Source organism: Ruditapes philippinarum, unplaced genomic scaffold (assembly GCF_026571515.1).
Source record: "Ruditapes philippinarum isolate M1 unplaced genomic scaffold, ASM2657151v2 ctg4185_1_1_1_1, whole genome shotgun sequence".
In the NCBI taxonomy this organism is placed as follows: domain Eukaryota; kingdom Metazoa; phylum Mollusca; class Bivalvia; order Venerida; family Veneridae; genus Ruditapes; species Ruditapes philippinarum.
In genome coordinates, this window is record NW_026861333.1 from 57,942 (window position 1) to 130,030 (window position 72,089).

Consider the following 72,089-nt stretch of genomic DNA (forward strand, 5'->3'; position numbering starts at 1 on the left):
TTCCAAAGGATTATACACAGGCATGATAATGTTAGATCTACAAAAAGCATTTGATACTGTTGACCATGATATTTTATGTGGAAAATTGAAATTGATGGGTATCTCTAATACTGACTGGTTTATGTCTTATCTTAAAGGTAGAAAACAAACTGTTAGTGTTGATAATATTTTATCAGATTACATGCCTGTTACATGTGGGGTTCCCCAGGGCAGCATCCTGGGTCCTCTTTTATTTTTGTGCTATGTAAATGACATGAGAATTAGTATAGATCAAGAATGTAAACTTATTCTGTATGCCGATAACAGTGCAATTCTTTTTGCTCACAAAAATCCAAGTATTATTTCTCAAAAACTTGGACAAACACTAGAGTCTTGTTCATCTTGGCTTGTAGATAACAAATTGTCACTTCATCTAGGAAAGACTGAATGTCTTATTTTTGGTTCCAAACGTAAACTAAAACAAGTTAAAGAGTTCAAAATTGTTTGTAATGGACATACTATTGAATCCACAAAATCTGTTAAATATCTAGGTTTAAATATTGATGATTCTTTGTCAGGTGAATCTATTGTTAATTGTATTCTTACAAAGGTGAATTCACGTCTTAAGTTTTTGTATAGGCAAGCAAATGTTTTTAGATTTTAGGACTAGAAAATATTTATGCTCAGCACTAATACAATGTCACCTTGATTATGCATGTTCTTCTTGGTACCCGAGCCTGAACAAGTGTTTTTAAAAATAAGCTTCAAATTTGTCAAAATAAAAATTGTTAGATTTATACACGGTATGGGACCTAGAGATAGTGTCAATAATGTTATTCTTGCTAATATGTCTTTACTAAATGTAGAAAACAGAAATAAGCAATTACGTCTTAATCATGTTTTTAAAATTGTTAATAACCAGTGCCCTTCATATATGATAGAAAATTTTATACCTGTTCGAGACATTCATTCTTATTCAACTCGGTCGAATCAGTACAATTTTAGGGTCCCAAGAAGTTATGGGAAAGATAATGTAACTTTTTTTCAAAAAGCAATTAATGATTGGAATTCCTTACCAACATACATCAAAAAAATTAATAAGATAGAAAATTTCAAAAGCTCTGTGAAGGCCCATTTACTAGAACAGTTAGGTTAGTAAATCATAATTAAATCCACTAGTATGACTAGATATTGATCTCATTTTTATTGTTTTCTTTTTAGCAAAGTTAATAGAAATACTAAAGTTTGATATTTTACGTAAATGACATCTTCCAGTTTCCAAAGTTTTGTATTTTTCAATGTTTTTGTGTTTTATATTGTATATTATAGTAAGTATATATCCAAGGACCCCATTGGAAATAAGCCTTCGGGCTTTCATGGGCAATCCAAGGTTATTGCACACTACTCTATACATGTTTCCACTTACGTCCTTACATTTTATTAAACTAGTAAATTGATATCTAGTCATAGGAAAGAAAGAGTTTTAGATTTTGTTTTTAGTTATAATGTTTTATTATTTAATGAGCCGTCTGTGATATTTATGTCTGACAAACTTCCGAAATATTTTATTACAATTGTGTCATCAGTTTTATATAAAATGCTAAAGTGTTTGTTTTATGTATACATGTATGTGTGTTTTAACCTGAATAAATATCTATCTATCTATCTATGGACTCTTTCTAAGACATAAAATCTACATGCAATGGCAATCTACAATCTAATGTATTAGAATTACGGGTAGCGGTCCATAAAAAATAATGAAATATCTAAAAAGTGATAAGACTCATATTTTGTTCTGATATTAATGTATAAAAACACGAATGATCACAAATGGTACTCTCAAGAATTTCTACAGATTCGCTTTAATCGCCAAGATATACTCGCAAGATATCATACACAGAACTCGCACAATATGTACGACATACCAGTTCCATGCTAGACTTAGTGATAAGACTTCCCCTGTGCCCTTTTACTTTGTAGGCCTATTAATCAATAAATTGTATTTGATTTCCTTATCGGTTACTATTATTTCCTTTCATGTATTATTTATATAATAATTAAGTGATTATCCAGTCCGTGCTCTGCCTTGTGTCCTGTCCTTTTTTTGTTTGGGGTCCTTTTGGGCTCCCGGCCGCTGGTCCTTGCTGCTGGGTCGTGTGGGTGTTGCGTTTATTGAACGCCACCATTCCTTATTGATCTCATTTACCATATTTTAAGAAAATTACGATGAGTTGGATGTAAAATAGACATAGACAAAAAAGGTACTATATTGTAACTAAGAAACAGTAAAGTAACTTTAAATGTTATCACTTACTGTCGAACACATTTCCCGTTTAAAAATTTGCGATTTTAGTTCTCAAAATCCGAATGTGATACAATTCGTTTAACCTCCGTGATGATTGCTCAATAATTTCAATGTTGAATTTTATATCATTTTCGAATTATTTAAATTGATCATTTACAAAATCAAAGTGCTGAAGGCACTAAACTTATTTGGGTCTATAAAATGTGATTGTTTCTTTTCTATGGGGATACAGGTTAAATTTGTTTAATATACATTTAATTAATATCTTTACTGCTATAAACATTAAAATATGATACATAGAGGTCGAAATTACAGGCACCAGGATCGATATTGATGTGTTAACATGTCTGATAAAGTCAATAAAACCTGCTGGAGACAAGTCTGTGGTAACATAATACAAATGCATAATTAATATAGAATCCTTAATATAAATATAAATCCAAAACATTGCAAAAACCAAAACCATCGTTCTAATAAAGCTTATGTATTTTACTTTTTCATCATACATTTGTCTATTCTAATAAAATGAGAAAATAAATACACATGTCGTAATAGTATTTATATATAATACGCATTTTCTTTCATTTTGGAAAATATTTTATAAAAAATATTTAATTTATAAGGGAAAAAAGATACCTACGTATACACTATATGCTGTTTTTACCTTTGTAATAATAGGTTTTAAAAGAACTGAACACAATATCATTCTATTTTGACTTGTACATAGTAAATAATCATACAAAATGATAACAGATATGAATCAATACAATATTTTACAACACAAACTTGGAATACGTTACTAATATAAATATTTATTTATTTTGAATACAAGATGCAAGATGCTTATCACATGAAGAAAATATTGCGACCATCTTGATGTGAAATCATTTATTTCTAACATTAATTTAAGTCCGTGATTAAATTGATGTACATGTAATTGTATCTATTTAATGATTCACCGCACGGTTCACATGGAACAATTATTTACATTTTTTCAATACATTATATATTTTGAACAATGAATAAAAAAGTAAATGTGAAGTGTTTTTTCCCCTTGCAAACAAGTTTAAAGGCGCGTTTCCGTTCACGTTCGGAAGAGTAAATTAATATTTCAAACATTTCTTCTTCATCCCGTTGAAGATCACTCTTGAGCATTAACGAACTTGGTGACATTTCAAGGTGTTTAAAGCGTAATGTACAGATTAAAAGCAGATAGAAATATGACAGCTACATGTAGTGACATGCTGGTCTCGGACATCTCCAAGGTCGCAATAGCTGGTACAGCCAATGCGACCATCTTGTTCCAAAGGCTGTTGTTGTGTTTCTTATTAAATTGTTAATTATAGCAGTTATTTGTATGCTATTGCTCTGTTTTCACCACCTTTGTGCCCTCTATCATTTTATTCGGTAGTCTGCTGGGTGTCATGCTGGTGTACCTTGGTTGTGTCAGGGGTTGCGTTCTGTCTATGTCGCTTTGTCTCGTAGATTTTTGTTTTATGTTTTATCTATGGGTGTCCGTATGTGTGAATGATATCAGATTACCCTCTAGTACACGGGAATGCTGATGAGATTTCTACTAGTTTGTAGTTAATCTTATAGATTGGCCTTGGAAATGTTGCAAGTGAGGCATCCACTATATAGGTCTTGTAGCACGTACTGGTCCTGTAAATTGATTGTCTAACAGTCTGCACTATGGAATAAACTTCCTAGTAACATTGCCACCCTGCCCAACCTGAGTCAGTTCAAACGGGCAGTGGTGGGTTTGCAGTACTAGTCTTACTCCCAGTGTTTTTAAACTATTTTATCTCTTATCATCTTGTTTCACTATTAACATTTTAACCATGACTAGAATACATTTTCAGTCTCACCTTCCAAGCATGTCAATGTTTGGACTTTTCTTTTTTAGCTTTTCTCTTCACCTTTTACTAACAATTCGACGTGCACTAAATTCCTGCCTTTAACACTCGTAAGAGGGGTTGGCAGTATCCAGAGATAGACTATTGTTTGATTTCATTGCTTTAAGTTTCCACTTGTACTTTTTCTTATGATAAAACTGTATGATATATAATGCGATTATATAAAATAATTTTATGTAAAACTGTATTTGTATGCACGTGACCTTTCCTGACCTTCACGATTGTGCTACTTGGATTTGCTTACATAATTTTTTAGGAGATGATGAAGATACGCAATTTTATTCGTGCATTACTTATTATTTTTAGACTGGTGACCGGCTCTATTTTTACCGGTCTTATATTTCGGTTAAATGTCCGTATACCAGTCTCAATCTGACGCAAAGATTCCCGACATTTCCACACGTGCAAAGGCCGAGGGAAGGAAAAAACATCAAAAATGTTCTCAGCATCAAGGTTATCGACAAAAAGTTTGAAAAAAACCTTCGGGTCTCAACAAGCAAGAATGATCACACAATTATGCAGAAAGGTATTCTTATTTTTTATGCTTTAATTTGCTGTTACTTTGCATGTTAAAGTTAACTTTTTTGACCGTGAAAACAGAACGCCGGGTTTTGCAACATCTTGCCCTTTTCTGTTTTTGACAAATCATGGGTGCAAATTGCTTTGATTGCATGTTTATCATTTAATATTTTGAAGAAATAATAACTGCGCTAAGTTTTGTAATATAAGAAATGTAATTGGATAAATTGTGATTACATAAGGTACCCCACCCACTGGCAATACTTCTGTATTAGATAATTCTAAAACATGAACTGTAGAATATCGGACAATGTTTTTTCTCAAAAATTGTACTCGGATGTTAGAATTATTGTTATCTTTTCCGCAGTAGATAAAGTTGATAAAATATATAATACTAAAATATTGTTAATAAGTTTCAAAGTTACACATGCTGTCAATTCTTTGTATGTAATATAAGCTATTGTATGAAATTATAATGTTAATTTTTTTTACACTGGATACAGGTCGGAATTAATCTCATTACTGAAATTATTTTAAGTAGACAGTAGATACAAAGTTACTGCAGAATATCAGAAAGTTATGAGTGTTTTTATGAGTTTCTCATTAAACTTGAAATTCATTTACATTTTGCTAACCATGATGAAGAGCACCCATCATTTGTTAATTTGACATGTAACTGGTGTTTGTTTAATTTTGATCATTTACGATAAACTGAAAGACTTTGTTATTTTCTAAAAGGTCATTGTCAAGGTCACTTTAGGGATTGGTTGCAGTGTGATGAAACTGTGGTGTTTCTTTTTAAATTGTATCCAACACATGTGTTTGATCCTGTGACTACAGTAATGCATTCTAATTAAGTGTTGATCTAATCACATTCATTTGAAAAGGTATTTTTCCTGTCAACATTGTGGGCGACAATCATAAAGTAATGGTAATTTCATCCCTACATACTTAGGTTTAAGGTTAAGGACAGATACACAGTCTGTAAATTTCAGATCTTTAATCTTTAAATTTACATTTGTTGGTATCAAGTTTGATAAAATCAGAATTGAACTCTTAAATAAAATCTCTGCTTTAGATAAATTGTTCTATTGATTCAGGTTGAAATTAGGGATGGGTACCACCAATTTTTTTGTACCGCGGTATATCGCGGTATTTCACCTGTGTACCGCGGTATGTACCACGGTATTATGAAGACACTTTTTAATGTTTAACTTATGCAAACTAAGACCAACTGCCATAAGAATGTTTAAACATTTTGATAAAACACAATACATTTTAGAAAAACAGATTAATATCTTTATTTCTTTCAACTAACATCTGTCTACCTGACTGGAAAATAATAAATAAAAGAAAGAAGAAAATAACCTAAATGTCTTGATAATATTTTCAACAAAATCTAAAACAGAAAAATGGCAATTCCCATTGGATTTTTGACCGTGGTGAATTCGTCCATGACGGTATGAGCTGTTTACAAGTTGGGCTATGTCTAAATGCTTTACGTTTTGTTATTGTCGCCACTCGTCAATACGTCAACATGTTTACTAGCCTTAGACTGAGCACTAACATGGGTGTCCCCTTTTAATGCATTTAAATGAAGAATGATATATAGAAATTATAAAAATGTCGGCGGATGAAATGTATTTACACTACATAATAAATATGAAAAACAACCGGCAGACCTGGGGTAATCATTAATTGTAATCATTGATTTTGTAATTGATTACATGATTACACTGTAATCATCATGTAATTGATTACCTTGCCCAAAATTGATTATATTAATTGTAATTAATCAATTACAGCTTAAATTCAGACAGTAATCATGATTACATCTTGATTGACATTGATTACTTTCAGATTTAACAGAAAACTATTTAAATTCAAAGGTTGCCTTTATTTTACATGATACAGTTTAATTTTTGTTTTACATTTATACTGTAAAAATCCTCAATTAAGACCACTATTCAGACTGAAACAAAGTGAATAGTCTAATCATTGCTTACATACTTTAAGACCATGGTCTACTTTAGTCATTTTGTATGAATAAACAATATGTATATTAACATGTACCTACAAATACATTATAAAAGACACTATCGAAAAATGCTTTGATATTTAATCTGATAAAAAGAAAAAATATTTCTGAAGAAATTTAACTTTAATTTTACAGTATCACTTATTAAATGATGTACATAAATCAAATAAAAATTTAATTTTTCAAAAAATAAATGTGCTGAATGCAACAATGTACCTCTCTAAAATGGACCTTCTCACCTAATTTCATACAATAACAGTTTTTCACACCTTTTGAAATCACAGCCCTCAAGCAGATCATAGCAACAAATTTAAGATCTTGATAGATGTTGACTTAATTTAAATGTCTCATTAGTCACATTAAAATTGAAACAAAAATTTGGACTGAATATGGTGGTCTTAGAAGTGAATAAGCAGGTGGTTAAATCTGGATCATGAAACCATTGGCATAAAGAACCTTTTTAAAAATGGTCCTAAATGCGGGGGTGGTTTTAATTCTGGGGTGGTCTTATGTACATTCAATGTAATCAATTATCAATCAATTACTCTCTTAAAGTAATTGTAATTCAATTGATTACAGAGGCAAGTGTGAGTAATCAATCTTAATCAATTACTATAAAATCTGAAAGTAATTGTAATTTAATCAATTACTTATCAATGTAATCATCCCCAGGTCTGACAACCGGGAAACGATCCGACCTTTCCGCGACTAATTATTCGTTAGAGTATTATACTGTGCATTTACTGCTGCTCTAAAAATAGACTTGGAATTCCACTTTAATTTAGGTTGAAAGTTGAAACACAGATTACAGGGTAAATAACGTCCGAATCTTACAAAAATATTATGTAAAATTATATATATTAAAAAACCGGTATTCCTAGGGGTCGTACCGGTACGTACCGCGTCTGAACGAAACCGCGGTATACCGGTATACCGGTAATACCGCACATCCCTAGTTGAAATACTTACCATTATGATCACAATGAAATGCTGGACCTGAAAAGGTCTTAAGACACCAAGTATTATTTACTTAATAATTGTTATGAGTAAAATATTCAAAGCCAGAGATCTGCTGAGGATGCGATTTTGCGCCATTGGCGCAGGAAAATCGACAGCAAAGTGCCATGGGCGCATCTAAAATCTGTGCCAGACTTATAAGAAAACAAAACTGTCCGTTGGGTAATTTAGTCATACAGTCAAAACTGGTTCTAACAGCAACATGTAACCCATTCCAACTACTTAATATTTACAATGATTATCGATTACTGAAAAAAAAGTGTTGTTATTTTAAGAAATGCTGTAAGTTACAGTATAATCTGACAGGTGTAAAACTTGATCACCCCTAAGGTCACTCAAGTTCATGCAAGCTTTGGCTGATTTAGTGTAAAAAAAGATGTCTATTTAGTCATCAGAATATTTGACAGGGTGATTAACCAATCAGGGAAACATTGTGTGTTATTTTTTTCATGATCGGCAAGTGTCTTTGATGTATGCTGTCTACACAGAGGCATACAAGGGGCAATAAAATTTGTCAATATACAGTGGTTAGGGACATTTGGTGCAAAGTAGGAACAATTAAATGGATAATGCACATTATTAGACATTAGAAGTAAGAACCAGCAATTATGTAAATAAATTTGCATATCAAATTTTTGAGCAGCCATTTGAAAAAAATATTTTGCTGCAATCAATATTAGTTAGAAAGTTACCATGTAGACATAATTTTTTAATTATTCATACGTGAACCACTTGTCATAAAATATGATGTAGGTTTTATTACCAGGGAAATTCAATTATCTACAAACTTTTTAACAATTATTTAGGTCAATGTTTACTTATTTTCCCAAGGCCCATACTTTGGTAAAAATGGCCCATCATTTTCAGACCAAGTGGGCCCAGGGCCCAGTACTTTCAAATTCTTGGCAGATCTCTGCAAAGCTATACAATATTTTAACTCAAATAGGATTTAAAGTATGACTGGCAAATATATTTGCCATTGGGAATTGGCCACACCTATGGTGACACTAGTAAAAGGTTTGTTGCATTAGATGACTTAATTCCTTTATTATTAATGATAATGACTTATGTTAACCAGTATTAGAATACCTTTAAAGGAATTTTCAAAAGAGATAGAAATGTATTTTTAGCAAAATTTGTTGAGGATGCAAGGTTTTATATTTGGCCATTTCATAATTTAGAGAAGGCTATCACTGTTTTTGTTATTCACTGTACATGGATAGTAGCGAAACATTATTACATAATAAGGCTTAAAGTTGACAATCTCAATTAAGTGAAAAAGTATTTCGGAGTGTGTGTTAAAACTATTATAAGGTATAATTGAAATTTGGTGGCAAACAAATTTTTTTGAACAGACAGTTAGTTGGAGAAACTATTAGTATGCTTAATTGAAGAAATAATAAATAAAACTTAACTTCATATCTACAGATATTGGCCGGAGAAGTCAAATCAAGCAATGGAATTTACCTCCTCCCAACTAAAAGATACAAGTAAGTGCTTGTCTGCTTAAGTAATAATGTAAGATAACTAATTTTTGGAATTGATACGGTTTACCTCACAAAAAGTAATATTAATGTTTTTAAAGTTTAAAAATCTGAAATTCTTTTGAACTGAAAAGAATTTCTTTTAAAAGATGAATGCAATTTATGATACTAGTTATATAATCTTAACATAAACCCATGTAAATATTATTTTAGAATAGTTGTAATTGATGATCTGCAAAATTTAACAGTAAGTTACATTGCATTTTCTGTTTCTTGTTATAGAATTCTTATGAAATGAATTTTCTACCACATGTTTCAAGTAAATCACAAGATCGTATTGTTATTATTTTTTTTGTACAGGTCAGATAAGGTTAAAGGTGCTGTCATTGGTATTGATTTGGGAACAACAAATTCCTGCGTTGCTGTCATGGAAGGCAAGGTGGGAAAGGTACTTGAAAACTCAGAGGGTGCCAGAACAACACCTTCTGTAGTTGCATTTACCAAGGAGGGAGAGAGACTGGTTGGTATGCCAGCTAAAAGACAAGCTGTCACAAACCCAGAAAACACATTTCATGCAACCAAGCGTTTGATTGGTAGACGCTTCGAGGACAAAGAAGTAAAAAAGGACATGTAAGATTTCTTTTCATCTTTATGAAGTTAAATTTGAAAATGTTAAGAAAATAAAAGTTGTCTTTTCTGCATGTTTAAAATTCTTACCCTTTTATCATTAATGATTAATATTCCTTCAATCTTTCTGCATTTAACTATGCATGTTTCTGAATATTGACTTTTAAAGTGGCAATAGGACTTTGCATAGAGCATGGATACAATTTTTATTTCTCTTGCACAAGTATTAATAAGGTTATACAACTTTTATAGGGAAACAGTACCATATAAAATTATAAGAGCAAACAATGGAGATGCATGGGTAGAAGCTCACGGTAAAGCCTACTCTCCCAGCCAGATTGGAGCTTTTGTGTTAATGAAAATGAAAGAAACTGCAGGTAATTACAACACTTCCAACCTTTTTTAACTATAAAGAGAACAGATTCTCAGATTGAAATTTAGTTTTTTGCCCTGTTTGAATAGACACATGTTGGATATTGTTTCTTGTTATCATTTGTACAACCTTGTCTACCCTGGGGAACATCTTCTTTCTGCAAGAAAAAAACTTATTTTATAGTCCATACATGAGCAGAAAAGATCTTAAATGTATCTAAATACTCATACTTTCCTTGAATTAAGGAAAAGAAATTCAAGTTAATTGTATTTTCCTTAGTTCTGAATTTCATTCAGTAATTTGGTAGGATGCACAAGATCCATATCCTTTGCTCGAGAGTGTTCATGTATATCTAATGCACAAAAAGGGTCTTGTGTCTTGTCCATGACTGATTCCTTGTAGAATTTTAAAATTTACAAATATGCACTAGCTTGCAAGAATATGTATGTTACAAGACCCAGATCAGACAGGTAAAATTCTTTCCAGATTTAAATAGTTAAGCATGTTCTTGTTAACAAAGTCTAGAAATCTTGTTTAACAATTGACGAATATATGTTTATCCTTTCATGATTAATTATATATTTTTAGAAAACTACCTTGGCCAGTCAGCAAAAAATGCAGTTGTTACAGTACCTGCCTATTTTAATGATTCACAAAGACAAGCAACGAAAGATGCTGGTCAGATTGCTGGACTGAATGTGTTGAGAGTGATCAATGAACCTACAGCAGCTGCCCTTGCCTATGGAATGGACAAAATTGGAGATAAAGTGTAAGAGTCATTGATTTCCTAACTTCAAATTTGAGGTGGGGGGGTCTAATTGCTTAGGCCAAAAAAAAAAATATGTCTGGTTCAGGAAACATTGGTCCAAAAAATCAGGAGGGTAGGGATTTTTTTTTTTTTTTTTTTTTTATGGTTGGGAGAATGTCTTAATTTCCATAATTATATAGATGTGTTGCTTGCTTAACATACTTAAACAAAGATTGTAATCAATCAATGCATACACCATTTTGTAATAAACCATCAACATGTGATATATATTGTGTTGTTTATTTCTTGTATGTAGTCATTTAACCATGTAGCACCTGTATTCATACTAATTTGCTTTCTATTCTGCTTATTATGTACCCTTTCCCTTTGAATCACCCGCTGTACTATGCTAACCTGCATCTGACAGGTCTGACAATTAAAAGATCAAGGTCACCTCTGTAACAAGTTAATAATAATGCTGTATTATAAGCTTAGAGCATCTGACATGCACTATTCCGGGGACCAAAATAACACAGCTACTGTATATATAATTTTAATATTAAACATATTCAATGGTCTTCAGGGGGCGCAAGTCTATATATATAATTATGTGCCATTTATGTGCAACTGGTACCAACAGTTGCAGGGTTCTCACAGAGAAGTAGTCTTGAGACTCCCAAGCACAAAAAAAGTAGGAGTTCCAGATCACATTGAATATGTTAAGCCATCTTTGCTGCACTTATATGCAGTTGATAAATATGATACATGTATAGCAGAGTAAGGGGTTGGGGAGTCAGAGTTTGAACAGAGAAAAAGCTTATTCAGGAAAATGGTAATATGTCCCAAATGGAAAACAATGTACCATAAAAGTGATTGAAAAGATTTGAAATATAATTTAAAAAACATACATCATCAGACCTTACACCCCCCTCCCTTAAAAAAGAAAATATTCATTATTGTTACAAACACATACTGGTAATGGCTCCATCTCAACTATTAATAGTTAATTTAATTCCTAAACTATATTTTAAGTGTTATTACACACATTTTAACAAAACATATCTTCCTTTTGGCTACGATTTTTTTAATTATAAAAAGCGGCATCGCGAAAATATGTGACAATTGAAAATTTGTCTGTTTCCTGCAGAAACATTCACAATTCTACTTGTTGTTGATTTTGATCATAAGAGATTAAATATTTTTTGATTATTTTAAGATTGTTACTCATCGGCTATTTCAACAGGCATCGTAAAACAAAATTCTCACATTTGTAATTTTCGTACCCAAAAATTTTCGTACCGAAAATCAAAAAAAAAGTTTAGGGTCGGCGGTAAAAAAATAGGGTCGGTCGGGTTCCCTGAACCAGACATATTTTTTATTTTGGCCTTAAATGTATTATGGATCAGATTAAGAAGTATAAATAAGTTGATGCTAATTAATAATTTAAAGTTTGAGGACAAATGTTGGATAATAAATAGACATAAAGGTTTTTCCTTATCCGCCCAATAACTAAAGAATCCTTTGACCCACAATCTTCATATTTAGCATGGAGGTTAGTCATTACCATTACCTGTTATCTTTTTGTTGTATATGATCTGTATTTACAGAATAGCAGTGTATGATTTAGGAGGTGGAACATTTGATATTTCCGTGTTAGAGATACAGAAAGGTGTGTTTGAAGTGAAGTCAACAAATGGAGATACTTTCTTGGGTGGTGAAGATTTCGATAACAAATTAGTTAGCTTTTTAGCTGCAGAATTCAAAAAAGATGTAAGTTAATTTGGTCAAAGATAACTAGACTGTAACTATCGTATTGAGTTCCTTTTCAGTTAATGTGAAGGGAAACGGATAGTATTGACACTGATTTGGTAATGGTTGAAATCTTTTAAAGGAACATAATAGTAATGCATGAAAATAGACCCAAGGGTCTTAACTATATATTTAATAAAAGGTTCATTCAGTTTTCTTATGCAAAATAATCAAACCTGATTGCCAACTTTTACTATAAATAATTATAATGGAATAGACAATATTATGACTGATAGTGCGAGAAAATAAGGTATTTAAGTTCAAAATGCTGAAAGGTTTGCTATAAGACTCCAATGTTAACAGGTTTTCATAATAATGTTGCCAAATAGTGGTATAATGTCTTGATGGAATTATTCATCCATAGGGTTAGAAACTCAAGGGATAACTTTGAATTATATAGTATTAAAACCAAACCTGTAAGATGGATGACAAATTCTGATAATTTTGTTTGTTTGATATCAACAGCAAGGAATAGATGTAACAAAGGACAATATGGCAATGCAGAGATTGAGGGAAGCTGCTGAGAAGGCCAAGATAGAACTTTCTTCATCTTTACAGGTAAGGAATATTTGAAATATATATCTGTGATTTTAAGATTGCCAAAATGGGGTTTTAAATTCCTAAAACCTGAATTATACAAATATGATATAAAATGTTGATATAATTATGTAAAACATGGTTGTAATGCAGTGTTTTGTGTTTTTCAGTTGTTGATTAAGAAGAATCTTGTACAAATAGCATTTCATAGGTACTTTATCTTTTTGTAGACTGATATTAACTTGCCATACCTAACATTGGATGCTAGTGGACCTAAACACATGAACCTTAAGTTGACGAGAGCAAAGTTTGAATCCCTTGTACAGGATCTGGTCAAGCGTACCATTGGACCATGTGAAAAGGCAATGCAAGATGCAGAAGTGAAAAAGTCAGAAATAGGGGAGGTCCTTCTTGTAGGAGGAATGACAAGAATGCCAAAGGTGAGTTATTTGCCCTTGATTTTAGATGGATAGTAGGGGTTGACCAAAGTCAGTCAAATTCCTGTTTGTCTCAATGACATCTAGGGCCATAACTTTGGGATAAGAATGTAGAAAATGTTTCAGACATAACCATATCCGTGTGTTGTTTCTGGACAAGCAACCTACAACATGTGTAACATAATGAAAAAGCTTATTGTAAAAAAAATAAGATAAATATCTAGTCAGTAAATTTCAGATGATATGTGTAAAGCTGCAGAAATGACAACAGGATGATTTGCTGTATAATTTGTATTTTAGCTCTAGGAGCGTAACTGAATTATTTGGAAACTAAATTTATATTGAAACAATTTGATTAAAGATACAAGGTTTAATGTGTCGCCTTGAAAAGGTGACATATAGGGGTTATTTTTGTCGGCGGTGTCGGCGGCGTCTGTGTCGGCGTCCGCTAAAGCTTGTCCGGAGCATAACTCAGTCACTATAAGTCTGATTGACTTCAAACTTGGTATGCATGCTTCTTTCAATAACCCGAAGTGCAGTGCACAAGGACCGGTACTCTGCAGTTCTTATTTTTTGAGTTATTGCCCTTTGTTAATTTTCATACTTTAATTTTGTCCGGGCCATTTCTCTTCAACTAAAAAAGCTATGGACTTGAAACTTCATAGGATGATAGATCTCATTAAGAAGAAATGCAGTGCACAAGAACCAGTACTCTGCACTTCCTAATTTTTAAGTTATTGCCCTTTGTTAATTTTCATACTTTATTTTTGTCTGGGCCATTTCTCCTAATGTATAAAAGCCATGGACTTGAAACTTCATTGGATGATAGGTCTCATTTAGAAGAAGTGCAGTGCACAAGAACTGGTACTCTGCATTTCTTATTTTTGAGTTATTGCCCTTTGTTTATTTTCATACTTAATTTTTGTCAGGGCCATTTCTCTGAAAGTATAAAAATTATGGACTTGAAACTTCATAGGATGATAGATCTGATTAAAAAGAAGTGCAGTGCATAAGAACTGATACTCAGCATTTCTTATTTTTGAGTTATTGCCCTTTGTTGCTTTTCTTACTTTATTTTTGTCCTGGTCATTTTTCCTCAAGTATGAAAGCTATGGACTTGAAACATCATAGAATGATAGATCTTATTGACAAGAAGTGCAGTGTACAGAAACTGCTGCTCTGCACTTATTATTTTTTTAGTTATTGCCCTTTGTTATTTTTCATATTTCATTTTTGTCCTGGCCATTTCCCCTAAACTACATTGTTCACAAGGCGACACATCCGACTCGCGGAGTTCTAGTTGTTTTAGTACCAAAAGAAGTTGAAGATAATATTTACCAAAGTCAGTCAAATTCCTGTTTGTCAATGTGATATTCAGGGCCATAACTTTGGGATAACAATGTAGAACATCTACTAGAGATAATTGTTGACATTGGTTATTTCTGGACAAGTAAACTACTACAATTCTTGTGATTATTCTTCATATAAAATAGTTCTTCATATTTTCAGTACAATAGTATCATACATTATTGTGATTATGTTGAAATGAGTGATGCTCAGAAATATATATGTAAAAATGAAATAAATAAAATAATAACATGTACTCTCATTAGTGAACATTTATTAACTGTATAATTAGATATAAAAATCATACTACTAAAAATATATCATTTGTGCAAAACACATATAAGCTAAACACATGGAATAAGAGTTGACTGAGTTTTATTCAATATAAATAGTTTTATTATTAAATAGATGAATTTGATTGTCTCTGATGTTAAAGGTTATTTATTACAGGTACAACAGTTGGTGCAAGAGGTGTTTGGTAAGGCTCCAGGTAAATCTGTCAACCCTGATGAAGCTGTAGCCATGGGAGCAGCAATTCAGGTGAATAATTTAAATTAAGTTACAGTATTTTTTAGCCCGGCATTGAAACCTGGCTTATAACACTATTTTAGGTCATTTATCTTTAGACAGAAAAGTATCTGAACTGTCCCATAATGATGTTCATCCTTAACATTTTGGCATATTTTGTCAACTAGTATTTGTATAATTGTTGATCTATATCTCTGAATCTTTTATAATATCCGTCTATTTCTTTGAATAGTTTTATATCTATCTATATATGTGTACAGTCCTATAAATAATTTATATATTTTGACTTGCAGGGTGGAGTGTTGGCTGGAGATGTCACAGATGTATTATTGTTAGATGTTACACCATTGTCCCTGGGTATTGTCACGCTTGGAGGTGTTATGACCAAACTTATCCAGAGAAATACTACTATTCCAACTAAAAAAAGCCAGGTTAGATCACAAAAATTTTCCTTTCTATATAGTATCTTCAACTTGGTGATGATAAATTTATACTACTTAAAGAACAGGCATACATGTGTAATGTATGAAAATTTTTATATGGCAGTTTGTTGTCTTGTATCTTTTTTTTTATTTTTACAATGAAAGTTTTTCTAAACAAACATGGCATATGTAAGTTATTCAGTAAAACGTGTTTGCCAGCCTTAGAGTCTTTAGTGCTCCTCAACAATATTTCTATTCAGCTAAAATAATTTTCATTTTTCAGATGTTCTCCACAGCTGCAGATGGACAGACTTCAGTAGATATCCAAGTTTACCAAGGAGAAAGAGAAATGGCTGCCGACAACAAGCTTTTAGGACAGTTCCACCTGGTACACTTACTAACACATTGTCTCTTTAATGATAATTTCTCCCTAATTATCGTCTGTTAATGATAGTTTGTATTTGAACTCAAATTTTCCACACTTTAAAGAGAAATGTTTTTCTTGTAAACAGTATTATCAGGTGAGCTGTTACAGCTTTTATATACATCTTGTTATAGGTTAACTAGATATCGCAGAAGGCCTCTGGAGTGCCTTAGAGAAGCTTGTGTTTAATTAGAATCCTGTTTTCATGAATGACTTGCCACTTATTTTTCACCCTGCATAATAGAGGCATGTAAAAGGCCACTCTCTAATCAGAATTTTCTTTAAATCATGTAGTTTTCCAAAAAATGGTGAACTTGAACCAGTCTTTTTATTTCCCAAATTGGCAATTCTAGCGATAATCGTCCCAAAATCAAGAGAGTAAGGCCTCTTCCTATTTAAGTTAGAAGAACCACTGCTTGCAATGAAGTAAAATTCTCATATTAACAGAACTCTTCATTCTTGTATGAATAGTTGATACAAAAAGTTCTTTTGTTATAACTTATAAATGTAAATTTCAGGTTGGTATTCCTCCAGCACCTCGTGGTGTACCACAGATTGAGGTTACCTTTGATATTGATGCTAACGGTATTGTGAATGTGTCTGCCAGAGATAAGGGAACAGGAAAGGAACAACAGAGTAAGTATAAATTGGCAGTGATGGCCTAGTGGTTTAAGCAGTCATCGAATTTAGCACTGGCCCGGTGGCCCATGGCCAGTAAAAATCTTAAGAAAATTTAGTTAAATATATAGTAGAATAAATTCAAAACTGAAATTTGGGCTAGTAAATTCAAAATCTTATATTCATTGACTGTTTAAGGTGTATGACTCTCAACTGAGGGATGGTTGGTTCAAGCCCTACTTGGGCCACGGCTGTGATTGCTAATATGATACCAGTACTGGTTAGTGTCAGGAAGCTAAACTTCAGACTGGGTCAGACAATGCTTATAGCTGTTTACTTCACAATCATGCTTGAATAAATAATGTTAAAAAGAAAGAGTAAATACACAAGTAGAATTCTGGTAGTACTACTTGTATCTGTTACTGTAGGAAAACTTTGTTTCTGATTAAATTTCTTTTAGATTATTAAGTTACTGAAAAGTGTCTATCAGAGACATAATGCAAAATGTTACCTTTGTCTTCTAATCTCTAGTATGTCTTTATTTCTGCAAACATTCATGTTTATTAAAAATTGATCCAGCATTACACCATTGCATTCAAGGAAAATCCTGTGGATTTGATAAAGTCAGCGATCAGTAGGGTAAAACAATGAAGTAGGCATTTAGAGGTACACCAATGTGACAAAATGTACGAGATATTTATAGTCACTGACTGGGAACCCCAAGTAAAGTTTAAATTTAAAAAAACAAAACAAAAAAAGCCCCTACATTTCTGTAGAATTAGAATAAGCAGCTTTAATACATGACGGGATTCATGTTACTTCCCTTTTACCTGCTGGAACCAGACACAATGTTGCGATACATTTTGGTCTGAAAAGTGGCTACATTGAACTGAAACATCATAAAATTTGAAGCTGTTTAAATTTTTGACAGAGGTTTGATTTAATATGTTTGTTAACAACACTTTGATTTGTGCGTTACAGTTGTGATCCAGTCATCTGGAGGATTGTCCAAGGATGATATTGAGAACATGGTCAGAAATGCTGAGGCTCACGCCGCAGAGGATGCTAAGAAAAGGGTATACAGTTACCTTATTAAATATCATATACAGTCAACTATCGTTATCTCGACATCGCTTTTCTCGATATTTCGTTATCTCGATGAAATTTTGAAAGTCCCGATTTTCTTCCTTCTTTATCTATATTGGAAATATTTGTTTATCTCGATATTTCTATTTCGATATTTTCAGTATCTCGATGTAAAATTTCAGCCCCAACAGTTATTTTCACACTATTATCCTTTGTTTATCTCGACTTCGTCTGTTCCCTTCAGACGTGTGAAAAACACAATCTAGACGATAATTGCTCAATTAATAATGTGTGTCATAATGACGATTATGTTTGTAACAAGTTTAGCTGTTTTTATAAAAGTTAATCTATTTAGCGTGTTGATTGACTTTATAATGTCCACAATGAGTAAATTTTACATTCTTTTTAAATATTCGAACACTGTATCAATTCATTATGACTTTAAATGTAAATGAAAAAGTGAAAGTATAGAAACGCTATCGTTGCAATATTGTTTCACAACATCACCACCAAATCAATCAGCGGTGGATCAATCTCGAGAAAGACCCGATAAATAACCCGGGAGGATATCCGGATCAACCATATCCGATATCCGATTCACTATATTGGTGTATTACTGAGTAAACCTCACTATGTGTTTTTATCACAGACACCCGTATTTCCACTGGTAAACATCCGCTTATGTTACTTTGTTTAAATATTGACTAGGCCTATGAAAACAAGACATGGGGATATTATAGTTTATTTGACATAAGGTATGCACATGTCTTTTGTAAAAATCAGTTTCGCCTTGTTCTAACCCTATTAATATGTTTATCTCGACATTTCGTTATCTCGATATTTTTTGGACGGTCCCAATGACTTCGAGATAACGAGAGTCGACTGTACAGTAATACCTTGGTTAGTGAGGATAATAGTTTTTGCTGTAATTTCAGAAAATCAATTTAAACTGTTGTTCAACTCCAAACAATGAAGCCACAAAGACTTCTATTGTTCTGGCCTTATATTTTGCTAGTGTGACCCAATATGACTGTCAAGAAAAAATCTCTTAACTGGGATAGGAGTTATAATAATGACTTTAAAGCAGCACGCCTGCAGATTAATGCTTATTTTTATGAAAATTTTGAAAATTTAATTAAAAGTATAACATTGTAAAGTAACCAAGAGGAAGCAATTTGCACATTATCAATAGCATTTACATCCCACGTTAATTACAAAAAGAGGTCAAAATATCAAAAAATTGCCCTTACTGCATTAGTAATGCAGTAGAAATATAGTAACTCACAATGAAATATTAACCATTTATTGCTTATAACATGTATATTATTACTTGAATCTTGCATCTTTCTACTTTTCCTAAACTCTTAGTACATTTTTCACAAGTTTGAATTTATTGAAATATTTTCGCTCATCTGGAGGCATGCTGCTCTAAGAGTGCAATTCACATTCAGGAAAAGTAGTATAGATGAAATTGTATGCTTTGATGTATGTATTTTTCGTCATCAGTATATGTTCCTTTATTGATGGAACAGTGTTGATTAAAAATCTGAGCATACTAGTGTATAATTTACATCCATAATTTTAAAGAATGCTTTGCAGGTACTGATAAGGATCATATTGAAATTGGTTGAAAAAATTACTAATGCCCATAAAATTCTTCTGAAATTGTTATATGCAATAAAATTATTTCACATCTGGAAAATTTTCATTGTGGGCAAACCGATATAAATTTGATGATTAAGATTTATGTATCAATATTATATGGTATGGTATTTTAAATGGACCATGCTCCTTACCTTCAGGCAACTGAAACTTGGTTGTTTGACCATTAAAGCATGGTACATAAGAGTGCACTAAAGCTGTAAGTAAGGGGTGATTCTACATAGATAATAAATTTCTTTAAAATCTGCTGAATGAATTAATAAAACACCAAGATTTATATTAAGTTCTCAACTGATAAAATCAAAGGGGGTGGGGGATATTCAAATGGCACCCAACTGTCCTTCCCCTCCTGTCCTTTTCTTAAAATAGGTGGTTTTTTTCTGAAACTTGACAGGTATATATTTATACATGAATAGGAAAATGAGGATCAATGTGTGTAAGAAAATTTTGAGTTAAGGCTTTTGCTAAAGGCATTCATTGACTGTTTTAAGCCATATTTTAGTGGTTGGTTAAATTTTAAGCCTGTTGGACAAAGGTGAACAAGGTCAGAATACAAATAAAGCGTTAGAAGAGTTAGTATAGATCAAATTGTATGCTTTGATGTATGTATTTTTCGTCATCAGTATATGTTCCTTTATTGATGGAACAGTGTTGATTAAAAATCTGAGCATACTTGTTGTATAATTTTTACTCTATAATATTTGGTTTAAAAAAATCTTAATTACGATGAAAATTCCTTATTATACTCAAATTGCTGTTTCTAATTTTACCATATATTTCTAACTCAGCAAGCCCAGACATCAGATTAAGGGTGAGGGTGGAAATAATTAGTGTATGGTATAAATGAACCATGGTCCTTACCTTCAGGCAACAAAAAATTTGGTTGTTTGACTATTAAAGCATGGTACATAAGGATGCATGAAAGCTGTATGTAAGATGTGATTCTTACTCGAGCTTTATGCATTACATCGGATAAATTCCTTTAAATCGATTGAATGAATTTAATCAATGACACCTGGGTGTGTATTCATAAAGCTCATAATCAGAAAGATCCTGTAGTTCTTTTGACTTAAATGAATGCGGTATTAAGGTTTTTTATTTTTGGTGAAGTCAAGGATAATATTGAACATGCGTTTGAGCCACCATTTTGGTATTTTCATATCAAAGTAGAAAATACACCTATCATTTGATAAAAATGTACTAACAATGGGTAATAATAATAGATTTGAAAAATGCAAGAGCATCTTGGTGCTGTTGAAACAGAAAATATACTTGTTTAGACTGGTTTACATTAGTTTACAAATTACCTGTTTGTATGTTGTAGGAGACTATTGAAACTGTGAACCAGGCAGAGAGCAATATTCACCAAGTTGAGAGTAAAATGGACGAGTTCAAGGACCAACTACCAGCTGATGAGGTTTGTTTACTTCATTTATACTTTGAAAGTAACTGGCTTTTGATTCAAATCAAGAAAAACACATTCAGTGATTTGACTTTTCTTTTGAATTCCAATGTTCGCAATGAATCTCTTAAATAAATTTGTCAAACTTAACATTTGGAGTTTGCCTGCTCATGCCAATAGGTAGAGCCTCAGATTTAATACCAAGGGTGGATGATTGGATACTTGAGCCAGGTGATATATCTGTATGAAGATTTCGAACATTCAGTATAATTTTCATTTGTCTCTCACTTTCGGTTTGTATGTTAATCATGTTTGATTAGATGATCACGGGAGAAATTGGTAATGACTATTCTGTCATCGACCAAAGCAGGTCATGTTGACCGATTGTTGTGATACAGTGAAAAATGAGCTTAACTTGGGGTTAAAACAAAGAAAATAATCATCTGGACAAGACTGTTATATGTACTTACTAAAAAGGAAACCAAGTAGACTATGATCAGATAGCACAGATGTGTTGGCTGATCTTGGTCTGCTCTGTAGCATGGATAGAGTCAGTTGCTGTCAGCAAGCTAATGGTTAAATTCTTTGAAATTGACTGTCCATGATAAAAATTTGACTTTAAATGGATTAGTGAGTGATACCTGTCATGTATTATTTCTTTGCTTAGATTGAGAAGTTGACAACACTAATTGCTGAGGTCCGCCAGATGTTGGCAAACAAGGACAACGAGACTCCAGAGACAATTAAACAGAAATGTGATGAATTACAGAAAGCTTCCCTGTCTTTGTTTGAAAAGGCATACAAGAAGGTAAATACACTCCTGTTTGTCAATCTATAATAATCTATACACTTCTCATTTTTCATAGCACCATAATTTTTTCAATGGATTTTTGTATGTTTATACCTTTCATTGACTTTACATTGTGAATTATGGCCCTAGGGTCCAAAAATGGCCATGTTTGAATGGTGACCTAATTACTTATGTCAGCTTTGAAAAACTATGACCTTTTTCTATCAATGAATCTTGAGGGAAGTAACATAGGGCCCTCTCGTTCACTGTGTCAATCACATTGGGGATATTTATATGTGTAACTGATAAAAATGTTGTTCAAGTTCAATTAAACAGGTTATTTGAAATATAAGAATTGAAAAATAACCCATGGAAATCCAAGAATATTTTACATTTATGAGGTTTAGAAGGTATAAAATTGTTCATAGTTAAATATCAAAAAAGTTTTCAAAACATTGCAGTATCTTGATAACTCACCTTTTTGTGTGAAAACGGAAGTGAAGTAATAAAGAATAAAAAAACAACATTTGAATGAATATGTAAAGTACAAAATCTCCTTTTTGTGTGAGTTCTGAAGAGTAAGCATTATAAATTGTTGATGAGGATTAGTCAAAGAATTGTTTGTATTTCCAGATGGCAGCTGATCGTGAAGGATCGAGTGGTTCAAGTGAGTCGAGTGATTCAAGTGACCAGAGTCAAGACCAAGATAAAAAGGAGGAGAAAAACTGATGTAATACCAACTAAATGTTATCAATTGTCAATAATATGAAAGAATGTGAATATAAAACCTTTAAAAAACCAATCTCGGTATTTATAGTAGAACCGCCGAGATGAGAAAGCAAGAGACGACACTTTTTTGTTAACAATTATGTTGATTAATTCATTTATTGGATGTTATTTGCTTTGAATTTGTTCACTTGTTCTAAAATTTGTGGGAAGATGTTAGGTTTGACCTGTGAATCATCAAAAGAAGCATTTGATTCGAGTGTGAATGTATTTTGTGTAGATAAATGAATCATGTTAAAAGTGTTAATTTAACCATATTAAAAAGAGTATAAAATATCTGCATATTGAGTGAAATAGGGTAATAGTAAAATGTTGTCAACCATTTACAGGGGGAGGGGTGGGGGTGTAGTGCTTTGCATGAATGGGGGTTATGAGCAAAGTTCATTTGAACAATTTGTATTGGTCATTTTATCATGTTGCATCTGTAAATATGTCATACCATGTTGTAGATAGTTGAGCAATCAATCGTAATATAATTATACTAAAATTGGGCATTATTTATATCCAGTAAGATAGAGGGAAAATTACTTCTTGTGTAAAAATTATAGATCTAGAAAATAATATAACTTGGTCTTGCCATTCTTTGTTCAGAGAATTCTGACAAGTATAAGACAACTTTCTGATTTGCTGGATAGGGATAATGTCATTTATTATAGGCTTTCATTTATACAATTTAACGGCAACATTTCTTTTTCGTACATCATGAACTTTTATGGTCTATGTCAGTTATACACAAACTGAATATTCATAAGATAAATGTTAAGTGATATTTTCGTTTTCTGTTCCTTAGTACTTATTAGATCAGATGTAAACAGTGTGAAGTCAAGTGAATAAAAAATCTTTACTCTAGTGTATTTGTTTGGAGTTTTGTCATTCCCGGCAAGAAATTATACTTGGTATGAGTATTTTCAGAAAAAATGAGTTATTTTATAATTCAGTAACAACAGTTAAATTGTTGGAAATTGCATGGATATTTTTTTGGGATATATTTCTACATTGTCCTCTATTTTTCCTAACTTGATTCTTTCATGTGAGAGAACTAATAGCTGGCTCACGGAACATCGTTGGTTTTACTGTGGTGCCCGCTTGTGCCTGAAATAATGCATAGAGCAGTAAAGCTGTAGTCGCCATATGACATTTACTGTGTTGGTGCGACTTAAAGCAAACGTGCAATAGGGAATGCAGGTTCACGTCATAGTTTGTGTATTCTCTTATTAAAAATATGCATATTCAGTATGAATTTCTTAGATTTTTGATGAATTTCATTAATAATATTTAAACGCAGTTGAACATATATCTTTAAGATTCCTCATTATCTTTGAAAAACACTACTGGTCTGGCATTATTTTGATGACTGGGCATTCAGTGTTACACTGACAAATTGGTGAAAGAAAAGTAAGACAAGAAATAACATTTTAAGTTTTATTTAGAAAACGAAGGCAGCTAAAACGGGTGGTTTAATTGTCTATAGGTGGTTAGTAAATGTCTAAATCGTAACAACTAACAATAATAAGGAAATAAAAACATCTGTTGAAAACATTTTCAAAACATGCAAAAAGACGAAATGATATTACATATAGTAATAATATCTTGGTTTTTCCATAGATTTCACAGTTGACAAAGAATTCACTTGTTAATGAAATAAAATGTTTGCAAACTTCAATAGAGATACTCTAAACCTTGGCAAAAGTACTTAATTCCGACATACAACTGAACTTGCAACCTAATTTAGTGCACAGTAAAAGTTTGATTGTACCCAAGAATTTGATGAGGGATAACATCCTCCAATTTTAAAAGAAGTCTAGAAGATGACTTATTCAAATAATTCAATGTCGTAGCTAGAAAAAGGTATTTTAGTATTCATTTAATATTGGGGTTTTCCAAACATAGGAAGAAATGAACTAACTTGATGTATAAACAATGTATAATGGAAAAAAACCTTGCGATGGATTTGCTCTGACTTTGGAATAGTCCATTTGAATTTAGGGATATCAAAAGTCCATTTGAAGTTTTTGGGATGTCAAAATAAGGAAAATTGAATCACCAACAGTAATAGAGTATAGTATTGTCAAACTGCACTGTAAGCTGGTCCGGCCTTTATGCTATTGACAAAAATTAAGGCCTAATACTTCTATTTCCTGTAAGTATATTTAGTGAAATCAACTTGAAACTACATGTAAATTGCAATTGGTAATATGCCAGTATATTTGTACAAATGTATTCTATATTTTAAGATTATCTTGTGCAAGGCATTCTTGAAATATATTCAATAATTATTTTGTAATTATATTGATAAAAAATAAGTAGAAATAAAACATTTTAACAGTGTAATACTTTTAATCCATAAACTATTGAATTTAAATATGATATGACTTGCCCAGAATTTGGAACTATCTTGTTAGCTAAAGGGATTTCGATTTCCAAACATTAATTGAAGCAATCAAAGGCTTAAATACGAAAGACAAGAAAGGCCATTTAAACTTCATGAATTCACAGTTTTAACTTCTTGAATTCCAATTTTCAACATGTTTGTGGAATTCACGATTTCAGGTCAATTAATTCCCGATTTCAACTTCGTGAATTCACTATTACAATTTCACGATTTCAACTTCATAAATTCACGATTTCAACTTAAAGAATTCATCTTCATGAATTCACGATTTCAACTTTATGAATTCCCGATTTCATCTTCATGAATTCACGATTACAACTTGATAAATTCACAAATAAACTTCATGAATTCATTTCAACTTCAGGTATTCACGATTTCAACTTCATGAAGTTGAAATTGTGAAATTGTTCAGTTGAAATCTGGAATTCATGAAGATGAAATCGGGAATTCATGAAATTGAAATGTCCACAACGGTCTCGTACATACAGGCTCTTCATACAGCATGGATATGCAAGCTGGTCTAGCTCCCAGTTAATGCCACTGGCTGTCGTATATAAGTAACAATGCTAATACATATATTGTGTTTAGACTATATAAGAATGCCCTTAAGGAAATTAATACTGTAATAGAAGACATAGTTCTTTAGGATCACTTAACTCTTCAGTGTTTGATTTATTAAAACAGCAATAGACTAACTCCGGAATTTTGAATATTTGGGTTTTTCCCAGATAATCCGTAGGTTCAAACAAACTTTTACAGTTACAACTTCGAAAATAAGCCCAAGAGGTTGGCTAATCTATTGTGACATGTAGTGCACCATGAAGCTTTAATGGTAAAAGTTGGTTTGAACCTATAGACTAGCTGGTGAAAAAAACCCACATTTGCCGAGTTCCGGATAAGATCTATTGATAAACATGCAAATATTCTAACCCATGATAACAATATTTTCAGAAAAATTCAGATCATTGCTCAGTTAATTTGATTATAGCCTTTGTAAATGTCTGGTAAAATAAAGTACACTGTTCTTATACTAGTGTGTTGATTATATAAACAAAACTGAAACTGGTTGACATTTAACATATATTGTGCAATGTATATGCAAAAACCCGTTACCTAATCTATCTAGTATCTGACCTAACTATTCTAGTGACCTTTACCACACCATGATAAATTTTAACTACTGCCACTACTATATTACATGCCACTACTATATTACAGAACATTTTTTTTTTAGAACATTTCTTAGTTATAAAATTTTAGACTTGCATTGCAAATAAACAATGTATAATATTATATGGATGCATGAAACATGAACACGGCATAATTTAACCCTTAACCTGTGGAACCAGAAGTGATCAACCTTTGCCACCAGTATACAGCCAGGCCAGCCTGTACATCCATGCAGTCTGACCAAGCTCTATACTGTTGACAGCTTATTTTTTGTATTTTGATATTGAAATCTCTTGAACTTTGAATGGACTGAATATAGCAGGTTAAGAGTTAATGTAAATATTGCAGACTGAATAAAAGTGGTTATAAACATAACATCTAGACATTCATGAAAAAATTGCAGACCAAATTGAGTGGTAACAAAAATGTTACTTTGGTAACAAGTTTAATATTCATGTACAGGAAAATGGAAAACTGATATAAAGGTTGTCCTTAAATTAACTATTGTTACCTACTGTGACATTCATGAAATGAAAATGAAAAATAGCCAGTATCTGACCACTTGGGGGAAGGTAATCTTAACCAGTTTTATGGTCATTGTGACTGCAGAAGTTAAAATAAGCTTTAGCGCCTAAAATATTTCAGGATAATGCCCCTTGTCTTACAACTGCATCTTGTCATGATAACTTGGTGTGACACACTTCTTCAAAACAGACGATCTAATTATGGAAAATATTGTGGGGTAAAAGTGATCTAAGTGAAAGACATTCAAGTAAATACCGACAGTAACCTTACTGTTACTCTTGTAAAAGTTTGATGTATGAGTGAACCTGAAATATGCATTTTTAAACAATACAGTAATTTACATTATTTGTTCTACATTTGATCTACAGTTTTGTGATTCTAAATAATGATTAGAGTAATTATTGTTTCAAATGAAAACTTTTGTGGTTGTAGCTGAAAAACTTATGCTTAACCTTAACCAAGAAGCTATGAAACCATAACCCTGTGGTTCACTGTTGTGGCTATTTAACTTGTGCTCAACAATAACCCGAAAGGTCATAGTTGTGGCTATGAAACAAATGCTAAAACCATAAACAAGCGTTGAACTATTGTTAATGCCGGAACTCAGTTGAGCAGAATTATAGCCCTGATATCCTTCAAATGTTGAGCTAGAAATGTTTTGTGTATTTTGGTGAGAATCTATATAATGTGAGTATATAAATAAAAAATAAACACTTGTGCTACAATGAAAATTGTCAACAAGTGAACAGCAAGATCAAAGTACATGTATATGAAAACATTGATGGTATTAAACAAGTGGTTTTATATGAAACAACTGTCTAAAACAGCAAATACCTTTAAAGAAGCTCCACTGCGGTCCAAATGCATAAAAAACATAAAATTTCAATTTTTCTTTTTTACATACATTTTGTATTTAAAATGAAAAAGTATGCAAAAGATAATGAAGATGTATACTCAAAATGCTCAAATCTTTTTTTTTGTGATTACATGTATTTGCTTTAAATTTTTTTTTTCAATTTTGGGTAAATTGGCACAATAAAAATCATTATTCTCGAAAAAAGGAGTGAGCAAAATTAATGATGTGAAATTTTGCAGAAAAATTATTAGTACGGACCTATATCAAATGGTACACAACTTTTGAAAAGATATTTCTAGTCCCTTCGTGTCAAAAAACCTCAGTGGAGTCCCTTTAATTACTTTTAAATATGCATAAGGATGGTTTCAAACACAAGAAATGCCCTTACATTTTCTATCTTCGACTTCAACAATGTTTTGAAAAAAAATCACTTATTCTCTTATATTGTGCAAACAAATAGATTTATGTGTTCTCATAAAAAAATATTGAATAAAGAATAAGAAAGCAAAATATACAAAGAAAAAAATTCTTCTATAAATGTTGATACAACAAAAATAAATGAATTTTAGAAAAAAGTACCAATAAATAAAAAGGAACCATTTCTTTCACACAAAAAACAACAACAACAACAAAACAAATCAACAACCTTCTATGATATTGAAAAAAACTAAACTTTAAATTTAAACAACAAATACAACATTAAACAAGGTGGATATTTATGAAATTTGGTGGGAAAACAAATCTTAGATTGAATAATTATGTCAATCAAAAAAATCTACAAAGGTGCTGATTATGAAACAATAAAAATGAATAATTGAGCCTTGTCAGGACAAAACCAACATAGTGCGTTTGTGACCTGAGCATGGATCCAGACCAGCCTGCGCATCCGCGCAGTCTGATCAGGATCCATGCTGTGCGCTATCAGTTTCTCTACTTGTAATAGGGTTGGTAAGCGAACAGCATGGATCCTGATCAGACTGCGTGGATGTGCAGGCTGCTCTGGATCCATGCTGGTTTTGTAATGACGCGGCTCATATCAATTTTAAATTTAACATTTTAACATCATAAAAATGTGTTCAAGTTTTTTTCTCTTCTCATTTCGTAAATTTTTTCATAGAAATTTTTACAATGAATTTTCATTTTTCATCTTATAGAAAGAAAATGTAACATGACACATAGGAGATATATATTTTGAGCATGCTACTTATACTAAAGGGTTATATCACCAATGGGTTATGTCAACCAAGTTGATTAAGTAAAAGTTGTACTGTTGCAAGCTCTTCGGGCCAGTGGGAATACATCTTTTCACAATCAACCAAATAGTCAAAATATTTTGACATGCCAAAACTAGATTCTCAGATATTTTTGTTCTGGTTCAAAAGGACATATTGCCAAAACCAAAAATACCACCAAATATCAACATGTAGTACAATTAAGTGGACTATTAACCAAAGAGGTAAATACAATTCACTAAAATAGCACATTCATGTTCTATTCTTTGAATTATATAAGACATATTCTTTCCTTAAATGTAGGCATATAAATATTACATCAGTGTACATTAATTGTGACACAAGGACACGGACACAATTAAGATGTTGAAAATGGAAAATTGATTTTGATGTGTGTGATTCTTCAGTTATAAATAATCATAATTTTAAATATTACAATGTATCTATATCAGAAAACTTGTAGGTACAGGTATTTAACAAATACTGTGCATATGAATATTGTGTTTGTTCAGAGAAAAATATCAATCATTTTATCATAAATCAATATAATACATGTATACATATGAAAAACAATGAGTAAATGAACATTTGATGGCAGGCAAATAATGAAGGTACATAATGAGGTAAACATGTCATTTGTTTGCATGGCATAAAACTATAAAGTACCTGACTAAACACCATTCTTGATTTGAAAGTACAAGGCATAAATACCTTGGGTCTATATATATATATATATACATGTATATATATAAGGGTGTATGTGTAAAAAAACTATCAAAATAAAAATCTAAATGAATATAATTGTCGATTGACATGTCTGATCTCCCAGTTGTTTTTCTATATGTTGTTTAAGACTGTCATAGATTCGGTGAGACTTTCTTGGCATTTTCGCGCTTTGTAGCAAATTTGGCAATTTTTTATGGAGTGTTGGGTTGGCTTCAAAGTCACACTCGAGTACCGCCTTAGGACTTTCATCACTGACATTAGTAAAGGCAACTGTGACTTCTCTTGTAGCTATAGCCGAATCACTCATGCTGTTTCTCATACTAGGATGAGACAAAGCTTGTTTTGATCTACTGTACTTCAACAGAATCTTGTCGGCCTCGGAATTATCCACCACCCTTTTCTGACCAAGATCGAGATCTAAATTTTTCGTAGGCTTTCCTTCTGTCAGGTCAGTTCGTTTGATCCATACATCTTCCTCAGGATGAGTCCCTTTATGAGGACAATCTTCCGTCTCAGTACAAAAACATTTGAAAGAAGCATTGGATTCTCTTCTGCCATCACCTTCATCCAGTTTGTCTGCTTCAGGTGACATACATTCTTGTTTTGTTGCATTATTGTCTATAGGCAGTCTGTCTATATCAAAGACAATCTTCCCTGGTTCAGATAGATCCTTCTCTGTATCAGTGGATGATCCAATGTCAGATTGGACACCTTCCAATGCATCTGACTCATCTATAGAGTATTGAGGAGATTCTAGAATTTGTTTGGCACTTGTTGCTAGGATACCACAGCTATCCAGCACAACTTCCTTCTCAAGTTCACTGTCAGTCATCTCAAAAGATTCATCTAAAGACGAATCATCCTTACTAAATGTTCTTTTTCTATCGTTGTAAGATATTTTTGGAGCCTTCATTTTATTTTCATCATTTATGAACACATCTGGTGCATCGGCTGAGTCTGCCACTGTTTTACTCTTTTTGTAGAAGAGGCTGGTACCAGGCACTTTAGACAGCAGACGACTTGCATCATCCCTGCTGGTTTTCAGCTTACTGACCAAATTCAGATTAATATTCAATTTAGGAACAGATAACTCCACTCCTCCTCCGTTAGATTTGCTCAGTTTTGGCATCATTGACTTTACCATTGCAGCTTTTGCATTCACTAGTGACCCAATCTGCTTTCCTCTTTTGGAATCTTGAGATTTCTGTGAACTAGACTGGTTTTGATGAGAAATTTTATGGAAAGGAAGTGGTGACAGTCTGTGCCTCATTCTGGGAGAGGAAGTAGCTGATGTAGGCTGGGAAGGAATGTCTGTACTGGAAATGTCACGTGGCAGTTTGATCTGTAAAAGGGAGTTCTCCTGTAACTGCTGGTGTATGTCCATTACTTCTGGGTGAGGATTGGTCTTCCTCCTGGAAAATATACTTATTATATATATATATATATACAAATACATGTGTAGTAATAGAACCAATACAATGACATTTTCTCTCCTTACCGAAAACTTATATATTTATATCCTAAACTTAGAAATAAGATTACTGATTTCATGTGTAGTAATAGAACATGTACAATTCTCTGCTAATTGAAACTTTGAATGTATACTTAGTATTATCCTTAACCTAGAAATAAGATTCCTGATTTTAGTCTCAAATTACGTTTAATTTTTAATGATGGGCAACCAAAAACGCCAAAAGTGCCAATTTTAGGAATACTACATGTCGGTGGTAAAATGCAACATTTTTTATGCTTATGATTGGAAATGCTCTTTTACAGTTAATTACAAATTCATAATGAACAAACAATTGACTGATATTATACAATAAATTTCCATAACTTTAGGTTGATAAATGACCCACAGTGACAATATTCTATTTTGAAAACATTTTTCCATGTTCATTTTTTTACAAATTTATTATTTCCTTTTGTGAATAGATGTTAATAAAATTATTTGCTGAATTGTGATGCCAAAAAAATCCTGTTATATTTGGAGGTATTTTGAAACCAAACAATGACTTAAAAACACAAACTTTTTGCATCCTACATTCTAATTTTCAAAACCAACCATAATCATTGACTTACTTTTCTAGTTTAGTTTTCTCCTCTATTGTAAGCTCCAGTTTCAGAAGATTCTGAGCTGCAGCAAATGCTTCACAAACCACCCGAAGTTGTTCTGTAAAGAAAAAGTAAAGTAATTGAAGTATACCACTCTGAGTTGCTCTGTAATCTGTCTGTAATCTGAGTATACAGTTGAAGGGAGGTAACTTGTAAAAAACCTTATTGCAAGGCAAGTAATAGTTATCTACCCATTTTTTGCCCATTCTTAGCAGAATGACATGATAATGACATTTAAGTAAGTCTTGTTGTCATGACTACAAATACATCATACATGTACCTATATTCTGTGTACTTAAGCAGAAGCAAATTTCATAATTTAATCCTGGTAATGGTACAACTTTGAATTTATAAGCATCTGCAGATGTGTTCATACAGAAGTTATTATTACAGCTTCTTTTTTAAAATTCTAAGAGTAATGGCCAAAGACTGAACATAATATTGACATTTATTGATACTAGTATAACTTATGGTGGCAAATTTTTATGACTTGTTTTTTCTTATCAAGGAAAACATACAACCAACAAATACACTTACTTGTTGTCTTAATTCATTCTTAATTTAATCAAGTTCAAAATGTGAAGGAAGCTAGAAGCTTACAGACACATTCTCAAATCCATTTCTGGAACAGACCAGTATTGAGCAATGAATGTAAAGTATCTTGGTTTAGGAAACAACAGCTTTCCCCTAACAGGTTTGAACCCATGTCTTGTTGCATGACACTTCATCACATGCAAAATGGCAACAACATGCTAATATACCTAAAATGACTTGTATTTTTTCCCCTTCACAAGCATCACCCAACAAAAAGCTGTTTTTAGGGAGAAGAACATAAACAACAATCTCATTTTAGTCATATATCATGTTAAATTGTACATGTACTCCCATGAAAAAAACCATCATGATAATTTTGACAGCCATCCATGTAGCTGACAACTGACATTTATCTTTTTTCATATATAGGCACTATTTTTTTTAGTGAAATGTTGTTAACTTTAACTAAGGAACATTTATCAATGTAAAGTTTTATGGATATGACCACAAAAAATAAAAATTTTTATCACTACTACCTTATTTCAATATTGTTTTGCTATTAAAGTATTTCAAAAGTTATGTTAACTCTTACCCTAATGGAACAAAAGCATTTGCAATCAGTATAGAGCTACTTGTAAACCTGCTTCTAAGGCTAGTATGGTAAAAGACCCATCGTGAATGGCATGTCCAAAGTTCTTGTAAAATTTATTTAAAAAATAATTCTAAACAAGAACCAGTTGAACTGGGTGATGCTCCCCGAGAAGGTTCTGGACACAGGAAAGTATAAAAAAAAGGAACAAAGGGCAAAAACTCCAATATTAGGCAAGACAGAGTTATGTTTTTTGCACTGCACTTCTATTCAATGAGATCTATCTATCTATAAAGATTCCTGATGATATCAGAGTTATGTCACGGGTAAAATTCAAAGTGTAAAAATGAACAAAGGGCAATAACTCCAAAATTAGACCAGGCTTTGTTTAGGTTCTTTAAGCATTGCAGTTCTATCCAATTATATCTAGCTACCTACAAAGTTTCATGTTGATATCTCTAATAGTTTTAAAGTTATGTCCCGGACAAACGTCAAAAAGTAAAAATAAACAAAGGGCAATAACTTCAAAATAAGGCAAGGCAGAGTATTGATTCTTAAGCACTGCACTTCCAACCAATGAGACCTATCTATCTACAAAGTTTCATGTTGATACCTCTTATAGTTTTAGAGTAATGTCCCGCACAAAGTTCAAAGTGTCAAAATGAACAAAGGGCAATAACTCCAAAAGTAGGCAAGACAGTGTTACAGTTCTTGTGCAGTGCAAACCTACTTAATGAGATCTATCTACCTACAAAGTTTCATGTTGATACCTCTTATACTTTTAGAGTTATGTCCCGGACAAAGTTCAAAGTGTAAAAATAAACAAAGGGGAATAATTCAAAAATTAGGCAAGGCAGAGTTACGATTCTTGTGCACTGCACACCTACTCAATGAGATCTATCTTCCAACAAAGTTTCATGTTGATACCTCTTGTTGTTTCAAAGCTATGTCCCGGACAAGAAAAGGGGACGGACGGAAGGAAAGACAGATGGACAAGGCAGCGACTATATGTTTCCCCGGGGGGGGGTATAAAAAGTCAGTTTAAATCAGACATACCTTTAGCCTCGTCCTGAGTTTTTACTGGTATAACAAGGTTGTTGAATAATCGTGTAGCAGGTGCTCTAAAGGTGTGGAAAAACCCCTCATCCGCATAATGCCGGTAATATAATCTCATCACTATAGATTTTGTCCTAATTAAGGAATGTTCTGCACCTTTAAAGGGAAAATTAAACATGATTAAGTGTAAGTAAACATCTGTACATGAAACATATTGATTAAAGCTAGTTTAGTACTGACCTTGCAGTGAATGCCTTTAATGTAGGGGAGAGGCGGCCTAGTGCTTAAGGTGGCCTAGTGCTTAAGGTGGCCTATAGCGCAAGGTGGCCTAGTGCTTAAGGTGGCCTATAGATAAGGTGGCTTAGTGCTTAAAATGGCCTAGTGCTTTAGGTGACTACCTGTGACTACCTCTCTACCTAGCGATTGTGGATTTGAGATCTACTGGGCCGGGTCACAGCCATGATCGCTCATATGACACCAATGCAGTTTAGTTTCAGGTATATACTCATGACAAGTTCAAGTAAGCAACAAAAAAGTCATGCTTTTTTAATAATCATGGTTAAATAAATAATGTTTTAAAATAAAATGAAGCATATCCTTATGGAGAAAATAGCTCTTAAATGACTGTTAGTTATTATGAATTAAATTGAGCTAGAATGATTAAATTGAAAATTTAATGTTTTAATAAGTCTTATTGATAATAACATGATTAGCGAAAAGATCAGGTCAAATAGAAAATATCTTGATCAACATGAAAAGTTTCAACACTGTCATAGTCCTTTGCTTGAACATATTTATCGTGTCATGTATGAATTTAATACAAACAAGAAATATGTCCATAGAACAACAAAAAGTAAAAAAAGAAAAATGCTAATGGTTGAGAACTCTGACTATCAACCAAACAATCATCGACTGTCATTTGAATAACCATGTCCTCTCTTCTGACACAAATGCTGGTATGTAAAAAAAAACAAAAAAAACAACAAAAACTAAGAAATAAAAAGTCTGAATACAGACTTTATAGGGAATCAAACTGAATATTTACCAATTTCTAGTTTTTCGATGTCTTCTAGGAAAATCCGTTGATACTCATTAACCTGTTCCTCCTCATCGTCATACCTGTAAATGTATAATTAAAATAAGTTCTAATTGAGCCGCGCCATGACAAAACCAACTTAATGCGTTTGAGACCAGCATGGATCAAGACCTGCCTGCGCATCCACGCAATCTTATCAGGATCCATGCTGTTCGCTTACAAACCCTATTACAAGTAGAGATAGCGAACAGCATGGATCCAGACCAGACTGCGCGAATGCGCAGGCTGGTCTGGATCCATGCTGGTCGCAAACGCACTATGTTGGTTTTGTCGTGACGTGGCTCATATTAATTAAATACTTTCATTTCTCTTCCGTACAGTAGCCAGCCCATTTCCAACCACCGAATAAAAACCAAACATGGAAATACAACTTAACTAAAATTGTGTCAATAAAACATTGGTGCTCCTGTCCTATTATATGAAAAACAGAACAATTTTTATGACTTACTAAAATTTCAATATTTGACATTTGTGCTGTAACAAACCTGAGACTTGCTGCCACTAAACCTGCGCTCTGCACACAGTCTCATAATAGTTAACATTTCTGCTAGTTAGTTTCAATTTCCTTCCACTAGTTAAAAAAATACAGAGCGAAATGGATACACAATGACTTAGTGTGACGTTGACCTAAGGGAGGTCAAATCTGCACTCTGCCAGTCATCTCATTTTATGGTTAATATTTCTGCAAAGTAGTTTTAATTTCCTTGCATAAGTTCAAAACATATTTACTGAGTAGACAAATTACCAACAGGCAGACAGACAGATGACCTGAGGTGCACAACAATATATACCCTGAAATCGTTTTGGGCATGTTGAAACAATATGTGGATGACTAACCTACTTTTTGAGTTATCTTCCCAAGAAAGTGAGGCGAGTTTTTTGTTCTTTTCTCTATCGCCTTTGCAAAAAAAAGGGCATTAATAGTAACTTCCTAAAGCGTCTTTAAAAATATGAAATGTTTAAAATCTTACCAGGCAACATAGACAGCTCTCTGACTCAGCAACAATATGATATCTATTTCTTGTCTATCTGAGTCACCAGCACTGAAAACATATATAAATCAATAATTCATTATCTATCTAAATGATCAAGTAATGATAATTGTGAATGTTGTTAATATTAAAGTAAATCAAACACCTGCTGTAACAGAATATAATTTGCCTTTGTATCAATAGTTATCAAAAAATAGTAATTATTTTTATTCCAGCAATTTTTGATAACAAAACTACAAAGCTTTTCTCATCAGTATAGATATACACTCCACCTATCACAGTTTATTGACAAGACTTAGTGTACTTTCTGTTATTGCAAGAAAGGTTCAAGTTAAAATATATAGGCTCCCAAGTAAGGTACAGTGATTGGAAGTAGCACATGCTTGTATTATATCGCAATAGATTATATATACAAGTACAAATGTTGCTGCAAATTGCAGCAATTTTTGAGAAGCTCCGCACAAAAAAAATGCGCTCATTACAGATACCTTACCAAATTATTCCTATGCAAAGGTCATGTTATATTCAGATTAAGTACTATTGTAGCTTTTTTCCGAATGTTTTGTAAACCATTTTTTGCATAATTATACTTACCTTATGCACTGTCCATAATTAAAAAGAGGGGCCAGATATTTAATTTGAAAAAATGCTTTCACTGATGCCTACCTGGTAAGGACTGAATACAAAAAAGACTTACAAGACTGGTAAATGTTATTTGACATGACTGTACTGTGTTACTGTAGTCAGTAACATAAGATGATAAAAATATCAAAGTCTGATTTTTATTATTATAATTGTAACAAATATACAAATAGTAACAAAAGGGACTAATATTATAATATAGTAATATAACATGCATTTTTTTCATGTCAAATTAAAAAAAAAATGGTTTCTTTAAATACTGATAGAAGACTGTTACCTGAATTTTAGGCAGGTATGAGGAAAGTCACAAATTCACTAACATCATGTTCGTGCGAGTCAAAGATATAAAAGCTACTTGACATTGGTGATATATAAAAAGCTATTGTTAATTGATTTATTGGGAGATCAATATACTTTTTTGCTGAATTGCTTTAAAACCTTTCATTAAAAAAACCTCATGTTCAAACTGCAGATCAAAGTTTCAGTTGTTACCAATGATGCAATCTATCTATCTATAGTCTATGCTTAATGAGGGTCCATCCGCCCGTACGGGCACAAAATGCAGCTTTCGCTGTCGAGTACGGACCCCGGACATGTCACCAAGCACAAAACTTGATAATTTACCTCCGTGCATTACCAATGATGCTGTGTGTGTGTGTGTGCATGCATGCGTGCGTGTGTGTGTTTGCGTTTATTTATACTCGCCACCGGTTGCCCATATGGGCGAGTCCTCCAGACGAGTATTAGTCATTTTAGATTTTTGGAGGATAGTGCAATTACAGATACAGAAAGATGTTCCAATTCCAAGCTTCTCCTGGTTCTTTAGCGTGCCAAAAGTTTAAGCACCCATACACGGGACCTCGATTTTAATTCTCATCCGAAAGACTGATTAGTACTTTTAGTTAGCCAGCCCGGGATCGAACCCGCAATGTCGAGATTACAAAGTCTCGCGCTCTCTCGATTGAGCTAAGCCGGGTTGGCTACCCATATAAGCTCTAAATGCAGCTCTTTTGCTACATCAGAAATGTAACCTTATATACTAAAGTTATAATTATTTCAAAACAACCAATACATCAACATGTTATTATTAAACATTTAGTTTCATACATATAAATTAAGAATAATTATCAAAAGCAAAATTATTAAAGTCTTATGCCTGAAATCTTCTTTATATTGACAAATTCAATCACTAATAGTTAATACGTGATATGCTGTGTGTAAATGTAATTCAAAATATAACAAATTATAATTTCATGTACTACTAAAAAAGGGAAATAACAAATTTATAACCGAAGTGTCAAAAATCAGAACATTTATAGCTATCAAATTCATGTACAGCAGAACTGCTTTCCGGTTCACATTCATTAATATGACATGCTGCGAATCACCAAAGGGGGAACCAATATAATAATCGAAAGGAGTTATTGAAACAGAATTTATTTTTAGCTGAAAATCAAAGGGATTAATTGATAAAATCCGGGCCCATGGACAAAAAAAATAGTAAACACAAATAGCTCCGTGCCTGTGGGCGCGGAGCAATAAACTTGTGAAAAGGGTTTATCTAATGTGAACTAAGCAGTATATTACCCAGCTTGATACAAATTGCTGAAGTATCAGCTTCAAGTGGGTGATAAAATCTGCTTGATTTATTACTGAAGAAAAAGAGAGAATGTATTCATTCACTTGAATCATTCATATCATTTTTTGATAAATAACTTTTCTAGATTTTTTTCACCTTCAGTATTGATAAGTTTGCAAAGAGTAATGACCTTGTAACATTATATCGTAAAAATAAAGAATTCACATTTGCATAAAAAGCTTAGATGTCCTACTGTGTGATGACGTGCTAAAAAACATTTTAAAATTTGCCTGAAACTTGAGAACTGAGAAATTGACTTAAATTATCGTAAAAAGTACATTGATATAAAGTAAAGTGTCCTACAAAACATGGAATCAATGTCTCCTTTATACTGAAATGAGTTACCAACCATCCTTTCTTAAAAGATTAATAACTATCATTAATATTTTAATGTATAGTTTATTTAATTTATGACATTTACACCAAATGTTTCATATATCTATGTCAGTCTCTAAAAGATAAAGTACTTAAAGTCTTTATGTCAGACTTTGTAAAAAGTATAAGAATCAAAATTCTCATTCAAAACAGGATTATAATTTGTGAATCGTGTCATCCAACTCATAACCAGTTAAGCCCGTGATACCTCTAGATCATTCGCCCACATATTTGAATTATAAAATGAGCCGCGTCACGACAAAACCAACATAATGGGTTTGCGACCAGCATGGATCCAGACCAGCCTGTGCATCCGCGCAGTCTGATCAGGATCCATGCTGTTCGCTATCAGTTCTCTACTTGTTATAGTCTGTAAGCGAAAAAGCATGGATCCTGATCATGATGCGCGGATGCGCAGGCTGGTCCGGATCTATGCTGGTCGCAAACCCATTATGTTGGTTTTGTCGTGACGCGGCTCATATTAATATAAAACTTCCAGTATAATACCTGAGAGCTGGACAGGCATACAGGGACTAATCTATATGCATCTGGGACATAAAAACAATAACATAACAGATAAATATAGAGAAGGAGAAATTATTACCTGAAAAATAATGTGTATCTATAATTATCTATTTAATTTTAATATAATATACTCATTTAATTATGTCTAATTTGAGGTTTTTTAAATTTGTGCAATAAAAATATATAAAATTATCCTGTTAAGTACATAATCAATTTTAATAAAATTTTAAGCTAAATGCCATTTAAATTGTAGTGAAAGAGAGCAATGGTCTAGCTATGAAAGAGTTTGCCACTCAACCCAGGAATTGTGGGTACAAGCCCTACTCAGGTCACAACCATGTTACCTCAAACACAACCAGTACTGGTTAGTTCCAGGAAGCTGACCTAGGAGATGTTCAATAATTACAACAACACAAAATAATAAAAAAATAATGTTTGAAATAATTGATCAAAACCACTATATGTAATCTTATGAGTCTAGATTATGTATCCCTAAACTGGTACATATATTTGGTTGTTACGGAAATCATAAAAATTTCACTGAACTAAAGTTTGCGTTTTTTGACCAAACAAAAATGATCTTTACGCTGAATCAGCAGCTTTGCACTCCATGACATGACCAACTCATGTCCTCAATCCAGACCAAATGTCAAATTTAACCATCTCCCATGAGAGAAGTCCCTTTTATCATTACAGCAATTGTTTAAACCTCATCATGCATGCAGGCCGTCTATAATTTGTCAATGAGACTGCTATAGCTTATATCATATATATAAATATATGAGCAGATAATGTATTTGTCTCATGATGATTTATGTACAGTCTTCATTAATAGCCCCATTATGCAGTCTAATGCAGCTTTTAGTTTATTAATTAATTTACAGTAACTGACAAATTCAGACACAGTGAACATTTACGATACTTTGACATTATCATAGCAATATTATTACAAGATTAAATTGGCACACTGCCATATGAATAATTTTTGTTTCTCAAAAAAGACAAAAATCAATTTTGAGAAAATAATTACCAAATTAAGCAAATAGATATTCATAGCACATGTGTTACTTTTCATGTTTTATGAAAATATAGACTGGCATGAATTTTGACAAAAAAACAGGTAGTTTCTGTAAATAAAGGGTCTTACACTAACTATTTGAGCCGCGTCACGACAAAACCAACATAATGCGTTTGCGACCAGCATGGATCCAGACCAGCCTGCGCATCCGCGCAGTCTGATCAGGATCCATGCTGTTCGCTATCAGTTTCTCTACTTGTTATAGGGTTTGTAAGCCAACAGCATGGATCCTGATCAGACTGCGCAGATGCGCAGGCTGGTCTGGATCCATGCTGGTCGCAAATGCACTATGTTGGTTTTGTCATGGTGCGGCTCATTTATAATAATTTTTTCCTGATGTTGGTGTGTACCCTGGATACCAGAATGTACCATATGAGCGAGCATTTTTCCGGACATTATATTTGTCTGGTTGTTTATGCCAAGTTCATCACACTTTTGGTCATATCATGGCAGTTGGTCAATCTATAACTGGTTTTCCTAGATAACTATAACCGGGAATCACCTATATCTCTACAGGGGACAAACTACTAATCCCACATGAATTCTGAATCTGCAGTAAGAGACAAATGACCATTGGACACATTGTTTAAGAGATTAATTGTCTTGGAGAAATCCCCGTCCCCAGGAGGATCAAACCAGTGACCCCTTGATTACAAATATGTTGCTCTCATTATTGAGCTATGACCAAAAATGTATTAAAATTGGCATAAAAACCAGAAGAACAAACTAACAAAACTATTGAGCTAAGTGGTTGACTGTATATTTTTAGGATTTATAAACATGAAACTGAAGGCCTGCTGACATAAGGGCCTTCAAGTAAAGACAGATTATAAAAACCCTTTCAATAACAACCACAATTTATTCTCAATACTACAATAATAGTAATACCAATTTTAAAATAAAAATACCAAAAACTTTTCTTCCCATTAAAAAAAAACGAGAGGGCCAAGAGGGCCCTGGATTGCTCACCTGAGAAATAGGTCAAAGTGTAGCCCCTTTTCACCCCAGAAGCTAAAAAAGGTGCATAAATAACAAAATCACTTTCACTTAAAACAATTTCGGTGCAAATAATACCTGCTTTGACAGACCACTTGTCAACAAAGACCAATTTTCTATTTCAAATAACAGGTTTATTTTTTTGTTATAAATGAATTATATGATAAATAACAGCACTTATGATATATTAATTTTTATTTGTTGATTGTTGCATTATTTTTTTTATATATTTTACATGCATTTGATATTAATAGAACTAGTAACATGTACCAGAGATTTCTTGCCATATATAATATAATATGTTATCATATTGCTATTTAAGTTTATGCACTAAGGAGAGATGTTTAACATTACATTCCTTTGTAAAATGGACTCACACTGCTTTGAATTTTAAACAGTCCATTAAGGAAATATTAAGCTACCAACATTATCAAGTCTTGATATGTGCATTGATATACTTGTTCGCTATCCTTTATAACATTGGCAAAGGAAATAACAGTGCCAAAAGTGTTATATAATTTGCCAACCATTTTAACATTAAAGTAATCATGACAATCCTGTGTTACAAATATAAAACAGGTCCGTCTACATCACCTTGCAACATGACTAGACTATAATGTCTACTAGTATATTCTAGAACATAATAATTTCAACCTTAAAAATCCTAAAAGTTAGCAATGGACAGCCCATAATTCCTTATACAATAATATGAGGTAAAAGGTAAGAAAACTTACACAGGGTCAGCATTTATCAGCCCCCAGCCTCCAAGACATTCTTCTGGTTCCACAATCAACATCTTCTTACAATCTTCGATAAGTTGTTTCACATTTTCTTCCTTTTCTAACAGTTCTCTGACATCATCCTCTGGTACACGCAGCCCGCCTGACAAGATATCCTCAGACACAGGTTTGCCGTGGCTAACATCTATAGCTGCTTGTCTGTATGTGTCCTTGAAACGCAGATAGTACCTGTAACAATAAATATAAGGTAGGACTTTTCTGTATAAAATTATCTCCAGAATTCCTAAAGTGCAAATGATTTTCCCATGCCACCAGTTTATTTACATGTAGTAAGGCCAGTATATAGATCTATATATGTGCACCACAAGCATATCCTTTACTTTCGACAGCTATTTCAATATGAAAATATATAAGGTGAGTACCAAATTTAAACCGTAGAAAGCCCTTACACAAATTCAGCATAGAAAGGGTTTAAACATCCTTCCATCTTATCTGAACATTTTGTTTTTGTTAGGTTGAGTTAAGTGACACCTATACTAAAATGGTCATGTGCTATCTCTTAAGCTTTACTAGAGGAGGAGAGGGAAGAACTATAATGCCCATAATTATGTGCATTATTTCAGGTACGACAAAAGTATTAACTTGAGTAGAGCATAGCATGTCTTGTCTTGATCATTGAGTCTAGCACTTTTTAAGTGTTGAGAATTGAGTACCGCTCAAGCCGGTGCTAGGGGGTGTGAGGGATGTTGCACTTACTGGCTGCAACAGATTCTACATATGTGACGAGTGCAGACTAGGAAAAGCCGGAACATCTTTGCTCTCTGATCATGGTCTGCACTGTTCACTATTCTGGCAGTAAATATTTTGAAATTCTTCTTAAAAATGATGAGTTATTTCATATAGATCCATTTGAGATATTTAGCATGGTAAGGTTTAATTTAGCTAAGCTGGGTCACAGTATATAAATCTATGTGGTGGCATGGCCAAGTAGTAAAAGGAACTCCACTTTTTTTACATGACAGGAATGGATAATTTTTTCTCCGAGATTACTATTCCATTTAACGGAGGTTTAGACAAATAACTAATCTTGCGTGCAACATTTCAGATCATTCACTCACTCTGTTTTTTCTAGAATAACTAACGATTCTAATGTAACAAATGACCCAAATCGGACAAAGAACATCAAAAAGTTACTATTTTCAATTTACTTCTGGGTATATTTCTCAATAATCTTTTGCATATCTTTCTGTTTTAAGTATCCCAACTGATCTATGTAAGAAATAGGCTGTTGGACATCAGTGGAGTTCCCTTAACAAATAGGACTAGGATTATCTAAGGATCGCTGTCCGTGTGGGTTGAAAGGGGTGAACCGTTGTTTCCTTTAGCAATAAACTGTACACTTATTACTCTGGACTGGTTTCATGAATGGATTCAGTGTCTATAATACATGTATAAACTTCCTACACAATCTAACTAAAATATATTCTGTATGAACCAAATCATGTGAAAGTACTGACCTGTTGGCAGAGTTTACACCATCTTTCATCATTCCAGTAATCTTCCTCTCACCTGTCCTTGTAAAATCTCCCTGAAAATAAATCATATCATAGTAAAAAGGTTTAAATAGTTCATTGTACAGATGGACCCTGTGAAATCAGTTCACCTCTAATCTGAATCCACCTTTGAACTTGTTACACCGTTAAATTGATCCTGGTTTATTTCTACATATTATTTGCCACTCTAATCTACTGGATACCACACTTAAAAAATTATGGCTCAAATATCAACAGTTTAAAGTTACATCTGCAATCTGATATTCTGAAATTTAGGGAAATTGTATCATCATCCATTTCACAAGCACTTAAAGAATGCAAGTGCCCTACATATCAAAATATTATTGTTTGCAAGTTCTGATGCTTCTAGGAGGTCTGCGTATTAAATAACATGAACTTTTTAAATCAATCCACAGTTGGAGTGTAATAGATGGTTGGGTCTTTTTCCCCACAGAAATAAAACAAGATTGCATTTGAGAAAAATGCTATGCCACCGCATTAATACAACACTAAATAGTAGTGTAGGAACATATTTTTTTTGTTTCTATACAATTTTGAAGAGTGTCATAATGCATAGATCCCTGACCTATCTAATTTTTTATATCAGATTAGTGGTTAAATCTGTTGTTAACTCATTAAAAGATCAGAGTAGGAATATATCAATGCACTCGAGTCTAGTAAATTTGGTGGTGAAAGTCATATTTCATACAGCCTAAATTTCATGACTACATCAAAGGACAACACAGTAAGACACTTTGTAAAAATCTAGGTCAGCTGAAATCAAAGTTCACTTTACATCTTAATCCGTGCACATGGTTTAAATTTCATAGCTGTACATCAAAGGACAAGAAAGTAGGTAACATCATCAAAATCTAGGTCACCTGATATCAAAGTTCAATTTTACAACTAAAACTGTGCACATGGTCAAAATTTCATTGCTGTACATCAAAGGACAAGAAAGAAGGTCACTGTCCCCTTGGGCAAGGTAAAATTTTGGACCCAAGGATTTAATTCAAAACAATCTTGATACAGTCTACCAAACAACATTTCAAGTCAAATATATAAGTTGTACATGTAGCTTTCTCCCATTCAGAAAACATTTGTTTTATTTTCTGTTTTTACTATGTGTACATAATGAGAATCACTGCCCCCGGGCAGTGCCAATTTTGACACCAGGGGAAAAATTTGAACAACTTTGGTAGAGGACCTATAGCTCTATGCCTTGTACCTTCAGACAAAAATATTTTTTATTCTTTTACAAAATGTACATAATGAAAATCAATGACCTCGGGGGCGGGACCAATTTTGACCCCAGGGCTATAATTTGAACAATCTTGGTAAAGGTTCACTTCGCAAAGTCTCATGCCATATATTTAACCTCTAGCCTTTGTCAATTCAGAGAAGAAGATTTTTCAATTCAGAGAAGAAGATTTTTCAAGTTTTTACTTTATACATAAAAGGAAAACTATCGCCTCTGGGGCAGGGCAATTTAAACACTAGGGGCATTATTAAAACAACTTTAGTAGAGGACCCATAGATGATATTATATACCAAATATTAAAGCTCTAAGCCTTGTACCTTTAGACAAGAAGATTTTTTAATTTTTTACTATATGTACATAGTGAAAATCAATGACCCCTGGGGGTGGGGCCAGGCCAATTTTGACCCCAGGGCTATAATCTTGCTAGAGGTTCACTACATAATGTTTCATGAAAAATATCTTAACTCTAGCCTTTGTAAATTTTGAGAAGATGATTATTTTAAGTTTTTACTATATACATATAAGGAAAACCTATGGCCCCCTGGGCGGGGCTTATTTTGACACTAGAGTCAAAATTTGAATAACTTTGGTAGAGTTCTTAAAGATAATATCATTTAACAAATATTAAAGCTCTAAGACGCTAAGATTTTTTTATTTTTTACTGTATGTATATATTGAAAATTAATGACCCCCGGGGCGGGGACAATTTTCACCCCAGGGCTATAATTTGAACAATCTTGCTAGAAGTTCACTTCACAATGTTTCATGCAAAATATCTAACCTCTAGCATTTGTCAATTGCTAGAAGAATTTTTTTAAAGTTTTTACTATATACATATAAGGAAAACCTATGGCCCCCTGGGCGGGGCTTGTTTTGACACTAGAGGCAAAATTTGAATAACTTTGGTAGAGTACTTAAAGATAATATCATTTAACAAATATTAAAGCTCTAGGCCTTGTACCTTCAGACACTAAGATTTTTTTATTTTTTACTATATGTACATATTGAAAATTAATGACCCCCTGGGGCGGGGACAATTTTAACACCAGGGCTATAATTTGAACAATCTTGCTAGAAGTTCACTTCACAATGTTTCATGCAAAATATCTAACCTCTAGCATTTGTCAATTGCTAGAAGATTTTTTTACTATATACATATAAGGAAAACCAATGACCCCCGGGGCAGGGCCGATTTTGACCCCAGGGCTATAATTTGAACAATTTGGGTCAAGGTCTACCAGACAATGCCTTATGCAAAATATCTAAGCTCTAGGCCTTTTTGGTCTTTACAAGAAGGTTTTAAGTTTTTACTATAAGTACATATAGTGAAAATCAATGACCCCCGGGACGGGGCTTATTTTGACACCAGGGCTATAATTTGAACAATCTTGGTAGATTTCTACCAGACAATGCCTTATGCAAAATATCTAAGCTCTAGGCCTTTAGGGTCTTTACTAGAAGGTATTTTATGTTTTTACTATATGTATATATAGTGAAAATCAATGACCCCCGGGGCGGGCCGTTTTTGACCCCAGGGCTATAATTTGAACAACCTTTAGGCCTTTTGGATCTTTACAAGAAGATTTTTTAAATTTATTCTTATAATTTCTTTTGGTTGCCATGGCAACCAGATTTCTGCATGGAATGAAATTCTTTGAACAACTTTGGAAGCCCTTCACCCAAGGATCAATCCTGCCAAGTTTGGTTGAAATTGGACAAGTGGTTTTTCACAAGAAGATTTTTTAAGTTGACTATATAATCTATATAACACACACACACACAAACAAACAAACACACACACATACATACACACAGGTGAATCGCTATATGCCACCGCATCGCAGATGCTGCGGTGGCATAAAAATTAATAGGGAAATTAGACAGAAACATCTCATATAAATTCATGTGACCAGTGCAGATCAAGATCATGGTATGTACTGTACACTAGTCACTAAGTAGTTATTTTGATATTTTCTCTAAAAATGATAAATGATTTTGTCCCAATTGAAACATGAACAATTCCATTTATGATTTTAAGCAGGATAATGGAAATTAATTTAATTTCACAGAATGATGTATAATGTCATCTTTTTGAAATACATTGTTGCCTTTTAAATCTGTTTTTCTTTTCACAAAATGGTTTTAATAATTGACCAACTAAGGTGTAAAGTTAGTTAAAATTGGCCCATCTTTTTCCTTTTCTTTCCAAGTGTCTAAAAATTGCATCTCTCAAAACTACCATCCTCTATCAAAGAACTCATTTATCATTTTAAATACATATACAATTGACTTGCCCTTTCAACAAAGAAACTACATCAAATCAACATTTATTCTTTAAGATAAACAAGAGCGATCAGTAATCACATGTGTCGCCTCATGATGGCCAATTTCATGTTGGGACAAAGTTTGTGACAGACGGACAGACAGTGCACAACTAGACTTGGTACTGATCATTCCTGTAAAGTTTGGATAAAATTGCACCAGTAGTTTATGAGGAGTAGTCCGGACAAGCTTTTGCGTATCTGGCAACACACAGAAAAAAACACCTTTTTATCAAAGGGCCATAACTCGGCTAAAAATCATTCAACCGGAAAACCCGTACAATATGCGCAAGGACTTGAGCTACAGATCAATCCTGTAAAGTTTCATTGAAATTGCTTTAGTGGTATAAGAGAAGTAGTCCAGACAAACTTTAAAAATAAAAATTATTAAAGGGCCATTACTCTGACAAAAATCATTGAACCGGAAAATACTGATAATATGCACAACTAGACTTGGTACTGATCACTCCTGTAAAGTTTGGATGAAATTGCACCAGTAGTTTATGAGGAGTAGTCCGGACAAGCTTTTGTGTATCTGGCAACACACAGAAAAAACACCTTTTTATCAAAGGGCCATAACTCGGCCAAAAATCATTCAACCAGAAAACCCTGGCAATATGCGCAAGGACTTGAGCTACAGATCAATCCTGTAAAGTTTCATTGAAATTGCATTAGTGGTATAAGAGAAGTAGTCCGGACAAACTTTAAAATTAAAAATTATTAAAGGGCCATTACTCTGACAAAAATCATTGAACCGGAAAATGCTGACAATATGCACAACTAGACTTGGTACTGATCATTCCTGTAAAGTTTGGATGAAATTGCACCAGTAGTTTATGAGGTGTAGTCCGGACAAGTTTTGTGACGGACAGACGGACGGACAGATGGACGACGGAGAAGTGATCCCTATATGTCGCCACTACTCCGTAGCGGCGACACAAAAAGACCTGCACAGAATATACAAACCTTGAGGGCCGCAGTCCCTGCATACTGTTTACTGATAGCATCTCCGGTATTTGCCCACAACTGCTGAAATATCTTACGACAGTTCTCCGGGAGATTTTCGTCTGGGGCGAGAAGTCCAAGTTTACGACACTGAAACACCATAAAATAATACATGTGTGTTACATAATGCTTATAAAATTGAGTGATTTTGTAAAAAAAATGTAACCTTTCTAATAAACATTATCATTGAACTGTGCTAAAAATTATGTAAGGATAATACATGTACATATTTTGAGCGATGTCCTGGGAGCACATGCAATTTTTTCTCTAATATTTGCTCTAGTATAGAGGTTTAGCAGTAAATATAGGGTACTGTACAGAAATTTAATAAATGTCAGCTGGAAAGTATCCATAGCTACTCTAAATGCTTGATTTTTAACACAAGAACCTATATAATGCTCAAATTTACTTAGTTCTCAAAGGGTAACAATTCATTAAAATCAAGAGTTATGTGTCTTGGTCTATGACCTAAAATTATGACAAAAAAACAAAAGTGCAGATCAACATGATTTTTCTGCAGTTGTGAAGTTAACAATGGGATGCAATTTTCCACAAAGAAGTTTAATTTAGTAATATGTTGATGGAATGCAATTTTCCATTTAGTAATATGTTGATGGAATGCAATTTTCCACAAAAAAGTTTAATTCACTAATATGTTGATGGGATGCAATTTTCCACAAAGGAGTTTGATTTTATAATATGATTATTGTTAGATTTCTTGACCTTTTAAGCAGCATACCATAATGTCAAATGGCCAAATTTTCAATGTGTTTAAGTTCAGAAGCATCCACATGCCCGTTTAACTTACAATATTAAAGCTGTTCAGACTGATAAGAAATAGAAAGAACATCAAAACACAAGGCTATCTGATTTGAACAAGGGGGCGCAGCCCCCTGAGAATAAATCAGATTTTGAGTGTTTTGATGTTCTTTCTCTTTTGTATCATAGGCACCCTGTTGTCACATTATAAAACCCCAGAAAAAAAGTAACCAATGAACAAGCATCTCAATATATTATTTCTATTGCTATCCCTTTCTATGTCGTCAAATAAGTAAACCACAGAAAAAAAGGCATGATCTAGAGTGCGGGGAAACTAATATCTGCACTCCAGTTAATGCACTGTGCATGTATATGTATATGATTTAACTTTGACACAGTTTGTACAGAAATGTTACAAATGGGTATAACAGCATTCTAAAGGCTAGCAGCATAGGTCAATAAAGATACATGTAATTCAAGCTATCCAAAGCAGTCATACAGTACATATTTTTAATGAAAAAATACTTCAGTATCAGTTAGTAGGTAATATAAATATATGCTACACCTACTCATGTCAACTCCTCTACTTTATAGCAAATGAAAATAAATATGACACTTTAACAGCATTTCCTTTTATTATGTAAACATTTTTTCTATTTTAGAAGTTTTCCTAGTACCATTAAACATAATAAATTTTGACAGTTCCAATAATCTAAATATAGCTGAACCAGTTTTCCATTTACAGCCGAACTAAACAAGGTCAAGGTCATCAGGCTGTATATATAAATCATTACTAAGGTCTCTTTACATCTAAAACAAGAAAAGCATTGATGCAAAGCATCAAAGGGCGTCCAAGCAAGAAATGCATCAAGTGAAGATGAACTAGTACACATATGATGACAAGATATTCTTATAAACTACCAGAAATGTATACCACTTATGAATGAGCGGACGAAAGACATTGTTCATTATGAACTTTGATTGGCATGCTAGAGATTAGAATATTACTTGTTATTTCTTTATGATCGTGGTTATTAATAGCAACGGATATACATGTATGCAATCATTTACAATCCATATGTGTAACGCATGATCAACACGTACCACACATTTGTCCCTTATTATGTTATCGCTATTAGCGAAGACCCCCTTAAGGTATCTGTTCACACTTTAAGTTAGTAAAAATATGACACTGGTTATATTACCATGTTGATCATGTTGAGCATAATTGTTTATTATACAATAATTGTAATATCTATTAATTTTAATTAAAAAAAATACAAATTTTATGAATATTGTTTTCTTTTATTCTTTTTTGTGTTTTATGTGCTATTTTAATACTGAGTTTTTACTACTCTTTTTTATTAAAATTGTAAAATAAATTTTAAGAATTCAATTGTCATATTGACCGACGATTATAAGTCAAAGCTTAACTGGAAAAAGTCAGTAAATTATGGTTTATCTTTCAATATATAATATTGTTTATTCTTAAAACATGTACATTGTATTTTTCTTTATCATTTTTTAAATTATCGATCAATTGAATAATTCATAAAATCTAATTTGTAACTTTGAATAATTCCTCGGCATATTTACTAAACACGGATAACAAATTAAATAATTAAATAAAATGTTTCAAAGTTAATAATGTCATTTTAATACCATAAAAAATGTACCTTTTTCTCAATTATTGTACATATCACGGATTTATATTACATATAAATCCGTGTACATATTTATTGTTTTTATCTCATATAGATAAAATGAAACATGCTATTGTTGTTTTTTTTTCTAATTGTAACGATATCAAACATCTACTCCAAAACCGGGAGAGACCGGACAATAAACCTGTGGTACTATTCGCCGGTCACTAGTAAATCCTGGTCAAAATAGACCGGGAGAGACCGGCATTTTACCGATAGGAGTGATAAATAGATATATCTATAAATAGGTTTTTGGAATATTTAGGTCATCAACTGATCATTCTAGGATACATGTACAACAATAACATACCATGATAACCGACTGTGTACTACAAAATGATAAATAAAAAACCCCGAAGAGCGCGATTTATTGACGGAAAAGGTTATTTCATTTGAAAATGTTTGCATTGCGAAAATTCATTGTAACATATCGCGACATTTCATTCTGATTTAATAATCAAGCACCCTCATACCGATCGGAATTTTCGGCTTTTATTATGACCGACTAAAAGGCTCGAGAAGTTGCTGTCGCCCTTTCACAAAATCTGATCTCATTCCATAAGAGCGCCGCGCTTCGGCACGGACGCCAATAAAGCTTCAACAAAGCAAGTGCTTACTGTAAATCATTTAGATGGCCTTATATACTTATATAAAAGGAAACTCAAATAAGCTTCAAATAAATTTGTGTACCATATTTAGATTGCATTGCTAAAAATAGCTTCAAATAAAATCAAGGAATGTTATCTTGCTTCATGATAAAATTATGGCATTGTATTTTCTTTCATTCAGTGAATATCACTTTTCAAGTATTAAAATGAAGACATCCAAAAACTCATTGATAGAGGAAGATGTGTGTGCTTTAGTTTTGTTAATGCCAAACAAAGAACCCCCTACCCCTCCAAAAATATGTGTCTTTAATTTATTCTCTGGGAAATGCAGTTTGTCATCTTTCCAAGCACTACCATTTACAATTGAGTGATAAACATGTTATGCTTTTATCAATACATATACCAAGTTTGAGCACTACCATTCACAACTGAGTGATAATAAACATGTTCTGTAGTATCTTTATTATAGATATTAGGATCCAAAGAGTAATTAATAAAATTATTCATTTCATTTTTTTTCATGGCCAGGAAGTGAAGCTATACAGCATCATAAAGGAGTCATTATCACATTTATATTTCACTATAAGTTCACAAGGACTCAATAGATAACATAAATCATCTCGTTAAATTGGCATTATAAATCAACTTTTTATATTATAAAAGGTTACACTTTTATTGTCACATTGTTATTTTTAGTGTTGTAGATACATAAATTTGTATATGATTAAAGCATGTTAGATAAAAATGCCTAATGTTTTATTAAAGTGATAATGGTACATTAATTTTCAATGAACATATTTAACATTTAATGAAATCATAATGAAAATTATATCTGGGGAAAAATGAAACAAAAAGCTCTGAAATTTGCTGAGTAATGAGTGTTCTTTTTTTTAAGAAGAAATATATCTGAATTAATACAAAAATGCACATTTTGCCTAAGAAACAAATATTTTTTTTCTGCTTAAGGAATTTAGGTAAACATGAGTTTTATTATGTTTTAATAATAGTTGTAGAGCAATTAATGTTAGGTGTTTCTCACCTGAAAAAAATAGCACTGAATGTGAAATTATTTGCCATTTTAATAGCAAAATATAGAGAAAGTCCATACAAAATATTAATTCAATATGAAAAAAAAGAGCAAAAGAAGCAAAAAGTTATACCTCATTCTGATAAATCTTAAGATAAATCTATTAAATAGACTAGTCCAGTTTCTATTTCTGGAACTCCCCATTACTTAAGTATGGGTATAACAGGTAAAACATTTGAAACTGGTCACCCATTTTAACAAATTTTATCCAAACATTAAAATTATAAAAAGTGAATAACAATAATTTATTATTCATTGATTTTTTTTGGTTGGGTTTTTCCCCACACCAACACTGTAAAGATCATATGGCTAATTTCCAGCTTTACTGATGGAGGAAGACCTATGCATTATTTCAGGCACGATCAGGCACCTGAGTAGAACCACTGACATTCTGTAAGCTAGCTGGATAGTTCCCTAAAATGAAAGAATCAAGTCCCAGCTGGATTTGAATCCAAAGCAGTGAGAGGCAAGTGGTTTGAAGTCAACAGCCTTAACCACTGGAAACAGACGTCCCCGGATCAATAACCATTTAGTTAATGTTGCTAGTATGATCTATGCAGAAAAGCAATATTTACTTTCCTCTGAAGGTACATCCCATTAAATAAAGCATTGCCATTGGTCAAAAACATGTGAGTATAAAACCAACCAATCAGAACAATACATTTACAGGTTTTTAAACAATTTAATAACTTTAAATTTAGATATTTCAGGAAATAACTCAGACATACAAATTGGACACAAAAGTTTTCCTGATTAAGAAAGGGAAGTCAAGGCGACAAACTTCAACTGATAAATGTCTACCTGTCACATTAAAATCTGCTGTATAGGCAAAGGTTTTGTGTTCAGACAACTTTATTTGTATGATCTAATAACAAGGTGTTCATATTTGTATATTTTACAGATGATTATATTATTACACTAGAGAAGAATTCATATTAGATATACAGTATATCATATTTTATTTATTTCTCTTTGGGTTCCAAGCAGAGCTGCATCAGTACTAAGGGTGTAGTACTTAAGTACCAGTACCAGTACTTGGCAAATTATGCAGTACCATTACCAGTACCAGTACTAGATTTTAGCTCGGTACTGCAGTACCAGTACTTTTTTTGGTGAAGTAATTAAGTATCAGTACCATTACTTTTATATATTCATCAAAGTTTGAATAAATACAGTGTCAAACAAATAATTGCAAATATTATTCAGCAAAGAAATAAAATCATAATTTACTTTAAAGCTGCATGCCTCCAGATGACCAAAAATATTTCAAGAAAATTAAACTTGGAAAAAAATTACTAAAACTTTGAGAAAAGTAAACAAATTAAAGATTCAAGTGATAATTTATATCTTATGTGCAATTAATGACTGTATTTTGTAGTATTTATCACCATATTTCTACTGCGTTACTAACGCAGTAGGGGCTATTTATGCATGTTTTGACCTCTTTTTGGTAATTTACGTGGATTTTAAGTGCCAATTGTAATGTGTCAAGTACTTTCTTTGTTCATTTAACAATATTTTACCTTTAAATACATTTTCAAAATTTTCATGACAATTAGGATGAATCTGGAGGCATGTTGCTTTAAAGTTACCATAACATATTTACAATTTTATAGTTTTAACATACTTTTTACAAACAATATTTACAACATATATTCATGTCATATCTAATTGTTTAGTAACCAGTCAACTGTATAAATACATTGCAAACATCTTTCATTTAAAACACCACAGTCTTTTGTTGCCTTTCACACCTTCACACCTCTGTTTAATTTATACAAAAGTAAATAACAACTTTAGAATAGAAGAAATTAATTAGTGTTTATTTTGCTCTTTTACTAGTAAATACAAAGTAATAAAGATTTTAATAAGGATATTTTAGGGTAAAGAGTTATTGAGTCTGTTTATCTTAATTTAATTTTTACTTAAAGTCTTTGGTGCTTTTTATGATGAAAACTATGTTAACATTTGAAGGAATATTGCAGCAAATTATCTTTAGATTTGATAACTTACTTTTTCACGAAAATAAAATATAGTTAATGTAATTTACAGCTTTATTTTATGAGAAAAATTGATGTTATTTTTAATTTCTATCAACACCAAAAGTACTGGGTAATGCAGTAGCAGTACCACTTTTTAAGACAGTAATGCAGTACCAGTACCAGTAGTAGCAAAATTTTGTAAGAGTAATTCAGTATCAGTACCAGTACTTGCAAAATCGCTGCAGTACGTACTGCAGTACCAGTACCAGTACCAGTAATGCAGCTCTGGTTCCAAGTTGACACCAACACTATAATTTATGGTCAGATGGCAATTTTTATGAAAATAATAAAATCTTGTTGGATAAACACCTGGGATAAGGTCATAAAGAATATGAGTCGTGTCATGACAAAACCAACATATTGCGTTTGCGACCAGCATGGATCCAGACCAGCCTGCGCATCCGGGCAGTCTGATCAGGATCCATGCTGTTCTCTACTTGTTATAGGGTTTTTAAGCGAACAGCATGGATCCTGATCAGACTGCGCGGATGCGCAGGCTGGTCTGGATCCATGCTGGTCGCAAACCCATTATGTTGGTTTTGTCATGACACGGCTCAATTATATGTATGATGTTGCTGAAGCACAGGTTTATCAGGTGATGAATTATTCATATAAAAGATTATAATAGTAAAATTGTTAAGAACTTGATTCAAGTTGAACTATTGTAGAATTTATTGTAACAATAAAAATATTTACAACGCCATAAATTATTTTTTTGTAAAATCAAAATGAGGAAGTATAAGGTCAATCTTCATATTTTTCTAAAATTAAGGTTATTAAGTAAAAAAAATGTTCAATCTATTTTTGTATTTCTGAAACAATATAACACAAAGGTTTTTTTATACTGAGGCAATTATCATCCTGAACCCAATGTCCTATAATAACTGAAGACAATTCATTAATTGGTAGGATTGTATGATTTATAAAACAAGTACAAGGGCACGGTCCAGTCTTAACAAATAAAGAGATCCAAAATTGGATAAGATTTGGTGTATTCTGGGCAATCCTTCAAAAAATGACCCTTCTGAAGGAGTCGCAATTATTGTTTTCAGTTTCCAACACAACTCTTCCATTGGCAATTTGTTTAAATTTACAAATTTTCCAAGACAATACTAACTACATGTATTGCAATATTTATAAAAATTGAGCCGCGTCACAACAAAACCAATGTAATGTGTTTGCAACCAGCATGGATCCAGACCAGCCTGCGCATCCGCGCAGTCTGATCAGGATCCATGCTGTTCCCTTACAAACACTATTACAAGTAGACAAACTGATTGCAAACAGCATGGATCCTGATCAGACTGCGCGGATGGCGATGCGCAGGCTGGTCTGGATCCATGCTGGTTGCAATCGCATTAGTATTGGTTTTGTCGTGATGTGGCTCAAATATACCTGAGTTTCCATAACAATTCTAGCTATAGCTGTCTGTACAACATTTGTTCTATCAAGACAGTCCACACAGTTGACTCGGAACACACCTCTCTGTTCACAAATCATCCCTTTCCTGTCCACCCTAATCAAGAGAAAAAACAACATTTACTTAAACTAATTAGCATAATATTTCATGAATAAATTACTTTAGGTTCAATTTTTACCTATTCTATTTCATCATTTGTCTTCCATTTTATAAAAATATCACCATTCCAGTTGTCAATACAAAAACAAGAACGCATGTGACAAAATCATGGTTTTCAACAATCAAGTATTTTTTACAAAAAAGTGTCTCTGTTATTTTATACACATCAATTACACAAGGTAACAGTATATAAATAACACATGGGTTTGCTATTAGGTAACAGTATTTTCAAGAGGGATGATATTCTTTACAGTTACTCACACACCAATATGTTATTTATTTTATTACCCCTATCAAATCATTTGAAAATTTCAACTATATCTAACTGTTACAAAATTGAACCAAGAGTAACAATAAAGTAAATATTTTTACTTGCAAGTTGAAAAAATCCACATGAGTCAATTTTTATACTGTTAAAACTGTAACAGTACAAATTTTTTAGTCACATGGTACACTTGTTTTAACCCAGTGGCCTAATTGGGAAATTAACATTACAAAAAAGTGAAGGGAAATAAAATAAAATATTCCCTAGCAAAATATTTTATCTTTTTTTTAGTAGGTTCAGCAGTATGTAGTATTCTTATAATAGTCTCAGCATATTTTTTTTTCAGTTTTTGAATGATGATATTGTTGAAATCTAAAAGTTAAATCACTTATTTTCAAAAGTCCTTTTCCTGGATTGACCATGTACTGTCCTAGGATGATAACTTGAGCCTTTGTTTACATAACAAAGACCAATAACAATGCGAAAAATAGGTTAGGCAGGTCAATGCCACAACCTATAAAATTGAAAATAAAACTACATGTTATCATATGTCTTGTTAGCGCAGTAGGTAGAGCAACCGTGTCAGTAATGTGTTTTACCCGTACAGGCAAAAGTTCGACTTCTGGTACTACACATTTTGTTTTTACCTCAGAACAGTCAATTGTTCAGACAACAAGTTTGACCGGTTTTTTCAATATACATACATGAATATGAGATCGAATATTTTAATACACTGCGATAAAAAAAAAAATACAAAAAGAAAATAGAATGGAGATAAAAAAATAAATATATACAATAAAATATATATTATAAGAAGAAAACAAAAAGGAAAACGAAAAATAACAAAATAATAATGATAAAAAGTAAATGAGTAAGAAGAAAAAAATGTGGTTATAAAATGGCACTAAGTGGGGTTCGAACCTATGAGAACAAAACACTAAAAGTTACAATTACTGCGATCTACCGGCAGAGCCATAACGGTAATACACAAACGATTTTGTAAGAATAATGCTATATACGTAGTGTATTATGTAACTGTTCACTTTTACGATATCGGATAATGATCCAGATAACTCCGTTTTTGGACTTTCCCAATTGTACCGTTAAGACCAAATTATCATCCTAGGACAGTATCTGTACAGTTCAGCATTTGTATATGTCAGTGGACACATTGTTAACTGTAGGGACATGACAGCATGACAACAACTTACCAGCAATATCTCATATGTTTAATGATGTCTTTTATTCCTGTTGTCAAGATAGAGACATTCTCAAACTTCATCCCTCGACTGAAACAAAGTTTAATATACTGTATATAAATTACAAAGTGATACTGGTAATCATAATCAAAATATAGCACAACATGGATTCACTTTTGAACAACTCTATATTTTCTTACTATATTAATGTTTTTAGCCATTGGAGAAGGTCTTTAAACTATTGTAAACCTTTTCCTACTTCATTTATACTTGATTCTTATAATATGATTTTGTTATACATTATTCAATATAATACTGAATTCTATTGGATGAGACTGTTAAACCTATATTGGACAAGGTGCTGGCAATAATTATGGTAATGAATTCTTTTTTAAAACCACCAATTCTTGTGTAGAAAACACATTGAATTAATGAAATCACTCCATATTTACACTTCTTTTGTATTATATGAAAGGTACAGTTACTACAAGTCCATACAAAAAAAATTTTGATACTCAGAAAATGAAAATGAGGTTAAATATGTATTAGATAGAGTACAATCTGTATTTGATATGGATATTTTTGGACTTGGTAAATGATAACAATGCGATGTGCTAATAAGTGAGCAATGTAAATCTGAAAATCAGTCATCTTTCTTCAAGTAAAAAATAAGTGGAAAGGTTACTGTTTTAATACTTTTGTCAAGTTGTGTGTGATTTTTTTCCTATTTGTGTATTTCAGGGAGACAAAGATGCATGAAAAAGTCTATTTAGATTTCCTTTGCTATCTTATTTATCAATGAGAGAAACTTATAATTATGAAAACTTTATACCAGTATTCGTGGAAATCAAACGTGATATATGTGACGTCCTGTGAGTTATATTTGAGCACATTATCAATGTAGGCATCTCCTATCATCTTCTCTTTCCCGGACAATTCCACCAATGTAACTGCATTGATAAACTTGTACAATAATAACTGCTCATCAAAATGTTTCTTGAAAGCATCATGTGTCTCAGCTTCACCTGAAATGCAACAACTATTGTGATTGGATGGTATCCAGTGTCTTTGATACACCTAAAATGCAACAACAATTGTGATTGGATGGCATCACATGTCTAAGATACACGTGAAATGCAACAATTATTGTGATTGGATGGCATCAACTGTCTTTGATTACCAGAAACATAACAACAATTGTGATTGGATGGCATCACATGTCTTAGATAGTCATCTGATGTAAAACAATAATTGTGCTTCAATGACATCACATGTCTTACATTCACCTGAACTGCAACGACAATTGTGATTGGTTATTATCATGTACATGTACATGTATCTCATTTCTACATTTAATGTTATTAACAACAATCTTAATTGGATTGAAGAAAATAACTTAACCTGTTACCCTGCATTGAATTTTAAACAGTTGATTAGTATTCTACACAGATTCTCCATTAAACATGCAAATAAAGATAATAGTCTTGAACTTTGCAAACAGTGACTTACAGGCCTTATTTCCTGAAATCAAAGCTACCAATGTTAGCGGATTTGTTACATGCAACTGCAGAAAAGTATCCACAATGAAAAACGCTAATTTAAAAAGTGCAAAATAATTTCTAGGAATATAGTAGTCATGTATGATAATTTATAACATTGCAGATTTACTGATTGTCACAAAAAATTTTTTTTTAGTGATTTTCATTACATAAATGTTGAAATTGATCAGACAACAGTATCTTGTCTGGTCAGACTACACAAACGTGAATGCTGTACAGTGAAATGGATTTCTATTTACTGCTTTTAGCACTCAAAAATTTTATTACTTCATGTATGTACAGGTTTATACACAGTGATATACTGAATCAATTAAAATTCTGTATATTTGCCTCTTTTATAGTCTAAGAAACCAAAATACAAGTTTAGTGCAGTGTACTAAATTGACCAGAATCAACATACTTGGTCATAGAATTTTTTATTATTAATGGAAATTGTGCAATATGAAAGAACAAATTATCAAAAATGTAGTAAAACCAAAGTTGTATCTATATTCTTTTAAACTCATAAAAACCAGTTTGAAATTTAAATCAGGATCAGTCTATTTCACAAAGTGAGCAAGGTCACTGAACCATGTCAATTTTTTAACAATTAGAAATTTTGTCATTTGACATTCAATGTACTTTACCTAGATGATGGACTTGACACTGTGACTTTGACCAATTTTGTATGTATCAGATAATAACTAGAGTATCTATTTTCAAACATCTTCAAAGCTTTACGAAAATTGATGAATAATTTGATACAATATTTATGGAAAGAAGTGTAAACTTTGGCCATAAATCCCAGACTGTCACGCCATCTTTGACATCGGGTTTATTATATTAAGACCAATGTCTGCTTTACTAAGATGATATAAGATTGGATATGACAATAGATATATCAGACCTATTGTATGATATAATATCTGGCCAGACAGTCCTGCCAACTATGGTCATTATCGTGTCTCAAAGGTAGGGGGGAGTGTATGATTACAATGTACCTTACAAAGTTGTCTTACATTCTCTATATATGTGATGACGAAGTTATTTAATTCCTTACCCTTGCTTTATTGATACAGTGAATTTGTCCTTTGAATTACGTCTTTGAATTACGAGCAGTCCACCATTACTAGGCATATTTAAGCTGATGAAAAGCTGATAAGAGACCAATGGCAGATGGGGTTCCAGGATTTTTTTTACCGGAAAGGGTCCAAAAATTTTGTGTTGTGCGTGGTAATGCAAAGCTCACAATTTTAGTATTTTGATACTCACATCTCTTTATATCCATACTATTACAATGAATCGTGTCTTTTCTTGATAAAATTTATTGCTTTTTTTGCTGCTTTAATTGTCATTTCTTAATTTATTACTCTTTTGGTTTTTATGTTAATTAATAGGAATCAAGCCTTAGGTTCTTTATGAATTTTGTTTTATGTTCACAGTTGTTTATAATATTTAAACTAAAAAGGCCCATATGATTGGCAAAATGAAAGTATTAATTCCATAAACAGATAATGTAAAGGAATTTTATAATTATAGAAGAGTAAATATGCAGATTTAGCAAAGTAAATGTGAAAATTTAGCAGAGTAAATGTGAAAGTTTAGTTGAGTAAATATGAAAATTTAGCAGATTAAATATGAAAATTTTGGCAGTGTGAAGGTGAAACTTTAGCAGATTAAAGGTGAAAATTTAGCAGAGTAAATGTGAAAATTTAGCAGAAAAAAATGTGAAAAATTAGCAGAGTAATTTAATTTAATAGAGTAAAGATGAATATTTGGCAGAGTAAATATGAAAATTTAGCACAGTAAAGGTGAAAGTTTAGCAGAGTAAATATGAAAATTTAGCAGTGTAAAGGTGTAAATTTAGCAGAGTAGAGATGAAAATTTAACAGAGTTAAGGTGAAATTTATCAGATTAAATGTGAAAATTTAGCAGAGGAAAGATAAAATTGGGGAAAAATCCTCTTATGTAATTTTTCATGTCCTTATATCAGTTATCTTGAAACAAATGGGCATTGTTAGTGAACATACACTTGTTGAATGATGACAATAAAACCTAATATTCACAGAGAAAAGTGAACTTGGTAACAAATGATATATTAAAAGATATAGCTGCACTGCCTACAATCAACTGTCAGTTTGTGTCCCATTATTTCCGTCTTGGCCAACTTTTAATTTATGTTAATTGGACTTTCAAAATGTATCACACACATGTATGGTGTACCAGTCTGTCATACAGTCTGCATTACCATGATTTATTATCAGCTTTCATCACATTTGTTATATAGGTTCATATGAGCCGCATCATGACAAAACCAACGTAATGGGTTTGCGACCAGCATGGATCCAGACCAGCCTGCGCATCCACGCTGTCTGATCAGAATCCATGCTGTTCGCTTACAGACCCTATAACAAGAAGAGAAACTGATAGCGAACAGCATGGATTCTGATCAGACTGCGCTGATGCGCAGGCTAGTCTGGATCCATGCTGGTCGCAAACCCATTATGTTGGTTTTGTCATGACGCGGCTCAATTATGTTTGTATAACTTGTGCAGACATTCAAGACTAATACAATGCTTGTACTTTATAATTTATATATTACATCAAGTCTTAAAAAGGTATACATGTATATGTATATAAATTGTATAATTTGTCAGTAGAATCAGATAAATATTGCTAATATTTCATTAGAGTTTTATTATACATGTATGAAATGATACATGTATATGTGCATTCATCATTTCTTATGATGCTTCCATTGAAAATTTCTTTTCATAAAACAATCTCTTCTGATAACTGTAAGATCTTTACTGTAAAAATGCATTTTGTTGCTTGTTTTTCAATGTTTTTGTTCAAACTGTATTTTGGATTTGAATTGGCTAAAAAAATTGTATGCTGAATAAAAATTTCCATTTTCGTATTATGCTGACTTTGTTTTGTTCTTCCGGAATCATTTATTTTCAATTTAACAGAATAATACATGTTAAGTCTACACAAATATCAATCTGCGGTTGAAATTATATTTTGTCCAATCATATTGATCCAAGCTATATGGAACATTTATAAACTTTATAATTAGTACTAACTTATTACTTTGGTAGTCTATTTAATAAAGGGTTCTTTAAATATTGTAATATTGTTACATGTATAAGTTTGGTTATTTTCATCAATTATTCACAGTGGTCTTGAAACCGGGCATTACTCTTGTAAATATTTTCTTTAGAAAAAAAATAATTCTATATCAAACAAGTAATTTGTAGACAAATTTGGAGCAAACATTGAAATCATTTGAAATTTTATCAGTTTGTGTAAATAGTCATATAAAACCAGGTACGTAAATAGTTCTCAAACAACTCATTTAAATGAAATATATTATGATAAACTCTCAGTAACTGACATGATCAATTTTTAGTAAACTTGACCAAAATTTGACCTTAAAGGGGTCTAACTTAAATAACAGTGGTAAAGTAATTGAGTCTAGGTCCCATCTGCTCAACTTTCATTTAAAATATTATTTTTTTTCAAATTCATGACATTTGATTAAGAAGTATCATTAAAGTAATAGATATCATTTACAATATAACTTGTATTTTAATGAGGAAATTAGAAAACTGAAGGTGGTCTTAATTTAAAGTGCCTTTAGTTTAGTTTTTCTTTTGTTTATACAAATTTGTTTTAGTTTGATAGTGTTATAAGCTATAAGTTATACAGCCATGCAAGAATGTAATCATATAAAAGATTTTTCCAATTTTGAGACCACATAAAAAACAGAGTTCCAGGGCTATGACTGACTAGTTACCTCCCTTACAAAATATAACATTGAGTGGCAGACTACAAGGTTATTTTGAAAATAAAAGATCAATAAAGTTCCCATTTTTAATGCAACCACAAACTGCATAATATTGCATGATTTACTATCAAGCAGGATATGAATACATATTTGCATATTATACTTAATGAATCATAAAACAAGCAGTTTGACGTAGTGATAATTTAATGAAATATTTCAGTACCAGTCTGTGCTAACTGTTTCTTTATTTATACCTTGTTACAACAGTCTAGCGTTGTAGTAATAAAGTTGTATTAGGAAATGGACATAACTTGTGTGTGACAGTGAATAACTTTAAATATTTCAATGCAGTTTGCATTCTCAACCAGTGTTTTATTGGATGATAAAAAACACCTTTAGTAATCATAAAGAGGCAAGCGCATATACTTGGTTATTGTTTTAATTTACATATATGTTTAGGGCCTCTGTGGATGAAGTGTTGAGGTTGCTGTCTTTGAAACTGTTGCCGTTCACTGTGGGTTCGAATCCCCCCACCAGGGAATTCGGATTCTTTCACATGAAGAAGCTTATATAATCCAACCAGCTTACAGAATGTCCGTGGTCCTAGCTAGCCTGCTACTGCCTGAAATGCAAGGAGGTGTGCACCTGAGGTCTTCCAATGTAAAGGTTGAGACTCTGTCCTATATGACCTAAATAATTCTGTCAATGTGACTTAAACATATAACCGCCTGCTCCAACCCCTCACCAAATTTTAACATGTCCCTAGTTGTCTCCCTTCTGTAAAACACAGTAGAAGGTAAGTGTTAGATATTCATGATCATCTTGTACCTTTTTTGAAAGTAAAGAACCACCCCTCCCAAAAAAAACAACAAAAAAAACCCACTCTCTTTGCAGGTAAGGAATTAAATGTTGGTAAACCCAGTACTTAACATTGCTTTGCTTACATTCAATACAATAAAAAGTTCACATACTAATTTTTTTTCCACTTAAAAATGAAAAAAAAATTCCACTAACACATAAAAAATATATCGCTTTTTTCTTTACTTTTCAAGAGCATAAATTTTCTTCTTTATAAGGAGTATAGAGGAGTTAACTTTAACACAGATATCTAGATCTAAGCACCATTTATTAACCAATAACGTAAATGTAAACTGACAATCTCATGGTCACGTGACTAACCCAAAATTTACATCGTACTTTGTGTAAGGTACAATCTCTTACGTGTTAAGACGGTCATCATGGGATTTAAGCTCGGAATTTTTATCATCGGAACCATTCTGGTTGCTGCAGGTTAGTTCCGAAAGTTTATGATTCAGCCTTTTTATGAAATTTAATTTTTTTTTTCAAATGCTAATGATTTAATTAATATTAGTAATATTCAATTCAGGATATAAAATTTCAATACATTGATGAAGGATAATAATATATTACGAAATAATTTTTGTTGATTTGATTGGCTTTTTTTTTAAATTAAAAAAAAACCCCAACTCAAATGAATTATTTTTATAATTAATCAAATGTCTTTATACTTAAACAAGTTAAACAATTATTTTATAATAATTAAATAAAATACCACTTAAAAACTACTGAAGAGTTTAAATAAAATTACTTGACAAGCTGGAGGTTTACACATGAATTAAATGTCAATTAAACATTTTGAGTGAAAAAAAAAATCAACATTTTCAAATAACCTATATTTGCACTTCTTAAACACACAAAGTTTGATAATTTTTGCAATCTTAATCTTGCAAAAATCTGCACTTTCTGATAACGATTTCATAGCTCGATTTTTAAACAGGTTAATATATCACTATAATCTTAAAGCGCAGATTAAATTATTCAACTTCCTAATTTCATAAAATAAAACAAAAAATATGTGCAAAGTTTGCCAAAAATAGATCAATCTGATAACAACAAATATGTGTGGGGGAAAATGAATGAAAAATAAACACATATTGATTGGTCTACAAAATGAATAAAATTGGTAAACAAATTCATGAAAATAGGGAAGTTATCTATTTTTTTTCACTCAACAGTGAGTTTCAACTTAATTTTCAGTGGTAAAATCTGAAGCAACAAACAAACAAACTACAAATAAAAAACAAACAAAAAAATACCAAACACAAGAAATTTTTTAAAGAATTAAGCAATTTTAAGCAATTAGAGGTGCACATTATGCTTTGGCCATTGAATAAATTCATAACTCCATCTATATGACATAATTTACTCAGTTTTATTGATCATCTTCAATCGTATAATCTAATCATTAATCTTTTTTTATTCGTTTTCTTTGCTATCAAAATGAGTACCTGTGTTTGAGATAATGTAAGGTACCCTAGGAAAATAGAAAGTTAGTTTGGAATGCTGTCAAGTATATGACATTCATCAAGGTCTTATGTAAAACATGCGGCTTTAATGCACAATATGGTGTGAAACCTACAGGTTTAAAACTGGCTTATCAGGTCAAACTCTCACACTTAATTTACATGTTTCTTTTTTTTTTATTTGATTATTGGCAAAGAAATTTACATAGAAAAGTATTTCAATAAAAACATTTCTTTGATGTTCGGTAAAAGTAAAAAAGGTGAAAATTCTAGTTGAATGACCTTAATGAGCCTAAAATACAATATCTTTGAGTCATTGTAACCAACCTTTATTGTAATTTTTTGTATAGTCCAGTTTACAATTGAGAATTGTATTAAAACTATTTTTGAAGATTTGAATATATAAAATTACACTGAAAATTTTGCTGCTTCAATGGGACTCAATCTCTGAATACAATAAATTCATGAAAAAAAGTCAATATAATATTAAATAGTATTTTTTGACCTTGAAGACACAAAGTATCATATTTCATAATAACGAAAGATCAAATTTGTTTTATTTTGTTACCTAAAAATGACGTTTAACGAAACATAAGTTTAGCCTGAACTGAGGCTATTTAATCATTTGTCCATTGCCCCAGTGGGTTTGAATCCCTATGACAGGAACATTGCATTACCCATAATACTTCTTCATCACAAACTTATTCAGTCGAAAAACAGTGTAATGTTTAAATAATGAGGGACTGATAAAAATTTGTCTGAAGTTTTACATAATATGGCCAGGGTCTTGTTTTTTAAAGGATACAATTTAGAATTTACTGTTTTTCATACTTGTGTTGTTAAGGTAATTTAATCAAATTATTTCCTAAACCTCTCTCTCACTTGCCTTATTTCCGTCTGCCAAGGTTCTTTTTTTTTGCAAATGAGATAAAATAAATGTAACGCTGCCTTTAATATGCAAATAATAAACTTTGCATTTATTTCCGCAGTAAAATGCATCCTTACCTTAGTTTAAGTTTTATTGCATGATCATGCATTAGCATGCATACCTAGTACTAAAATGATTATGACAAAACAAAGAAAGCAGTGAGGTTATTCATAAATCATATTTCATTATAATGTTTATTAAAGTTATGAAAATGAAACTTTGTTTTAAGCTACACGCCTCTGTTTTGTTGTTTTTGGGGTGTGCTTTATAAATAGACTTGTCACATGTTAAAGTGTGTCTAGGAAGGGTGTGAAGGTGATGAGAGGGTTGGGGAGAGGAGGGGGCACAACCTGGGTTTATTCTACCCAGTGACTACTCTACCACTCCTCAACACCTCAGATCTGTATGTATTTCATAATTTAGTAAATGGTAGCAGTCCATGCAAACTGATGCTCCTTAAATGGTAATCATTTATTTACAAACCATACAAGAAGAAATATTCAGCCACATTAAAACTAATTAGAATTTCCACTTGTACAATAGTTATCTTGGCCACTTAAAATCTTTAAATCCTGCTGAATTTGTGAAATGGATTTGCCCTGCTTTGAATGTGGAAGAGTCCATTTGTGGTTTAAGGGGCTGTGACCCAGCCAGGTAGCATAGATCTGACTTAACCAAGTAAGATGAGCAGGCTAGCGTAGCATGAATTGGCTCTATACACTGGTAGCATAAATCTGACTTAACCAAGTAAGATAAGCAGGCTAGCCTAGCAGGAATTGGCTCTATACACTGGTAGCATAGATCTGACTTAACCAAGTAAGATGAGCAGGCTAGCCTAGCATGAATTGGCTCTATACACTGGTAGCATAAATCTGACTTAACAAAGTAAGATAAGTAGGCTAGCCTAGCATGAATTGGCTCTATACACTGGTAGCATAGATCTGACTTTACCAAGTAAGATCAGCAGGCTAGCCTAGCATGAATTGGCTCTATACACTTGTAGAATAGATCTGACATAACCAAGTAAGATAAGCAGGCTAGTCTAGCATGAATTGGCTCTATACACTGGTAGAATAGATCTGACATAACATAGAAATTTTCAGGCTAGCCTGTCTCTACACTTGTAGCATAGATCTGTTAATGCTGACAGTGCTCAACTACATGTATAGTGAAAAATCAATTCTTCCATTCTTTTCTCAGGTAAACAAACATACAGACATTCATATGAATCAATTCTGATGGCTTTCATATTTGTCTATAAGTCCAATGGATTCTATTTAGCCACCAAAAAAACCCAGCAGAATATTCAGATTGAGTGTTATTTAATCTCTAAATGATTCCATAATATTAATAGAGGACAAATATTTGTCCACACAGACAGATGGACGGACAGACTAATGGCAAAGCAGACATATATGTAAATGACCTGTTGACACAAGGATTAAGGTAGTATTTGAGAGTGAATTATGCGGACTTAGTATCTGCATCATAATGATCCCGTTTAGTATCTTAAATAAATACCATTTGACATGAAGTACTCTTAGGTGTCAGTCAACACAAGTGATGATATATTAACCAGGTACTAAATAAAGGCGACTGAAACCATGCAAGATTGCTTTAACTGATATAGCTATATCTGATGGCCCTCTGTAGTTTTTTAGCTATTTAAATGTTTTAGATATGAAATTCTATCTATAAGGGTCACAATTAACAGCTTAGATGGGTATCTTGCATCGGTTAAGATTTTCAGTGATTGAAGAATAAAGAAATGTACGCAATATGTTGGTTGTAATATGATATGTACAATGGGTAATTGTCAGATAACCATCTTGTCAATGTATGACCCCGGCCCCACACCACTATTATTGTATATTATATCCAAAAACAGATACAACAGCATAACACTGAGTTAAAGATCTGGGAATGCCTGAAGTCTAACCCCCAACAGTAACTTATCTTTAAAAGTAAAAAGTGCTGACAGTTTAAAATCTTAAGTGAACTTAAACCATTATAACCCCTAAGGAAATTTTAAAAACATTGACCTTTGAAAATATATCATGAACCTGGCCTAAAAGACTGACAACTGGATTAGTGATATATTTGTAGTAGCAGTAGTGATATATAAAAGTGCCCAAAATGGCTATCAAGAATTACATATTTGTATCAATGGTTACCAAGAGTAGTGATATATTTGTAGTATCAAACGGTTGCCAAGAAAAGTCATATAAATAACTTTATATAATTTATTTTTTCTCAGTTATGCCCCCTTTTTGATTTTGAATTTCTTTGGCTAACTATTTTGTAATGGTACTTCCTCAAAAAGTATCATAGATATTTAGTTTAAACTTGGAGTGCTTGTAGACTATCAAACCTGAAATACATTTCTAAGGGGCAGATAATCCTGAAAGCCATTTTTCTAAATTAATTCCCTTTTTTGGCTTACAAATGTTTTAACTTTTTTCTAAAAAATCTTTTAATGCATTCACTTAAAACTTGATATATTTGTTGAATATCAAGGTTAGGTAAGTCTTACAGACAGCTCCAAATTAGATATAGCTATAACATCAACTTCAACTGAAGGTGCATTGATATAACAAGCACGTATTTCTGAAGGGAAGTGCAAGGCAGGAATTTTTTTACTATATTTGACATGGTCTTCTGCTTACATAAGCAAGATGTAAAGCATAATTATTAAACATGGGACATCAGATTAAAATCTTACTAATAGAATAATTCAGTTCCGGCTGATCTCTGAATTTGTAGCCCAACAGTTTTACACCATGCATCTTCTCTATAAAGTGGAAAAAACTGTATAGCATATTGTATAACAAACAGTATGACTATATAACATATTGTTACATTATTGTATATATCAAAGGAGGAGGGTAAACCTTATACAAATTGTGTGGGTGGGGTTGGGGAATGGGTTGTTTGGAGGGTAACCTTATACAAATTTTGTGGGCGGGGATGGGGAAGGGGTTGTTTGGAGGGTAACCTTATACAATTCAAACTTAATAACTCTTGTGAACAATCACCTGACCTCTGCTCCCCAAAGTATGTAAAAGTATGTAAAGGGATGTAAAAGTATGTAAAAAGGATGTAAAAGGATGTAAGAATTTACAACAAAATATTTCTAATTCATGTAGCATCTGGAAAGCAGTTAATAGCTTGCAAAATTAATTAATAAGTTTGTGATATTATTATGTTTCATTTATAATCATGATTTATCGACTCTATAAATCATTATAAACTTTATAACTCATTAAGCTTAATGACTTTAATTAATTACTAATTCATTTATTTACATGATAACAATTAAAGTGACAAAAATTGAGGTATGCTCACTTAGCGTAACAATTACTATACATATATCATGTATGAAAAAATGTAATAAATGTTTCACGAGTTGCCGTCTTGTCACCTACACTGACAAAATAGATGGCGACTGTAACACTGATCCATACATTTATTTCCTCTAGTAAACATAACTTATAACATGACCATGATTACAATGTAGTACAAAAGTGTTATTAATTGTTGTACACCAGTGTAATGTTGGTATTAAAAACTGTTACTATCTAATAGAGCTTTCATTGCCTATGAGTTTCTAAAAATAAATTCAAATGATAAAACCGAGTGATGGTTATGGCCTAATGATACTGAGTGAAGGTCATGGCCTGTTAATACTTAGTAAAAGTTATGGTCTAATGATACTGAGTAAGTTCATAGACTTGTGATACTGAGTGAAGGTCATGACCTAATGATACTGACTGATGGTCATGGCTTAGTAATTCTGAATGACGGTCTTGGCCTTATGATATTGAGTGAAGGTTATCTGGCCTAATGATACTGAGTGAAGTTCATGGTCTAGTGATACTTAGTGATGGTTAATGCCTACTGATACTGAGTGAAGTTCATGGTCTAGTGACACTGAGTGAATTTTATTGTCGAATGTTACTGAGTGAAGGTTATGACCTAATGACACTAAGTGAAGGTCCTGACCTAATGACACTAAGTGAAGGTCATGACCTAATGATACTAAGTGAAGGTCATGACCTAATGATACTGGGTGAAGGTCATGACCTAATGACACTAAGTGAAGGTCATGACCTAATGATACTAAGTGAAGGTCATGACCTAATGATACTGGGTGAAGGTCATGACCTAATGATACTAAGTGAAGGTCATGACCTTATGACACTAAGTGAAGGTCATGACCTTATGACACTAAGTGAAGGTCATGACCTAATGATACTAAGTGAAGGTCATGACCTAATGACACTAAGTGAAGGTCATGACCTAATGACACTAAGTGAAGGTCATGACCTAATGATACTAAGTGAAGGTCATGACCTAATGATACTGGGTGAAGGTCATGGCATAATGATACTGACTGAAGGTTTTAGGGCCAGTGATTCTGAGGGAAGGTCCTGGCTCAATTTAATGATTAAATGTTCAGTCAGTGTTGGTCAATACTTTAAACGGGAGACATATAAGTTGACAAAATTTATTGATATATCATCAATTATGGTAGAAATGTCTATGTCACCAGTGTAAATTTAAGTCAGGTGAGATGCAGGTCTGCACAGTCTGACCTCACTGTACAGTTGGTTTCTCAATCTTATCTTTTTTATGGATGTCTCACAATGCTCATATCTTAGCATACATTATACAACTTTTAAAGTGAAAGGGTAAAAACTTCATGAACTTATAAATAATGACAAAGTTTAAAGCTGAATAAATTTCATATACATCATTATTTGTTCATTGCCTTTACATTTCTTTTTTTTTTCTAATATTTTAATTTGGTATATTTTTATTTTACATTTCAGATGCATCAAACTGGGGTTATGTGCATGAAAAAGGTAAGTGCAATTGTCAAGTACACAAAAAATTAGACATGTCATACAGCCAAACTTTGTAATGATGTAATGAAAAACTTACAGGTTATCAAGTATGGCAATATGACAAAATTAAACTAAAGGGTTTATGGTTTCATTTAATAATCGTAAATAAAAGTATGTAGTATTGCATAAAATTTGAAAACTTTTGTTTTATTGATATGTAAAGAAAAACAGATAATTCTTGCAGTGTAACTAAGATAATAGGATTTTTTAAAATCAACCTGTAATAAAAAAAACCAACCACAACAACAACAACAACAAAGAAAAAAACCAATTATGAAGTAATTGACAATTATTGTTTTAAACAAGCATAAGGATAAAATAGTTTAATTTCTTTAAAGGCACATTATCTCCACCCAAAAGTTTTAATTTTAATTTGTGGTCTGTTATTGTTTCCAACAATTTACTTATTGGCCAATTTACTTGAATCATCTTTTGCATCCATTGCTCTTTGTTAAAGAAGTACAGTTATAGTGAATTACTTTTTTTGTATGGAAGTAAAAATACAAATTTGTTTACATTTTTCTAATTTCATTACAAATAATTTCATATTAAGTGCTACATTCTCCAGGTAATAAACATCTAACATGCTTGAAAATAAGTATCTAAATGTAATAAAACTCCTTTTTGGCCTCTGACTTTTTTTTCCTGTCTAAAAAGGCATATAATTGTGCCTTTAATTTGATGTTGAAACAGCTGTTTCTCAGAAGATAAAATTACATTTTTTTCTTATTTTTTTTTATGAAGATTATGTTTATTCAATTTGGAAGAGATATTGTTTTTCTATTGAACAAAACATTACAATTGACATAATTTTAATATTTTGTTTTTTTATGTCAAATGAATGATAAAATAAGACTTAAGATCTTAGTGTTTCTGTGTCGCCACTACTCCATATAGGGATCACTTCTCTGTCGTCTGTCTGTCCATCTGTCTGTCACAAAACTTGTCCAGACTACTCCTCATAAACTACTGGTGCAATTTCATCCAAACTTTACAGGAATGATCAGTACCAAGTCTAGTTGTGCATATTGTCAGAATTTTCTGGTTCAATGATTTTTGTCAGAGTTATTGCCCTTTAATAATTTTTA

The 72,089-nt window shown here is 32.3% G+C and overlaps 3 protein-coding genes across 4 annotated transcripts in view; 2 read left to right on the plus strand and 1 right to left on the minus strand.

Annotated features, from left to right (window-relative positions):
• Positions 1-4,561: 4,561 nt before the first annotated feature.
• Positions 4,562-23,704, plus strand: LOC132715294 (stress-70 protein, mitochondrial-like). The gene is made up of 16 exons (XM_060698291.1): positions 4,562-4,726; positions 9,203-9,264; positions 9,619-9,888; positions 10,138-10,262; positions 10,847-11,027; positions 12,614-12,776; positions 13,281-13,373; positions 13,583-13,792; positions 15,587-15,676; positions 15,958-16,095; positions 16,370-16,474; positions 17,029-17,146; positions 18,110-18,204; positions 21,201-21,293; positions 21,946-22,086; positions 22,702-23,704. The coding sequence occupies exons 1-16, from the start codon at positions 4,637-4,639 to the stop codon at positions 22,795-22,797; spliced, it is 2,070 nt and encodes a 689-aa protein (XP_060554274.1). The 5' UTR covers positions 4,562-4,636; the 3' UTR covers positions 22,798-23,704.
• A 302-nt stretch (positions 23,705-24,006) lies between these two features.
• LOC132715293 (uncharacterized) lies at positions 24,007-58,557 on the minus strand. Of its 2 annotated transcripts, XM_060698290.1 has the most exons (11): positions 58,347-58,557; positions 57,527-57,604; positions 55,867-55,987; positions 48,234-48,362; positions 43,650-43,720; positions 42,127-42,360; positions 36,117-36,188; positions 35,095-35,168; positions 34,050-34,205; positions 31,838-31,928; positions 24,008-31,167 (listed from the first exon to the last, which is right to left on the minus strand). In XM_060698290.1, exons 1-11 carry the CDS (start codon positions 58,430-58,432, stop codon positions 29,817-29,819), a joined length of 2,463 nt encoding a protein of 820 aa, XP_060554273.1. In that variant the 5' UTR covers positions 58,433-58,557; the 3' UTR covers positions 24,008-29,816. The 2 variants fall into 2 exon arrangements, with proteins under 2 accessions (XP_060554272.1, XP_060554273.1); XM_060698289.1 differs by lacking the exons at positions 57,527-57,604; positions 58,347-58,557 and adding an exon at positions 56,070-56,166 and having other exon boundaries at positions 24,007-31,167.
• A 5,440-nt stretch (positions 58,558-63,997) lies between these two features.
• LOC132715295 (carbonic anhydrase 14-like) overlaps positions 63,998-72,089 on the plus strand; it is an 18,809-nt gene continuing 10,717 nt past the window's right edge. Inside the window, exons 1-2 of the mRNA XM_060698292.1 lie at positions 63,998-64,132; positions 70,927-70,959. Of these exons, the coding sequence (XP_060554275.1) occupies positions 64,081-64,132; positions 70,927-70,959 (85 nt within the window). The 5' untranslated portion in view covers positions 63,998-64,080. The remainder of the gene's footprint in view (positions 64,133-70,926; positions 70,960-72,089) is intronic.

What these genes read in the sequence shown, in the direction of transcription:
- LOC132715294 (XM_060698291.1), top strand. Translation starts at nt 4,637, where the DNA reads ATGTTCTCAGCATCAAGGTTATCGACAAAAAGTTTGAAAAAAACCTTC. An exon ending in AACTTTCTTCATCTTTACAG is followed by an intron (nt 13,374 to 13,582) that starts GTAAGGAATATT and finishes ATCTTTTTGTAG; the next exon opens with ACTGATATTAACTTGCCATA. An exon ending in CCATGGGAGCAGCAATTCAG is followed by an intron (nt 15,677 to 15,957) that starts GTGAATAATTTA and finishes TTTGACTTGCAG; the next exon opens with GGTGGAGTGTTGGCTGGAGA.
- LOC132715293 (XM_060698290.1), bottom strand. Translation starts at nt 58,432, where the DNA reads ATGATAGGAGATGCCTACATTGATAATGTGCTCAAATATAACTCACAG. An exon ending in GAATTGTTATGGAAACTCAG is followed by an intron (nt 48,363 to 55,866) that starts GTATATTTGAGC and finishes ATGGTGTTTCAG; the next exon opens with TGTCGTAAACTTGGACTTCT. An exon ending in CAGGGACTGCGGCCCTCAAG is followed by an intron (nt 43,721 to 48,233) that starts GTTTGTATATTC and finishes ATTTATTTTCAG; the next exon opens with GGAGATTTTACAAGGACAGG.